Source organism: Strongylocentrotus purpuratus, unplaced genomic scaffold, assembly GCF_000002235.5.
Source record: "Strongylocentrotus purpuratus isolate Spur 01 unplaced genomic scaffold, Spur_5.0 spur5_scaffold_6, whole genome shotgun sequence".
Classification (NCBI taxonomy): Eukaryota; Metazoa; Echinodermata; class Echinoidea; order Camarodonta; family Strongylocentrotidae; genus Strongylocentrotus; species Strongylocentrotus purpuratus.
In genome coordinates, this window is record NW_022145612.1 from 39,570,562 (window position 1) to 39,642,650 (window position 72,089).

Genomic DNA, 72,089 nt, shown 5'->3' on the forward strand with positions numbered 1-72,089 from the left:
ATGAATTGGAAGCAACTTACGGGCAGAATAATTGGTGGATTAAAATAAATGTAATTGGGGATGGGGGTCTTTAGACTTACCATTACCCTTAGAAATGTATGGATCTAGGTTGACTTAATGAATCATGTTAATGTTTAGGTAAAAAAAAGACATCTCCTTTTTACATTTTCCTTTTAGGGCTTCGTTGATATTTATTAGTTAGAATCAAACAAGCAAACAAAAAACCCACGTGTTTTCTGTTCCACTTCAGCGCTGCCTTAAATGTTTTGGTGATATGAAAGGTGGCTTTATCGGGGAGATGGCTTCAAATTCTGCGAGATAAAAAAGAATGCAGGTTTTGAAGCAAAATCACTTTAAAGCATAATCTAGATTCAATCTTCCAGCCAGCAATCTTTTCTTACCTTTAAGTTGTGAATATATCAACAATGCTTTCCACATTGTCGTGGCTACTTGTTCTTTTACAAAATGATGAGCTTGCTAGTGTATGATGACAACATCACCATGCATTTATGCATAGTTCTTGATCAGGATTGAGTACATTTAAATCCCTACATCGAAGTGAAAAAAGTAGCAATGGGGAGGGAAAAATACATTATCAAGCACTAAAAAGTATTATCCTTTTTTTCTTGCGTTTATTTTTTTTTACTATCCTCATTCCCCGTTATACTCGTGGTTGCATTATTTCATTTTTTGTCATTCTTTGTGTATGATCTGAGTTTTTTTCCCTCTTTACAAACATGTCTTTCTGCTCTTGAGCATAGTTGCAATCAGGAGTAGTTCAATGACGTTTTCTTTCTCATTAGTTCTAATTATCCTTAATGTTCATGACGTTTGTTTAACATTAGGTAATATTATATTCGCAAAGGAATACATCGTTCAAAATATAACCATGGCAACTTACTACCGTAAGAAGCATCAAGGACATTCTGATACATGCTTTCTCAGTGGTTTGTTTTTTGTTCATGTTGTTACACAATGTCATCAATAAAGGGGAAAACTATCTTTCACCTACGCAACACTTATATCATAAGCTCTATTGTGATGTGTGGATGACAAACTAATGGAAAAATCACATTAGTCCCTTCGGAGGGGAACGTGTGTAGTTGTGGTCTTGAATATGTCCTGCAAATGTCTTTGAAATGTCTTGGAATTATTCCTAAATAGAGATAAGTAAAATTAGAATAGTGATTGTTTCAAGGGTTTTAAGGGCCAATGTCCCGTTTGTTATCAATTAGTAATATCTGTTATCAATAGTAATTACGAAACCTAAAGAAATAAATCCTAGTCAATGGTTGGGCTGTATGAGTGTAGGACGTAAAGAAGAAAAAAATTGCATACAAGACAGTTGTTCACGGCCTAGCATGAGAAAAGAAAATCATGTGATAGACCCCCCCCCCCCCCACTCAGTGTTATTTAGGGTACGCGTTTGCATGTTCACTCCCTTTGAAAGCACCCCCCCCCCCCCCCCCCCCACTAAGTCCGGTGTGTAAAGTCAATACGGGCCGATTTTTTGTTTGTGTACAACGAGTCGGACTTTTTGCGTGAAAAGTACCCCTTTGACGGAGATTAGGAGAACATGAATGCGGTCCCTCCGTTCCCGGAGTGGGGGCCGGGGTAGACTTTCGTAGTTTGTGGCTATATATATTCAAGTATAGGTCTACGTAACCATTCTAGCGTAACATTGCAAAATAATATGACAATGTAATGAATGTGTTTTTTAGGATTTCTATATCAATCACCTGTGTATTTACAACTACAAGATATCCCTAAAATATTCATTAAACTGCCATTATTTTTTAAAAGTCGAAAGTAAACTAGTTAATTCCTCCTTTTCGCTTCCTGCACAAGTCCCCAACATTGCTTTGGGAATCTAATATACACTGTCGCTCATATAGTTGGAATATTTTTGTTTTACCCCAATTTATGGAATTATTTTAAAAATAATTTAAAAATAATAGATCTAGATATAGTATACATTCTCAAACTGTATTGAATAATAATTTGACAATGTGTGTTTTGCGTGACTGCTAAAGCATGTGTATGCTACTATGCTTATCAAATAGGGGACCTACGCCCTTAAGTCATAAATGACAGTAATGAGGATTAATGCCCCACAAAAGGGCATTAATATAGCACATCGACGCGGTTTTGATCCTGGGGCCTCACAGTTACGAGGCCATTGCTTTGTCACTGAACCATGACTGTACGCAGCGGGGGCTAGGGTAGGGGGCAGTTTCCATAAATAAAATAAAAAACAGAAAATGCAATAAATTTTCAATAATTTATTACATTTTACCCCGGTCCCCAACATAAACATTAAAATAATTCCATAAATTGGGGTAAAACAAAAATATTCCACCAATATGAGCGACAGTGTAGGATTTGTATGTGCGCGGTGGACATATACTAGCATTCATTATGTTTAGGAAATTATAATATATATTCACGTTTGTTGCCTTCGTCGCAAGTTACCTTCATAGCATGTTGCCTTAAGCACGACTCTTTTGCAATTGTGTAATTTTAATGAAAAGAATACCATCAAATTGGCTATTGGGTGATGATATGAATCATCATCAAGAGGATAATGCAACAAGCCGTTTGAAATATACACGTAGAACAGTCGCGTAACTAAGGGGGTACGGGGCAGTGTGAGCACCTTCTCCTTCTCCCACACCCCAGTGAATGTAGAAGGCATTCAAATAGAGAACAGACTGGAGAAAACGAAAATGAGGGATGAAAAGACGAGAAAAAATGGTAGGCCCTAATTTATCACCCTTATCAACCTTCCCTTATTAATGGACTTGTTAATTTGCATATCATTGATCGAGTAGCATTGGTGCCCATCCACCCCTCCCTATTCCTGCACGATGCCAATTGCCTCCTTATGTTCTAGACCTTTGCTACGCCACTGACAGAAAACCTTTATTTTTGTTTATTTGATTATATTTCTGCAATTTTCACAAAATAAACACTCAGTTGACAAATCATTTCAAAAGGAAATCGCCATCTTAGGTTTAAATCTTGAACGTGATGGCGGCCTCATGTTGACTTTGCTCTTCGTTATTTACTTCTACACTCTTGACATTTTCATGACCATGTATTAACAAATATGTTATAAAAGGAATGTTCAGGTCTAGCTAAAGGCTGTGAGCGAGAGAAAATACCTATACAGAATGGTCATAAAGTAAACGCATCATGTATCATCCGGGGTTGTTTGAACTAGAAAATGAAAACCTGATACATGTCAAAATAAAATCATATTTCAATTGAAATCGAATGATTCAATTTAAAATTATTTCACCTAAAATAACCATTCAACAGTAAATTATTTGACAATAAATTTTTGTTTGTTTTGGTAGATAGGTCCAGCATTATCAAAGAATCCAGATATAATTTGTTTTTAATAATTAGTCAATTGTATTTGTATACGTGTATTTCATTATTAAATTATTTAAGTTTTTACCACTCAATATAAGCTAAAGCATTTTGATTTCGTTCATGTCAATGAAATGCATTGAACGAAATCTTGGGATACAATTGTTTAAGAATAGAATAATATCAAAAGGTCGTCGATTTCATAAATCATCTTTAGCATACATCTAAGGTTATAAGAGATATGATTGGATTAATGCTTTTCTTTTAAGAAAAAAAATAGAATGTCTAAATATAAATGAACTTTTGAAGATGGGTTAAGGACATAATTTGCAGCCTTGTATTTTGTATTCTTCTTGCCTTTAGCTATTGAACATAACATCTGAAAAGAAGAATAAATTCATTTGTATCCAGTTGACATTTTGAGACGGGACACTGAAAGCCACTGCGCTGAGAAATAAACGGAATCTGAACTTCCCTAGCTGTCCATAGTGATTGATCACAATATCAAATTGTCAAAGTGAATCGTTTGAAATCCTTGGTTTGCACTGCACGTTTCTTCATCTTTAATTCATGACTCTCCATTTGGGATGCGAAAAAACAAGAATTATCTTTCACTGTCTGAGAAGCGAATAAAGGGTATTAAATGACACGAGGGTGGACTTGAACGCTTATCTTATATACAAGGGCACTCCGTTTTTAGAGGCATTCACGGATGAGGCTGGGGGTGGATCTGGGATGCATCTACCCTCATCCCTTTATTTTTTGTTTAATTGCCTGTATGATTGGGCAACCCTTACCTTACGTTTAATAAGGTAAGCTCAAAGGCTGCTTGGATCCTGCTCAAAATGTCCATTCCTCAGATTTCTTATGAAAGTCAATGGACAGCTTTTTTTGTGCGAATTAAAAAGATTTTAAAAAAAATGAAAAAGAAATAGAAATAAACTATAAGGTTGTGGTGCGTTTTCGGAGTAGACCAATATGAGCAAGAGCCTCGATTAAGGAGATTCTTATATTGAATAAGGAGATTCATGCATTAAAATGCATTAAAAGAATTCATCGAAAATCATGCCAGGGGGCATCAGAATAGCTGGCCCCATCTATTACTTGAAACCACTAAACCAATATGAGACAGCATTCAACAAGTTCATTCCAATCTCCTATCTGCTATACTAGTAGCTTTGCTGTTTTTATACCAACCTCTTTTGTTATTCTATTTTAATATCTTCCTTCTTGAGTTTCCATATTAGACGTAAGGTATGGTTAACACGGCGTCATGTTTAAGAGTGTAGCTGTTTTAGGATTGATTCGCTGATTATGCATTGAAATAGATTATGTTGCGGTACAAGATATTTTAAACGCACCAAACCGAAAGACGTGTATAAAAACCACACGAGATAAATTACTCGATCCTGTTTTGGAAGCATGTACCGCATCCACGTAATACAAGTCCTCTGTCTCGACCACGGGTTGTATCGCATATCCGGACATGACGACTAAACGCGCCATCGGTATTCTAATTATAATCTAGCTTCTTGACTATGAATAACTCTTTTCACTCCAAGGGCACTCGTATTTATTTCATAACACAGTAAGTTTTAAAAGATAGATAATAAAGGTTTGGTTATTAAGATGAAGTCGCTAAAAATGCTGTTCACTATGGAAATCAGACTTGCTTCGTTCCATATGATCTTTGCGTCGGGTCCGGTTATCGGGTTTAATACAGGACCTTTCGTGAAAATGTTTCCCGAATATAATTCACGAAAAGTCTGGTGCTTCATATAATATATTCGCATAAGGTCGTGTAAACTTTTGGGCCTAATCTTTTCCATACATTAGAGTTAACATACTCGTACAATCAGACAATTACGAAATGTCGATCGCTGGTCTCATTTTAACGAATTACCCTTTGCTGTAGGTGTTTTTAAAGTGTCGGGTCAACTGGATCCGAAACTAATACGTTCAGAGGGGTGTATTTGATGATTGTTACAGAGAGCTTGATCATGCACGAATGTTCGTGTAACCCAAAGACGCGAAGACCCAATGGAATGAAGTAAGCCATGATAACAAGCATCAACAATTATTGTCAGTATTTTGTTCGATTTGATTTCATACCATGTACGTGTATAAACAACAAGTATATAGCTAATGAAATTTGTTGATAAAAAAGAACTTTGATACCATATGGCAATTTATAATTCAAACTGCAGTTGAGGTTGACTATAATTAGTATCCGATATGTTGTATACACTACCCCACCCCATCCCCGTTTTAGGTCCTGCAAGGAAAATCAAATTTAATTTTCCAATCTTGCTCACCAGATAGATAGGTATATGGATAGATAGATGGATGGATAGCTAGATAAATAGATAGATAGATTCAGGCACCCCCTTCGCTGTTTCTCATTTTGTTGATACCCCACTGAGATTTTCTTTATTGCACAAGAGGAAACGCGGACACAATCTATCATACAAAAATTATTGACAAACTGATATTCTTACGTTACCCTCAGGCTTTGAATACTTTCGTAATTTAATACTCTTGGATATATAGCCCATCTCGCCATAAAAAAGGCGATTGGTATTTTGTTTGCCCGCCAAATATCACCGAGCACTTTACTATTCACACTGAACAAACTCAACATAAGATTCACAAGATGAGACTAGAATTGAAAGCCTATTGTATATAAGTCAACACTGTACCTAGGCTTACAAAATGAATTGTTAGTTTTGTAATACTTTTTCGTAGTTCAATATATTAAACAGTTGAATTCGTCACAATAAGTCAGCTTTAACCATTTCTTGTCCGACCATTCCCTGCCCGAAGACACCCCCCCCCTAAAACATGATAAAGCTGTTGCTCTTCATTATAGGAAAACAAAGTTTTTTTTTAAATTGTTGCTGAGGCGTATCCATTATAGGATTACTATGGCGTATGCCCCATCCCGTTTAACCCTCCACTCCCCCACAAAAAAAAAATCTTGTGTTGATATCTTGGGAAGCCCCGGGTATACATCTCGCCTCTCATCCTGACAGGCTTTGGCGACCCCAACCCCCTGTTTAATGTATATATAAATATACGCCACAGGTTTAATAAAAAGAGGGGGTAACCTCCCCCTACACCCTACTCACACACACCATCTTTTCTAAACAAATCTTTCCTTTCTCTCATACACCAGGAGCAAATAACGACAGAGTTCTCAGAATGACAAATAGACATTGCCAGTTTCTGGCCGCATGAGGGTAAAGTAAAGTTCAGTTGGATTAAATTTCATAGGGCATCCTCTACATACAAAAACATGTTGATGTGTTAAACATTCTATACCATAGAGTCTAATGCTGCGGGGCAAATGAATTCATTTCTATTTTTTAAAACCATTATTCGTAATTGGACATACATTTTATATTCAAACATATACAGACAGTCATTATTTATTGAAAATGAATTTATTCGTTGATATTATATTAATGGTGGAGAGATATTTTGTTAATTCCCTTCACTTTTCAGTTTATTGACCCCTACCCATACAGATAAGAAGTCAAATTTACGATGAATGAATTGTATAGATTAAACATGAATTGAATTTTAATTGATATCATAAAACAAACTGTATTAAGTCCCGAAATTAATTGGGCTATCTACATCCAACGCCACTTCAGTCTACATCCTGACTTATGGATCCTGCTGAGTATCGTCGTAGAAGTAGAAGTACATAACCAACAGTGGGTCTAAAGGAGGTTGAGGCGCTTTAGGTGCTCTAGACCCCCTAAAATATCTTGATTTTAGATTAATTTAAGCGAGCCAATCCAACGACCCCAAAGCCCTCTCCCCTTCTCCAATTATTTTTCTGCAACCGCCCCTTCCTGCACATTACGATTTGCATTGTTTTGCTTTATTTTGAATTTGTCTTTGTGATGATCTATGACTTAATCAGTGAGCCAGACTTTATGTTGCTCACGCAATGATGACAATATCATTTGCTATACTGTAATCATCATAATTACAATCTTTACAGTTCGAACGTCAATCGTGGTGGTTGGATAAACATGTGGGCGCCTGCAAAAGGGCAAATGCTCCCCAGGGGGTGAAAGATGTGTACTTTAATGTGCAGAATAGTTATTACCGGGGTAATAATAATACTGTTAGCTCTTAGTTCAGTTTATAATGGCAAAGCGTTACTTAATAATTATTATTAAAATTATTATTATTATGATGATGATGATGATAATAATTATAGATTATCATTATCATCATTAGTGTTGAAGTCACTAGCATTCCATTTTTTCATAAATATCATTATGCCTATTATTATTATTATTAATATTATCATCTTCATTATTATTATTATTGTTATTACTATCACTATTTGTATTATTTCATGATAAAAATGTTCCACTAATTAACGTGTCCATGTCAAAATTGAAGTTGAACAGTGTGCATCGATAATTCCATATTGTTTTGTTATTTTATATTTTGCTTCTCGGTCAAAGTATGATTTAAACATGAATATCATCAAATATAACTTGTATAAGTTACATTTGTGTTCACCTTTCTGTAATAATTCCATCCGGTGTTGTTTGAAATGAGTATGGCCTCTCTAATACCCTTTTGAGAAATGTACATGTAGATATCGAGAAGAAACATAATATATAAGCTTCATCATTCTGTGGTAATAATTCCATCCATGTAGTCTTTCAGCAGGCAGTAATCTCATAATATTATTATATGCATTCTTTTTTTTGTGATACGGAGATATTATCCGAACTGACTTTCAATTTGTTTTATAAGGTTGATCTGGGCCCTGTTTTACAAAGAGTTGATATCAATCTCAACTATACATAAGATATAGGAGTCTGCAAACTTGCGATTGATTGGAGGGCTTGCGATTGAATTGGAGCAATCGTAACTCTTTGTAAGACGGGGCTCAGCTTGGTCAAATAATTGTGATTTCATTCCTCTTTTTTCGAAGATTGTCACCCGCCTCGTCTAACCATGGAGTATGCTGATCAAAATGTTTTTCGCTAATCTCTATTTTCACGATTTCATCCCTTGTAATTTGCACTATATTTAAACTAAATTTATATCAAAACATGTTACAAAGTGACAGTAGAAAAATACAGTCATGATTATGGTCGACATGTAAATATTTTTCAATCCGGTCTTGTTAATACTCATGTTCGCACGTCTATTTTCGTTTTGTGTTATGAGCATTGTCGCCTGCAGCGGCTCGTAGATAATTTCGCTGCATGATCAAAATATTTTTCTATAATCTCTATTTTCACGCGTTTGTCCTTCATAAGAAGCATTAAGATCAACAACAATCAAATAAAGCAAGCCACCTCTGTCAGTTACCTCGGGACTACAATTACAGACGATGCAAGAGGCGAGCAAGAAATAAGAGAAGGATTGCACTTGCAAAATCAACCTTCTCCAAGTTAGAAAACATCCTAAAGAATAAGAAGCTGAAGATGAAAACGAGACTCCGCGTACTCAATTGCTACGTGTATCCAGTTCTATATGGGTGTGAAGCTTGGACCCTGACATCAGACCTAAGAAAGCGACTGGAAAGTTGTGAAGTTTTGTTCCTGAGAAGGATGCTAAGAATTTCATGATTTCTAATGATGAGGTATTTGCCACGGCAGGAACAAGACGAAAGCTTTTGAATAATATAAGAGGTCGACAGCTGAGCTTCTTGGGGCATGTTTTACGGAAAATGGTATGAAAAATCTTGCACTGACTGGAAGAATCGAGGGGAGGAGGAGTAGGGGTAGAAGGGGGATTCTGTGGATGAGTAGCTTAGGGAGTGGGATTTCTGGATGTGGAATCGATCTCGGGGAGAATGAATTACTTCATACAATATGGGATAGAGAGTTGTGGCACTCCATGGTCGCCAACGTCTCAGGATATGGCACATAGAAGAAGAAGAACAACAAGAAGAACAAGAAGAACAAGAAGAACAAGAAGAAGAAGAAGAAGAAGAAGAAGAAGAAGAAGAAGAAGAAGAAGAAGCAGAAGCAGAAGAAGAAGCATTAAAGGGACAGTTTATTTTCTTTTCCATATAGGGCCTATGGTGGTGTGACCATATTTCACACGTGACTTTAAGTCGGGGACAGTTCCAAATCTTTCTTTTTTTAAATCGGTAAAATTTGGAAATCTTATACGCAAACTAGACTGAACGTGTCGATAAGTTCAATTTTTTCAAGTCGGAAAGAACGCAAAAGACACCAAAATTTGCCGATCTTTGTCAATATTTTAATAATTTCACTCCAAGCTCCAAAGAAAAATTCGTTTCTAAGTAAATTGAGGTTTCTCTTTCCATTGGTGATATCAGATTTCGAAATTGTACCGATTTATGTAGATATGGAACTGTCCCCGACTACTTAAAGTCACGCGCGGAGTATGATCACACAACCATACGTAGACCCTACATTGAAAGAAAAAATAACTGTATTGACAATTTGGATCAAGGAGAACGAGAAAAGCGGTCGTATCCAAGTCCTTTACGCGTTGTCTCACATTTTCCCTTTTTATTTCTCCGCTAAGACGTAATCAAGCCGAGTGAACTAATTGTCCATAATCACCATCCTTTCAATCTTTATATCCTTGTCTGTTTCTAACCTCTCGTTATGATATTACTTGTTTCTCTCGTGCTCGTAATACTGTTTTCTCATTGATGTGGAATAACATCGTGCCACGTTGGCCAACTGGAAGATAATAGATCATTATTGGCATCTCAAGATGATGCACAGCAAGAAACATGAAATGAAAGAGCAAAATTATATCACTGCAGGGACGGATCCAGGGGGGCACAGGGGGAAGGTGCCCCCTCCGGCCAAAATAAATATGTTAAAATCAGCCCTAAATTCGCCAAAAATGCACTGAAAAATATAAACGTGCCCCCCCCCCGGCCCCAAAAATTAAATAATTTTTTTTTATAAAAAAAAGAAGAAAAAAAAGAAAGAAATATACCAATGGCTGACCTAAAAAGATGACCTTACCCCCCCCCCCAAAAAAAGGGTCCTCTTACCCCCCCCCCCCCCTGCTTATTCGGCGGCTGGCTGAGTCGTTGCGATTTTTGGGGGGACTAAAACAAAGATATATATTTGTTCTCTTACCCCCCGTGTGCCCCCGGGAATAAATTACTGGATCCGCCCCTGCACTGGATTCATGGGCGGATCCAGGGAGATCGAAAGGGCCACTTCCCTTACGGACACAAATTGGTTCTAGAACACCTACCCCCTGGAGAGCCCCCCCCCCCCCCAGATAACCACCCTTAGGATTACCACATCTATAGGACGACTACCCCCTAGGACAACTATCTTCCAGACCACTACCCTCAGTGGTTGTCCAGGGGGTAGGTGTCCGGATACGGGAAAAATTAATTGCTCGTATGAAGGGGTGACCAAAGTTAGTGGACATTTTAGAACACATTACAAAATGTGATAGTCGATCTATGATTTCTCATATTCTACACAAATTTATTTATTTCAATTATTACCAAATGGATGGCAAAGTTTTTTGCTACAGATTGGTTCAAATAAAAAAAAAATTATCGTGGAAGGATTTCGGAGATATCGCGATCTAAAAATTCGATGTCCGATCGTGCGTGCGTGCGCGCTGAAACAAAAAGTCATAAAAACAACGAGACCTAACTTCACGCACGGGGGTTTACAGTTGATTTATCAAAAATGTGATGCATCAAAAATAAGGTAATATCATAATTTGCAACGCAAGACATCAATCAATCAGGTGGTACCATTTTTTACTTACAATTTTGAGGAAATCTACTCTCAAATTGAAGATTTTCAGACCCTTGTCGGTAAATTGATAATTTTTTCGGAACGGACGCAAAAGGTTGCAAAATTTGCCGATCTTTTGTCAATATTTTCACAAATTCGTACGCAATTCCAAAGAGAATTTCATATCTGCAATTTTATGTTCCTCTTTCCATTGGTGATATCAGATTTTCGAAATCTTACTGATTTTTTGAGATAGCGAACTTAGGTCACGCGCGAACTTTGGTCACGCCACCATATACCACTCTTACTTTCCGATGAAGCGAATCAGGCAGGGTCATTGAGACCATATAATATTTTCGGAGACCTTTGAAGTGATGACGCACGGTCGCCTTAGGAAGTTAGGGCATCCGTGCGGCGGCCGTACAGTTTTTGACAAATACCAAGGGCGACGCAAGGTAGCCACAAGGCCACCTTTAGCCCAACGTATGATCGCCGTGGAACCGCTCTACGGCATGGCTATACGGTGTGTCTTACAGTGCCCAATCGCTACGCTGAACCTAGAAATGAAAAAGGTTATAAATCCGCGCTATAATCCCACGGCGACCCGTATCGACCAACGAACTCAAACCAAGTAGAAGGATTGTGTCCGTTCACGTTTCACGCAGCGCAATGGCACCGCTCGAGTGCGCCCGCCGCCATTTTGCGTAGTACAAGAAATCGCCTGCGCATACGTATTGTGTACAAGCTCCTATTGCAATTGGAGGAAGGGACGTCCAGAAACCAGGGTTTTATTGTTAGTTTTGGTGAAAAATATCTTTACATATATTGTTTATGCCCTTTTCCAAGTCCCATACAGATGTTTGATGACTTGAATATTGGAATAAGAGCGGCAGCTTGGACAGTAGGGGAGTTGAAATTTTAGGGTTTTTTTTGCATAAAGACTAAAAGAGCTAGACTATTTGTTAAATATCATTTGTGGTATTAGGCTAGTTTTGTCTCTTTCTGTGATAGAAAGAATATATCACATTATTTAGGCTCTATCTATATAAATCACTCCCACTTTCTCTTTACACACACTCGTAAATTCTCAGTCTTTGTGTTTCTCTCCCCACTCCCCCTCTATTTATCCCCTTCTCTCCCTCCCTCTCTTTTTCTTTCACACTCCCCCTCTCCCCTTCTTTCTCTCTACCCCTTTCTCTACTCCCTCTCTCTTTCTCTCTATCCCCTTCTCTCTCTCCCTCTCTTTTTCTTTCACTCTCCCTTTCTTTCTCTCTTTCTCTCTATCCCCTTCTCCTTTTCTCTCCCCCTTTTTCTTTCACTCTCCCCCTCTCTCTTTTTGTCTCTCTCCCCTCTCTCTTTCTCTATCCCTTTGATTCTTGGCACTGCAGAAGTAGGCCCACTGAATATTAATATTATTTCTTTTCTTTCCCTTGGGAGGCTACCATTTAGCTGCCAGATATTATTTTCATCCCATATAGGCTTAAAGATTTGTCTAAGAAGTGTTAAGTAATGACACATTGTGGCAACTATTCACATGTCTTTCCACATAATTGTGGATCATCTTTATTAAGTTTTTTTTTTAACCTTGGCATTGCGCTATGTATTACATGAATGTATACAGTACATATCAAAACATCCATGAACTATTGCAATGGTGGATATGAAGAAAAAAATCCTCAATGGTGTGGAAAAAACGTTCCTCAAGCAAGCAATCATGGCACATTATGTTTATACCGGCACATTTCTTATTCATTTTAACACACAGAGAAATAATCACATGTACATTTGCATTTGACTGACTACAATGTACAAAAGGCAAGATTTTCTCCCTTTTAGCACTCAAAACTTGAACATACTTCATTAAAAAAATAGACATCAACAAGATATAATACATATGAATCAGTATTTCCCTCTCTTTGGTTTGTTCATGAAGCAATGTATGGATTCATCTGATTTCAGTGAAAACTTTTAAAACAGATTTTTACTCTAAATTAAAGTTGCAACTTTCATTTAGCTCAAGCTTTTTCAGTTGGTAAACATGTATACAACCATTGCAACTACAGTTTGAATTCAATAGTGTAGAATAGATGACACTGCACATTGAACAATAAAATCATTGGACAATATTTTATAACAAAACAGGGATCGTTTGCATACACCGTAAACCTCTGTATACAGATTTTCATACAACATGAGTGACTTCCTTATCTAATTTGACGAAACAATTTGTTTGTACACACATGTATGTGGCACTATGCCATCACCGAATACATTATCCATTATCAAGAAACATACGCACTATAATTTGTAAAAAAAGCTTTGGGAACCATAAGTGATCAGAGTCAAGTTAAAAATACAAAATTTAAAGAAAATCCCTTTCCCTGAAATACGTTGACAATAATCCAGTTTTTTTTTAAATTTCTTTGATGCCTCTTTCGCAAATTCTAATCTCAAATCTAATTTATGCAATCAGATTCAAACTATACCTAAACCTGTCAGACAGAAGACAGGCTAGTGTCAATAATAGAATCACACAATTCCTTTCTCTCTGGGTAAGCCTAGATGTATAAAACACAAAATAGACCAATAGGGCAAACATCGTAATAAATATCGTATACTATATTATCCCTGTAGTGCACATTCTGTCATTTCAGTGGGAAGGAGAAGATGAAATAGTCTGTTTGAATTAGTATATTTATTTCATCAATGGTGAAATATTATGTAAAAAAAATACACATAAATAAGATTGACCAATTTTTTACCCTTTTACAGCACAAACCCCCAAATGTAGTCTTTAAAGATATACATGTACCAGAATAATGGGAGCTTCGCAAAATATTGCCTGGTGTTTTTTTGTCTTGATTTGTATTTCATTAAGTGCTGTGCTTTACTAGGCCATATGAAATCACTACATAATCTACACATATTCATCTGAGGAGTAAGTTTTAGAGGACGTAGGAAGGTTCATGCAGGTAGCTTCTTTAACTGCCATGACTGACAGGTCGTAACTTTCACAATGACCAACTTTGATAAGTAAAATTTCTTGTGTTTTACAACAATTTAAATTTCAAAAATTAAGGTGTAAATTCTGAGTAAATTCCAGTAAATTTCTTACAATAATGCTTGAAAGTCTGACGACTCACGGGAAATTGTGTCACTATTAATACCAGCGCCGCGATTGCAACATGTTCATAAGTTCAAGTTAATCTTCAAAGTAACTTGAACCAAGTTTCACCAAGTCAAACAAAGAAGGTGACCTGCTTAGTGCCCCAATGATCCCCCCCCCCCCCCCCCAAAAAAAAAAAAAAAAACACACAAAACAGTACAGTATTCTCTGGATATCATGTATTCGATATTATCGGTTTATAATACTTTGCAGCTCTGTGGAATTCAATATTTTTGATAGTTCATATAGCCGATGTCATTAAACTCGAGCGAAAAAAGTTCACAAACATGGAAATGAATAGATGGGACCGATGTACAAATACACGCTTTAGTCTGTGGCTTTCTGCGTTCGGATTATCATGCAAAACTGTTTATTTTTGCCATGTTTTTAATGAAGTGATCACTTAACTATGAAAGGTTATTCCAGAGCCTCTTTTAAGGCGATTGGTGCAGTTGAAAGCTGCACAATATGGCATTTTGCAGACGAAAGTTGAGCATACACATAGCACGTAGTCGCAGTTCGCTTTCACAACGCTCGTTCTATCCAAGATGGCGCACGGCGGTGCAATTCAGCGGTCTCGGAAAATCCTTCTACTTACTTGGATTTCGATGGTATCGACCGACCCGTCCGGCCTGTAAAGATAGGGATACGCCCTAGGGTGACCCAGAATCCACCGCAGATCCTCTGCGGTCGCCGCAGGTATCTCTCGATTTCAGGGACCTACGATCGCCGTATCCTAGCCATATAGAGCAAATGTGACCTAGGCATCATTTACACTTAAAACTAAAAACCACGGTGGCTTTTAATATTTCGATATATCCAAATCGGGTGGTTTACCACGCCCTAGCTAGCTGAACAAGCCTTAACTTGCGTACAAGTCTTGTAAGCGCGCTTTGTAAAATGCGCTTTACAACGCACACGTTTTGCGCGTTATTATACATGTGCTAGTAAGAAAGGGGATTTTTTTTTCTTTTCTTCACGTGACCCAATAATTCAATAAAATAAACCAACGTGATTAATCGATTGGCAGAATGGCTAAGCCATGCAACTTATCTACATCAAGATGCAGGTTGTTGTTTTCATCATTGTTTTAACCTCGCTGCAAGGTAAGTATACACACTGGTTATGTATAATCAATAGCTATAGGTTATTGATTTCCGGTTTCATTTGTCAAAAGTATCTAAATAGATCTAGACTACAACAAAAGGTAAAAAATCTCGTTCTTAATAATTTAATCAACAACAAAACAAAAAGATTGAAAGCTCTGCCACAGGTGATTATTTTTAACCCTTTTTTCCCCTTCTAGTGAATTGGTGTAGCCGGGTTCGGATGAACGCTGCTTTAGGTCTAAATGAATATTGTTGCTATTTTGCTGTGTCTTCTCTCGTCCTTAATTCGATTGAGGACTGGGACGAGCTACCTCTGTTCATCATCATCGTCGAACTGCCTTCTTTGGAGCAGTTCAAGGTGGCTCTTGTAACAATTTAGTTCCCTTTTCAGGAACCGTACCGCATAGAGCTGTATATAACAACTCTATGCTTTACCCTAATCTAGATGCTGAACAGGCGTTGATGAGTATTACCATAGAAGTAGAAGTAGAAGTAGAAGATTTTTCTAGCAATATCAAGCTCACATTCAACATTAAAAATGTTCTAATGACGCCTCTAGAAAATCTTATAAGGGTATTGTCATTGTTATTCACCGTGACATAGTTTTCTTTTTTGTTCACGTCCATCATGAAAGGCGGAGTCTCCTGGATGAATCTCTTCAAAGGGGAGAAACAGGAAAAATGTAAGCTCAATTCTTTTTATAAGTTTATTATTTCATAAATATATCTGTGATGTATCCAGAATCAGTAGCTACAGGGGGAGACTGAGGCACGCCCCCTAAAAATAATCAACAAAACAAATGAGAGAAAGAAAACAGGGAAATGTAACGTGAAAAGAATATTTTTGTCTTATAAAGTTTTGGTTCTGTTTTCTGAATATAATTTTTTATGATTGATTATTTTGAAAGGATTTGAAAAGTCCAGGATTAGAGTATTCCAAAGAAACAAGATCGATACATTTGATATCGTATGGCATCATGTTGTAAATTGAGCTCGCACACGTAATATTCTTGCTCTTCAATGTAACGCCCCTATACACCTTATCATTCTATCATTCCTAACATTCATTATGCCCTAGTCTACTGGGGTGACTGGTCTCAGTGGTCCGAGTGTGAACGGCACTGCTCGAGCGCAAAGGGCGTCAACAGACGCGTCCGGGTGTGTTTCCGTTCAGCGAACGATCAACATCTAATCCAGCCCTTCGCCGTATGCAACGGCAAGCTAGATGGCGATTTCTCTGAAGAAAATGAGTGCTATGATGTAAAGTGCGACGGAACAGGTCAGTGAATGGCAAAGATACGAAGAGACAATAGGGCACGTGCCCACCCCCCCCCCCCCCCCCATCGAATGATTATACAAAGGGGAACATTAAATGGATATAGAGTGACAGAAAGAGGGAGAGAGAAAAAGAGGGGTAAAGGGAGAAGAAAAAAGGTATTAAAATGAAAAGGTGTATAAGGGGGCTGCATAAAACTTATTATACATGAACAAAAATTATGATACAGTATTACAAGATAGGCCTACAGTGGGACACAGATTGATTGTCAAAATACTATAGAATACAGATAATATTATTTTGTATGCTCATAGACCCTCTTCCAATATGCCTCTTATCATGTTGCAAGTGCCCCCCCCCCCCCCCCCCATTACAGGAAATCACTGCCCCCTGGTATCTAGGAACAAATCAAACGAATTACGTGGGAGGAACGTGTCAACAGATCACTATCTAATAAAAACCCATTTGAAGTGGTCACATTGTATATTCAATCATTATGACAATTATATTTCTGTTTTCAAATTAACAATATGGAAACCTGATAGATTTCCATTTTTTCGCAAATCAATTTCACCATGAGGCATCGCGTGTTATTTATCGTTTGTGACTTCTACTTTAATATTTGATGACTTTTTACACCAATCTGCTGATGTTTAGAAACGAATCTATTATCAACCGAATTCCTATCAATGATATGTCTCCTTACCCCAACCATAGTGATGATGATCACGAAACGATAAGGGTCCATCGCGGTAATGATGTCATCTGTGATAAGATGACGACCGAGTCGTATAGTGAAAATCATGACGTTCCTCCCCAATAACACGTGGCCGTTCAGCATCCCTGGGCACGTGCTGGTGTATGTCGCAAGGCCTATTTGGACATAATTATTTTAAAGTAAAGTAAGCCCCTATGTAAAATTGGTAGACTACCGATGAAAATCTATACGCATGATGTGAAATTTGAATGTCCCATGCAGGCATACCAGTCTTGTAAAGATGATTACGCAAAGATGTTTTTTCAACGCCATTCTCGAGGAATACAGCTTTCTTTGTCTGTCTTTCGGTCTCTCTCATTCACGCTCTCCTCCCCTCCCCCCCCCCCCTCTCTCTCTCTCTCTCTCTCTCTCTTTCCTCTGTCCTTCTTTCTTTCCCCTTCTCTCCATTCCCCCTCTCTCTCCATCTCTCCTCTTGCTCTATTTTCTCTCCCTTCCCCTCTCTTCCCATTTCTCTCTTTATTTTAAATAATGTTTTCTTTCGCTTTCCGGCGCAGAATGTCTATTCAATATTTGCTCATGATGACATTTTGTCAGTATCTGGTGTCAATGTCTTTAGAAAAGCTTTATAATAAGTTTTAAAAAATGGGTACAATTTTGTTTTACCCGATCTCTTTTTACCCCGTAGACAATAATACCCCTGAGGATAATTACCTCTCGAAAAAAAATCTGCTTTTATTAAAACCAACTTATTACCAGGCTGGACTTTCCCTTTAACAAACAGGAGGGGTGATATTTTCGCGGGGGGGGGATGTCCTCGGGGTGGTAGTCCTTTGTTGTCCTGGGGCGGGGGTAATTGTCCTAGGGGGTACTTTCAGGGGTGGAGGTATTTGTCCTCGGGGTGGGGGTAATTTTCCGGGGATGATTGCCAAGGGGTAATTGTCCTGACGCTCTTTAAGCAACCGGTCCCAAACTTAATGAAAAAAAACATCTGCTTTACTCTTTAGGGGGCTTCGTCGGGACCTGGTCTGCATGGGAGCCCTGGACCTGTACCTACAAGAGTGGTATCTGCGGAGATGGAATCAACGTTAGGATACGGTCCTGTACCAAGGCTGGGGACAGTGTATCCCTCGACAGCAGTATGCGGGTAGCATCTGAGAACTGCCCCGAAGGTAGCGACACCGACGAAGAGAAATGCTTCGCAAGATGTCCCCGTAAGTTGTTTCGACTTAAAATAGAAATTTGGTTCAGGGACCCGCTTCACAAGGCCCTTTTTCATTAAAAAATTACACAAATCAGTAACAAATCTGCTGATAACCAATCAGAAGCAAGGATTTGTCACTGATGACAAGTTTTGTGAAACACCCCTCTGGTAAAGATAACTAATAATCATTATGTATGCTTCCTCATTCGTAAGTTGGTTTGGAAGAGTATCAGTATAGTAGGTATGCGCCACAAAAAGGATTGCTCTCTAATACTCACATATTCAAAATTATTATGAGAAATAGCTGGAAAGTTTAGACCAAACTATAATTATGCAACATGACTTTGTGTTTGTTATCCAAAATGATAATGTTTGCATGTGGTCCAAGTGATTTACAGCTATATTGGGAATTTTTTTTTCTTCTTCATTTTGATCTCATGATTAAGAAATCCCACAGTATAGCAACAATTTGTATGTACTACATTTGGTATTATCAAAGCCTCCTAATTGATTTCAGGATTTTTCGCTTGACCAGCTGTACTCGACATAATATGGGGATTTAATTTCCTATAAATTAAGAAAAGGTTATTTCGTTAAAGCTAAAACAAATCCAAATTGTACGAATACTGCAAACCATAATAAGGTTTGAATGACCAGGCCTCACCCCCCCCCCCCCCCCCTCCTCGGCAGTTACCGGCCACATTTATTTTGGTATATGAAACATTTCAATGATTGCATGTCTGCAGTGCGAATTAATGGCGGCACAATCATGCCCTGAATATCAATTGCTATGTTTTAAAGCGAACAAGTTCTTTATCATGATTATCTTCACTCATTTCTTTTTTGTCCTCATATTTATTTTCCAGCAAACACAAGAGCCGGTAAGTATACTTTCTATGAAGCAGTCTATTGTTTTTCTTCATTATGTTACTTCATTTCATACTGTATTCTTATCTGAATACTTTCACCGCAAATTATGTAAACTATCGGATTTCACTCCAAATTCCCAAAGGGCGGAGTTTAAAAAAAAATGATGTGCATCTGCCGTTCACTTGTATGACTTCCTGCTATCTTGATAACAAAATTGAGTAACGTGATTTCTGTAAGCGAATTTCCAATATTTGTGAACAATAAATACATTACCACAATAGATTGATTAAGTATTATTAAAAATCAAAAAATTAATGTATGACATGTTCATGTAAAAAAAACCTATTCACTCATGTTGCAGTCGTTGGCATATCAGTCACCAGAGAAAATATACATTTTTTATTGTTTGCTTCGTGTAGAATATCATCTAAAATTTGCCTAAATTATTAACTTACATATTAAAGCCAAGTTAACGTTTGGGTCTGAACTCTTCGTTAGATTAATATTCTTGATTCTAACAATTTCAACCTGTTGGAATATCTAACAAATTTAATGAGTGGTGTAATTTATTCCTCACATTAAACAAACAGCTGGGTGCAGATGGATTGTTACGAGCCTCTGTAAGTGAAATCGTAGTGCCTTTTATTTAGGCGCAGACAGAAATAAATGCCAGAGTTTAGGTTTCTCTCAAATAAATGCATTGACAAATCATGGAGGCGATATCAAAATATCTCACGCATGCATCTTTGGACACCAGAGAAACAACGTGTCATGTGAGAACTTGTGCAACAAGTTTCAACGTATTTTCGCCCACAGAACTATACAGTATATCCTGATCTTGAGCAACCGAAAAACACTGAAAAAGAACAACCATTTGTGTAACACTCTAGATCATCGACGTACGTGACATACCTCTTGGTTTACTACCATCAACCCAGAACTGTAGTCATGGACGTGCCTCGCCATAAAATGAGCTATTGACTTGATTGCCTTGCTTGGGTCGATATATGTCACTTGACAAAATGGAGGCGAAGGCGCCGAGTGTTGATTCTTTTAAAAAGGAAAAAAACATTGTGCGACTCTAGTACATCGCTTGGAGGTCATACCTCGGTCAGACCGCCAAACCAACTCAAGACCTACTCCAAACCGACCGAATCCTAGGCCATAGGGGTAATGGTATTGTTTGTTCGGTCCATAGTAGGTCTGGTTTCGGTCTTGCTGGTGTGACTGAGGCACTACTGAGAGTTTTGACGTGACTATGAGCATTTTTTATGCATTCTGTACATTAGCTTTACATTGTTTCGATATTTACACATGCACGTATCTTTGACACATACGATCTTGAGAGACAGGATTTCATCTGACTGCGGTCCGTCTTCTCCTTCTTCTTTTTCTTCTTCTTCTTCTTCTTCTTCTTCTTCTTCTCCTTCTCCTTCGTCTTCTTCTTCTTCTTCTTCTTCTTCTCCTTCTTCTTCTTCTTCTTCTTCTTCTTCTCCTCCTCCTTCTTCTTCTACTTCTTCTTCTTCTTCTTCTTCTTCTTCTTCTGTTTTCCCTCCTTTTTCTCCTTCTTAATCTTCTTCTTTTATCTTACATTGTTTTTTTCCTTGAAACTGAACTTCACAGTTCACGATTCCGGTTTTTTCTAGAGAAAGATGAGTCTCTTTTAAATTATTCGAAACGATTTGTCAATATTTTGCAGTCAAAAACCCCATGTAAGGCGTTAAATCCGATAAACAGATCATGGTTCTAAATCAAGACATTAGTAGGCTATGGTGATATATTTTTAACACGCGTGATTCAAGTAATGGTTTCACCATGTAGCGATTGGAAATTTATTTTCAAAGAGCATTTCCCTGGATAGATGCGGGTTATTTTGTATAATAAAGAATAATTAAAATACGGCATTACACGGTGATCCTTTTCACAGTTTGTTGTTTGATACGTGGATTCATGTAGATCTATTAAAAACCAAGCCGATCTGCCGTCATGTAACTTACATAATCTATCCGATTTTTATCAGTGATCCAAGATTGGGGCGTCGCTTAGGCGGGGAGGGTGGGGGGGGGTGCATGGGAATAGGCATAACGTTCAAATTCCACCAATTCAAAAGTTATATCATCGATTGAAAATGATGAAATATGTCGATATGGGAATCTGAGGAATTGTTTTTAGCTTTAACGCCAAATTTTCAATTCTTCAAGAAACGGGGGAAGGTTTGTGCGATATGTGCGACTGTTGGAAAACTTGTCTGTAAAGTTGTCACCCTTCCTCCTTTCCCCCTCTCCGGTAGAGGTGTAAGTTGAATGATAATATTTCTGAGAAAAACTCTGATTTGTTTCACCTTCCTACTTGAAATACTCATGCAATGCAACGTGATCTCAGTGTCACGTTGTATGTACGTTCAGAACTGAATGATATAATGTGAGACGTATGTTGTAGGTGTTATAAGAAGATTATAGATATGATGGTTGCATTCTGATTCCTCAACATTCTTCTACAAAATCAGCAACGTTGCCACCTCAGAACCATAACTCAAAGAAGGAGACAAATATAATAAGAGAAGGAGAGAAGGGGTTGGATAGAGGGAGTAAAAAGAAAGAGAAGAGATAGGGAAACAGACAGGAAGACGGCACCAACCTTAATTTTCTTCTCAGCGCATTCAAAACCATGTTCAGTATAATATAGTTTGTTTAGTAAAAATTTGCCTATAATCTATAGAAGATATGAAGTTGTCATACCGTGGACTTTTCCCGGAATGTTAATAATATTGAAAATCAATATATATTTTGTAAACAATAAAACTATTCATGTGGTGGGTTGTAAAGCCATCATTTGTTTTTAATCGGATTATATTATATAATGCAAACAAGTTATGGTAATCCATAGAATAAGCCTTGCAAAATGGACGGATTTAATCGGGAACTCCGTCTTAACAGGGGGAGCGGGGGGGGGGGGGTCACAGGCAACTTAACAGGTAGGAAATCTAAATGTCACACAAAATAATATGGCTCCGTGGCGCTCCTGTTCTTCTTAGTGATGATGCAAGAGGTAATTTCCTCTTCAGAATTTCTGTACCCTTTTATTTCCAAAAAGCTCGTATAATCATTATATTGAACACATAATATGGATGGAAAGTATCACAAATATTATAAAGATTGGAAGCCAAAGGAAAGTCAAGATCTGACTTGCCTCGTGGCTTTTTATAGGTGTCATTAGAGAACACCTGCAAAGGATTTGATCTCCAATCTGCTTTAAGCTAAGCCTTGAACTTCTCACGTGTTTGACGTTTTTCTGAATACTCAAATTGCTTATTTGTAGAATTATTTCCTTAAAGCTGTCGATCATTCTAAAAGTAGTTATAATACGCTTTGTTCTTGATTTCAATCCTTTTTCTGCGATTGTGGGCATCATTTCATAAAACCGTCATAAGTTCATGATCTCCGACGTACCATTGAAACGCATGTTGATTTAAACTCATGTTTTTGTCAATAGATGTCGACGAACTTATATACTCATGGCGGTACCATGAAGTAATGCCCCGATTACATTCACACAACCTATAGATCAATTTTACAGATGAGACCTCGAGATCATGTCTACACTGTTTAAAAGCTAAGGTGACTGTGATTTCGACCAATTATTAATCATGATTAGTGTATATAGTAAAGATAACGTGCTTGAGGTGACGGTATAAGAATAACTCCTGATGGCAAATTTAGTTTTAAAAACTATTTACAAGATTATATACTCTTACAACTTGCTTTGAATATTCTAAGAGATTATTAATACAATGGTATTTTATACATTCTTTTGCATAGTTTCATATAATGAAAAAGGAAAAAAGCAGAATGTTACAAATATAAACATTCTAGGAATAAAATAGACCTTGACCACGTCCTGACAATTTTCATACGAGTTTCACATCTTCATTAGATTAAAGATTATACTATCTTTAACCAAGTTGAACATACATAACATCCAATCCATCAAGGTTTGAATAGCATGGGGGAACGATGGTCTCTGTTCGTGCGCCCCCTCCCCTATCTCTTTCTCTTTCTCTCTCTTTCTCTCTCTTTTTATCTCTTTTTTTTCCTCCTCTCAAATTGTCTCTTTCTCTCATAATGTTTCAAAATCATGAATCCCACGACTGATGCATATCTGCAAGCTGTCTCTATACCTGTCATGTCTTTTTTTCATTTCCTCTCAAATCTGCCTGTTTTTGTCTGTCATATTCCGTCTTTAGTTTACTTTCTGCGCCCCTTTTATTTTCCTCTATCTTCCCTTTGTTTGTTTGTGTGATTGATTGATTATTCTTCTGTCTCTTCCCATCTCATCCTTCCTTCCTTCACCTTCCTTCCTCCGCCACAACCTCTCCCCCTCTCCCCCTCTCACCCACCCCCTCTCTATCAGTCTCTCTCTCTCTCTCTCTCTCCCTCTCTCTCTCTCTCCCTCTCTCTCTCCCTCTCTCTCCCTCTCTCTCCTTCCCTCTACTTGTACCTTTCTTCCTCTCTTTTCTCTCTTCCTTTCCCTGTATGTTATGTATCTTTCCCTCCCTCCCTGCACTATAAAATTACTATTCTATTGCCCCCGGTCACCTGCTAGCCCAGGTCAGCTGCGTGGCACTAGCTGCTCCCCGCCTTATCAAGAAGACATCTCTAGATTGGAACAGATGTGAGATGACGTCATATGTCATTAAAGTGACAGCTTCAGCCCTCTCTTGTCGAGTGGCTCATACAGGAATAGGTAGAAGATCAAGGCAATTTATTGTCGATTGTAAAGTGGGAGGCACTTCATTCTGTTAGTGATATAATAGGTCGTGTTTCAGTTTCTCTACTGTTCGCCTGAGATAAAGCTATTTATCTTAACGTCGACCATCAGCGGCGGTAACATAATTCATGGTCACCGGTCGAATGAATACATTACTTATTCCTCCCAGCCATTTGTAACTTAAAATAAATGTACTGAGTGCTCCTCTTGGGTGTATAAAGTTACAGTATGTTGCTTGCGCATTAAAAATTGCTCTTGGTGAAGAAGAATGTATTCATTTCTCAAGCATCTCTCCTTACATATTGTCATATCAAGATTGGTATTTGGCATCGACAGACAATTGCAAATGGCGAGGGGGGAGGGGTAGGGGCGGTCAGACCCAATGTGGCAAAAGAGAATAGCCCTCGTTGTTTTAAATTTTCCAACATTAAATGTGTAATATTTCGACAGCATTTGTTTCTTCTTTATGTATTCATCTGGTTAATATAAAAGAGGACATCGGATTACGAAAGCCCATCAAGAACAGCTTAATGTTTAGACTGGCACAGATAATGAGCACGATCGGTCTATTGAACTACCAAACACGACCACCTGTCACTAGCATACAAATCTAGATCTTAATGATCCTGTATTTGCTTGGAGAGCGTGACATAAGTTGTTGAATTCGCTCCTACAAAATATATTCCATACAGCGCCGAAGATTTTGACGGGGTAATCGAGGAGATTATGATTGAGGTATTAGACACGTTTTTCCTGGGGGGTGTTTCACAAAGATCTTAAGTCGAACTTATCTCTAAGTTGGACTTAAAAATTATGGAGAGCCATTTGTAGCCTTAAAATAAAATATATTCATAAACGAAAATTCAAGTATTTTAGACTTTTTATAAATTCCACATCAAGAAGATGAAATCTCCTTGATAATAGAAAACATGAAAGATTTGAATCAACATTTTATGCCTTTAAAAAAAGACAATTACAAAATATATATATGCTAACGGCTTTCCATAAATGTTAAGCCCAACTTAGAGATAAGTTCAATTTAGGATCTTTGTGAAACACTCCCCAGGATTTGTTTCTTCTCACTACGACCTCGACAAATAAGTATTTCAGTCTGGTAAATAAGTCGCATTACAATAACATAATGGTCCGAGGTTCGGATCCCTGAGAGGATATCAAGACATTGTTTTATATTTGCTACTTTCTACCCAGGTGTGGTAACTGAGAAACTGGTTGAGAGTGTTTCCACAGACATCGGAAAGTTACCCCAAGAAATATTTAAGATTTGAGACAATAAGATTTGTGACCATAGAATGTAATTTATTTGACATTTACTTGGTTGAAGATATCTATCGTTTTAAAGTTATTCTCACTGCAGTAGGTTGAGATTTTTTTCCCTCCTACTTTCCAGTATTCATTGATTGTTTTCGTATCTATTTGTGTATTCATTTATTCATTCATTAATTTCATTATCTATCTAATATTTACTTATTCATTATGTTGTGTTCTTCATACAGGGTAGTCGTTGATAACTTTCAGTTATATTGTTCGTTCATATTATGATGGATTGAAATCTAAACTACTGTGATATGTGTTCATTATTATGTGGAATTGTTACATAATATACATTTATTTAATGAGGGAAACACGCTAAAGCCACCTGAGACAATGGTCGTGTACAGAAGTGCTACCGTGTTTATCAATCTCCCTCCTCACAGACAAACACATTGTTTCTCTCTATGTCTGTCTAGCTCTGTCTGACTCTCTCTCCCCTTTCTGTCTATGTCTGTCTCTCTCTCTCTCTCTCTTTCTCTCTCTCTCTCTGTCTCTGTCTTAATCTCTGTATATAAAAAAAGAAGTCTTGAAAGAATGGACTGACATAGAATACCATCATTACCTAATAACCTTACCGTATGCATTCTCCTCGACAGATAAATATGGCGGATGGAGCGACTGGACCTCGTGGGCATGCACCAAAGGATGTAAGCCTGGATTGAAGGCTAGTCGTGAGAGAAAGTGCAATAACCCCTTACCACTCAAAGGCTACTCCTGCCCTGGAGAGTCTTCAGAAAAATCTCCTTGTGAAGAGTCATGTATAAAACGTAAGTTGTTGTCAGAGCGTAGCGTAATTCCAGTCATAGGGGGGGGGGATGGGGGCAGCAGCATCGTTTTTACTAGGTGAGGGAATTTTGAGAGACCAAGGCCAGCAAACGTAATCTCTTTCCTCCCCCCCCCCTCTATCTCTATCTACCTTTTGCTTCCGCCATTCGATTTGACATATGCCCTCTCCCCATCCACAGCCACACCACTATGCCACTATTTAATATCTCTTAGGGATTTATTATTTGTATCAAAACACTGAACAATGAAACTCGAGGCATGCGCCCCTTGTATTAATGTGGAGGTACCTCCTAATGTACGCCAATGTTAAGGTAATTAAGCCCACTCTTTTTCAAAACCTTGGTTCCACGAATACGTGCATATCATTTTGTGCATGCAATTTTCATAAGGACTTCTGATATAAACACGAAATGGAATGGCTGATATGTTTTAAAGCGCTCATTATGTTTAAAATGTGTACATTTTATATTTTTTCTTCAAATGTGAACATTAATATGTATTTTTACATATTTTATTAAATGCTTTGCATGATATTCAAATTTTACCAAGTTCACATCTTCTTTAGACAACAATAATTATTATGTCAGAAAAGAAGCCAGGGGCACATCATTTCAAAGATACACATATTTTCTTTCGGCAATAGTGTTATTAATTAATATACGGATGATCTAGTTTTGCCAGTGTCAGCAGTATCATCATGATTATTATATTGATAATGTCCTTCACATGATTGTACTCCGTCATGATATCATTGTAATGATATTTTTGTTGTTGTTGTTATTTCATATATGTGTTCCTGAATGATTGACGTAACACCTGTTACATGGACAAATTATTATGTTATGCAAATATTCATTTCTTTTCATTATTCTGAAAGTATTGATTAAGTTTACACAAATTTAAATATATGCCTACAACACGTTTAACAATTATTGAATCATTTGGCGTCACCTGTACCAGCGAATACAAAGAAAATTGAAGCTTTATTTCCTTCGGGCTGCTCTCCCTGTATGTACTTGAGCCAGATGGGGATACATTGAGACTTCCCGTACTTTGTGTGTGTGAAAAAGAATAATACATCAAGTTAATAATATTTTTCCAGTGAAAAAGTATGACACAAAATCAATTCCACTAAGAACGCAAACAAATTGTGTTAGTCATTGGTATTACTACCAATTTTTTTGTAATAAAACGGACAAAAGTAAATGCTCACTGAATGATTTCCGGATACGTTTGCCAAAAGGTACAAGAAAAAATTAGCGACACGTTTTTTAGGATATCAGCAAGTATTTTTTTTAAAATCATGTAATACATTGTATGCACGCTTCCCAAACGAAATTTCGACCTTCGTAATTTTATTTCAGTGATGTGATTTGGTTTGGTACGATTTTTTTAAATTTAAATTTTATTTTGATTTGATGAAATCTCAGAATGGGGTGAATGGCTACACTGGACTCAATGTACCAAGACGTGTGATCAAGCTATGAGAGAGAGAACGAGAGACTGTAAGGGTACAGGAAAGCCTTGTGAAGGGGAAGTTAAGGAGACAAAACGGTGCCTGGATCAGACGAGACATCAGCTCTGTCCCCCAGGTAAGAAGGCCCTGGTACAGCTAAAACTCAGGCCTTTACTTAATGAATAATGACATCTATATAATTCGGCAGTGTCACCATCGCCTCTGATTAGGCAGTTGTATCTTCTATACGAGTGTCAGAATTTGTTTGTATTGCTTGTTTTTCCTCGTTTACGATTTTAATTCACGGGCTATAGGGTCAAGATTACAGCTCGATATTGTTTCCACTTTTAACCCTGGCTATTTCTATTCAACCATCCTTTGACCGACAGCGCAGTTTTAATCAAATGCTCTCAAAGCCGAATAAAGAACAGGCCATCTAATACAATAATATTGCCGTTTTAAAGATTCATGAAGGTCTGGCTTTAGCCTCTATCCTTACTCTTGAATGACCGAGGTCAAGAGCACCACGGCTCTAGCGCTTGATGACCTGAAAGGCTTTTAAATAAATAATGACAGCTGCAGGTGATATTAAAAGTATTATAGTTATATATTTACCTTTTTTTTTAAATGTTGTGTTATCGCTTTCAATCCCATTTACACCTTTCATTGTGATCATATTACGTATAGTCTTCAAGTATAGGCTATTTCCGTGTCATCTGTCTCCTCCCAACCCTGCTCTGTTTCTCTCTCTCTCTCTCTCTCTGTTTCTCTTTCTTTTGTAATCTTAAACCCACTATTTCTGTTTCTCTTTCTTTTGCAATCTTAATCCCTCTCTCTCTCTCTCTCTCTCTCTCTCTCTCTCCCTCCCTCCCTCTATCTCTTGCTCCATAACCTATCCCCACTCTCTCTCTCTCTCTCTCTCTCTCTCTTTCTCTGCACAGTCGATGGGAAGTGGTCAATGTGGAGCTTCTGGACAGAAGGGTGCAGTGTGACCTGTGAACGAGGCGTCAGGGTCAGGGAAAGAAAATGCAACAATCCTCCACAAGCAGGCGTAGGCAAAGGTGAGATGATGATACAAGAGAGGGAGACAGACGGAGAACAAGAGAGAGACAGACAGAGACAGAGAGAAGGGGGGCAGACGGATAAAAAGAGACAGAGAGACAGAGAGAGGGGGCAGACGGAAACAAAGAGAGATACAGAGAGAGGGACGAAGAGAGATGCGAAATGAGATGGCATAGAAGCAAAGAAGGGGATGAAGGGACGAAACGAGGAGGGGGGGGGGCAGGGGCCTCCCCTGGCACCTATCGGGAATTGTCAAGAACAGACATCATTTTTTTAACAAAATGGACGACTCAATACAAAGCGCTAGTGGTATCAATTTACGGTTGCGATTATTGAAGTTTAGCAGTATTTACTGAAGGCTCCTTTTGGAACGTGTACCGGTCTTGGAAAGAACTAAAATACATTGCAAATCATCAAGTTACAAACCCATACGTTACAATTAGCTTTCTCTGTAAGGTCTGAGCCCCCAGGAAGTGTGTAGGTCAGTGGACAATAAATCAATCTCTTTTTCTGAAAAGACTTCTAAAAATACGTTGTTTCACGTTCTCAATAACCTGGTAGGATTTGTTTCTTGAAATACCAAAGTTAAATCTTCAGACAAGAAGGAAAATATTTAGGCAGAAATCCCTCACAAAAGAAGAATTCCAATCAATGCAGATTCCATTTAGAAAATTGATATCGTGTTTTCAACATTATCTAAACAGTGACGTATCCTGCGAAATATTTCAATATGAATTGAAATAGGGAAAGAGAAAGAGAGAGAAAGAGAGAGAGAGAGAGAGAGAGAGAAAGAAGAATGGAACATTTTACAAGTTTGATCGAATTACAGAAGGCATTTAAGGATTAACATGGTGGAAAAACCCACGAAACACTGCGCATTGTAACATAATTACGAGGCTTTAAAAAAAAAGGCACTTCAGAAAATTGAAATTTTATACGAATTACGTTTCTACAAAAATAGTAAAACACCTCTTCCACATGACAAAAATATTCGAGAAGAAGGTTGGGATGTTAAAAATAGACATCATCGCGAAAGAAAAGCGGGGAAGGGTTGACGGGTGAAAACGGGAGCTGTACCATCGACTGACATTTTGCCGACAGAACGACTTAAGAGAGGAGGATACTGATATGGGTAAGAAGCTCTTCTCTGACGTGTGGAAGACGTAAGGATCCAAAATGGAGTTTTATACCTCGCGGCGGGGTGGAATTGGAGTTAGAGTGAAATAAAATCGAAGATGTCGTCGCGATTAATGGACTGATAGCGAGGATTAACTCGATATATGGACGAGAAAGTGGACGGGAAAACGGATACCTAATAGGCCCTCATCCAAAAATAACCAAGCGCTTATTCGTACGTTGCAATAACAGAAATGCGAGCTGCCCTTCTCGTCGTTGTTCGCATACGTACGAGGCGGGGGAGAAACTTGGGGATTGCGTTCCCTCCTGAATATTAAAACTGTTTTATGCATCAGTTAATATACTTCAACGTCGAAATCTTATTAAAAAATGAACAAGTACAGCTAGCTCACTACCAGTGGGTGACACAATATTACAAAATGTTGTAATTTTGCTCGCTCGCTAAGCATGCTAAGTTTCTGGAACTGGAAAGTTGATAATGGGGTGAAAGGCAACAACCCCCCCCCCCCCCCTGTTACCCCCTCCCCTCTTATTCCCTTGCGAAATGAGGCTAGTACGTCTATGCTTCGCAGAAACCATGATGTAGATCGTTTCAGCAAGAATGATGTGACCTACTCAATATACTTTCTATACTGACTTCAATGTCATTTTAGTTATTATTTATGAATCCCCTAAACGTATGCTAGCCCCTCCTAACTTATAGAATGATAAAGGGATTTTGACAAGGTTTTTTTTTAGGGGTAGCCATAATATTGATTAAGATTCCATTTCCATTTCCATATGCGATGTATCATGATGCCTTAAATCGATGGCAGAAAAGAAACAATGTGATGAGTGAAGTGTGCCAATAAACGATATAAATTAATATAAATGAAAACAACGTCAACTATTTTTTTCGGGGGGGGGGGTATATACATGTAGGAGGGTGCTCCTTTCTTCTTTTGATCTTCTTCTGTTTTGCTAGTAAAATGTTATTTTAAATGTTTCAATAAACTGTACAAAATTGTTATAATCATATTAACATTACATACTTGTAAATGATTTTGATATACATACACACTCTAAAAAATAGACATTATTTTGCTGACGTCAACTACATTGGTTGCTTTTATGTCCCAATCACTTTGGATGGTGGATATTTCGCTATAGCCTCCCCCCCCCCCCCACCCCCTCTCCCCTTCATGTATACATCGGCGGATTTAAGGGACGTCATTCGACCCTTATGTTACTTTTCGGATAATTTGTTGAATTGTGTCCTCCTTCCCTTTTTTAATAATTTCTTTACAGAATCCTTGGTATGCCCTTGCTGGTATTGTGTCTCTCTTTGTTTTCAGATTGTAAAGGAAAAGCAAATGACACGATGCCCTGTACGATCAACGTTCCGTGTCCTGTGGATGGGAAGTGGGAGCCGTGGGCGCCAGTCAGGCACTGCTCCAAGGATTGTGGGGGAGGGTCGGGGTACAGTAACCGGACCTGTACCCCTCCTAGAAACGGGGGCACACCATGCGAAGGGAACTTTGAGAATTTTGAGCTGCCGTGTAACATTGAGGATTGCCCAGATGCTACTCTTCCTCCCGGTGGGTATCTAGTGTTCTTTTTGGGGAGTAAATACATATCATTCTTATAAATATATTGTAAGTTTTTTGGTAAACAATTTGGGAATGTGTGGGGTCGAGAGGAGGGGGGGGGATGTATTTTTGCTTGCGGCCATCAGCCCGTAAAGACAAAGATGAAATTAGTTAAATTAATTAAGCTTAACTGGATTGACTAATTATATATGGAGAGCCGAATGATACACTTAATATTCCGTGCACGTTGTCGTGTTTCTGTAACAAAATGGATAAATCCAGACTTCACGTGAAATAGATATCACGATGACATGATTTTGTTTTTTGTTATTGTTATTGTTGTTCATGATTGTGTTTACTTTTTACATAATTTTGGTGTTTTATCGTAATTGAAAAATCGACACTTGGCGTTTTATAAATCAGTAAACTGGCTGTGATACTGGTTTTACCCAGTTAAAACTTGGACTAAACTAGGATGCTTTTATGAATACCAGCATCCATTGTTATTGTTATCGATATAAAACATAATTCCTTTGCCTAAAGAGTAACGACGTCAAGTCCTTTTGATCAACTTGAGATAATGTTCACCACGATTTCCAACAATAAGATTCTTCAAACTGTTCTTGAAATTCAGAAATTGATATCGATGCCTTGTAATGTTGGAAGCTTTCTTTCTTGCCCTTTCTCACTTAACAATTTTGAGTAGAAATTCAATCTTCCATTTAAAATCATCAAGTCAAGATCGGGCAAATTACTCACATATATAAAGAAACCGATACATTATTGAAGGTGAAATCACCAATGAGTGCGTAATAAAAACCGAATAGGGATTGTAATACTTACCGTATTAGCCGTGCTTCCTAGAGTGAACTCGTGAGGAGTATTATGTCACATATCGTTAGCCATATCATGATCAACTGGATGTGTTGCTTTATGTTCAACTCTCAAGAAGGGGGAAAAAAAGTTAGAAATGGAGGAGTAAAATGAAAAGGAGGAAAAAGAGGATGATTATGAGAAAATAATGATTAAGAAAGGAAATATACGGAGCAGGATTTTTTTTTTAAAAGCTCTAACCACATAAAAAAGAAGCCGACTTAAGTTCTCAAAGGCGCATGAAGAAGAAATGGAAAATTAAAGAAGCACAAGGAATAGAAGAAATAGAACGCTCACGAAGAAGGGAAGAAAATGAATGGGGGAAGCAGAAGTAATTGAAACTCACTCGGAGTAGTCCAAAAGACAAAACTTCCCATTTCTTTCTCGAATGTGTACGATTTTGTATGTTTGAGCGCTATCTTCGAATACTAAACAAATCAAAACAGAAACAAATCCTTCAAACGCTTGTATCAACTTGATGTTGGCCAGTTTAAGAAGGATTTAGTAAGATTCCTCTTTTTCACATGTCTCCTTGTTTCATGCTGTTTTGTGTTCTCTTTTGTTTACAGCACTTGCTAACGGCTTGAGGAAATTGCTAGATGGTAAGTCGACAATATAAAATAATTATTGTATCACATATCTATTTTGAGAAATTCTCGCGACTTCCTCCTTTGGAAACTATCCGGACTTTAAAGTCCAATTGTGGGGTGTCTTTAAATCCTGACACACCTGTCGCCTGATCATCATTCTGATCAGGTTTTTATACTACACATGACACTGAATATACTCAAACCAAGGTGTATTTCCCAAGGAGACAATGGGGAAAAGACGAATAGAAATCAACTAAAAATTAAACACTTATCGCTATATAAAAACTAGCAATTAATATTATTTTCCTCAATAAACCCAACCACTCCAATTATTTCAAAGTCATTTGGCAATTAGGGCTTTCGCTGCGGAGTGCTAGCTCTCCCACGAGAGATTCGTAATAGCAGATCGGTTGAAGTGTTTAAAATACTCTTAAAACGTAATGATTCTTCCGGTATATATTTAATTGATCTGTCATTTTTGCATGTTCCATCTTACCTTTTTTCCTCTGTTTGTAACGGAGATGCTGTAATGTGATCTCTATTTAGTTCTGTTTTTTTCACAAGTGCGCCTTGAGCAATCGATTTCAAGGGGATTCGGAGGCGTACAAATCTCATATTATATCATTAATTTTTACAACAATCTCTTTTGCAAGAGGGCAAAGGTCATAACGGGACCCGGATGGACGGTGAAGTAATTAATATTAATGAAGCTATTACTTCTTCAACCATCAGATCTGCCTGTCTATACTATATATTTTTTAAAAGACACAAACCAACGAACGGGCCCACCTAATTTGGTGACTCAATGTTTGCTCCTGGCTTTATTCAGTCAAAGATTTAGTGTTGCAAGGGATAACAACTAAGATTTAAGGTTGGGGTTTGGTCCCGGTTTGGTCCATGAATGAAGTTGGGAATTCGGGTTGACTGCTAACATTTTTCGTCGAAGCGTGTGCCGGTGGACCAGATTTTTTAAAGGTTACAATGTTCGTCGTGTGCCGGCAAGAAGGCCGTAGCTGCAGTTGACGATACAAAGCTGTTACGGTCTTCTTGTGATAGCCAGCCAACGAAATACCTTTAGGCAAAATATCAAATCATACCCCAAAAAAATTCTTTTTCTCCTTGCACTCATCAGAGAGTCATGTGAATCTAGGGAGAGACCCAGGGGATAATGCTTTGATGGACTGTACTGCAGCTATACGCATCGTGCATCAGAATTATTCAGATGCTCGGATAGAATGGAGAAGGAACGGACAACGTCTTGCCATAGACGGTGCACGGATACAGCTGGACACCGGCAGACTGGGTGAGTCACGTCAGGGGCTACCTATAAAATGGGCAGATCGATGGCATGAAACGCCCCTTGATCATCTATTTATGAAAACATACGGGAACGGGAGGGGTAGAGAATAATCAATATTTTAAGACCCCCTTATTGGGAAGAAAAGTGGGGAAGGGAGGGGGGGGAGGATGTCAGGATTTTTAAGCTGAACCCCCCTATCGGCTGAATGATTAATAGGGATATTCAAAAATTGTATGCCCGATATGTTGGGTTTTTTCTTAATTCATTTGCCAGCCAAAAGTCATGAAATGTGCATTACTTTTTTTAACTTGAAAGAGAATTGAAATTGGGAACATGATTGTTGTAAATTCGCTCCTTCCTCGTCTTTAAAAAAAACTTCTTTCTCTACAATCAGGGGGGGGGGGGCACGTGCCAATTAACCGTCGAAGATAAGCCCCACCCTATCATTGTGAACAATAAATTATTTCCAATCCATAATATTAGTCAGTAGTTAAGGTATAAATAACTCTCATTTTTTGTGTTAATTCATCGATGTGTTTGACTATCGCAGTTTTCGAAGCAGTGAATTCTGGAGACAACGGAGTGTACACCTGCCAAGCCGAAGCTGGAGGCGTAAAAAACGTCATCCTAGCTGTGTTCAGTTTAGCAGGTGGGTGTTCATTTGAAAGGCATATCAAAAACTTTGTCATTAAATCATAGTCAGTCATGTTAATTAACTAGCTTGTGACATCGTGCTGCATTAATCGTCTTTCACACTTTCACAACGAACGGGTGCCGAGTTGGACGCCCTGAGGCAGCTTCGAATAACTTTGGAATTGATTCGACATAACTCTATAGAACTCGTGGAAATTCGCACTCATTAGCATTTCAAGCATGTAATTTCTCTGATCTCGCTCTCAGACGTTGCCGATCTTGGTTCCGATCTTTCCCCGAAACCCGGATGCTCCCGATCTGCAAGATCTTGGCAGAACGCATTCAAAATCGTAATCACACTTTTCCGAGTTGGGTGCACACAGTCGTAGCTAGCTCGGTCCACCTCGTAGTTATTCGTATTGTTCGAAGCGTCGTTTAAACTTGTTTACAAGCTCATACGCATTGGACGCATCTTGAGTTCAGGAAAGAAGCACATCCGTTTTGGCAAAGTGTAAGAAGGGCTAAACAGTACTTTATATCTATTACAAAAGATCGTGAGTCGGTACGAATTTTTATGACTTACGCCGAGTTATTTCATGAGGTGTGTGTATCACTTGTCCCGAGCTCGGTTGGGTCAAACTTAGCACCCAACTTGGTAGAATGTGAAATGGGCTTTACCTCTCGTAATAACAGGAAATCCTCATCGAAATGCCATCGAAAAAGAAGTGGAACTGTGAAGAGGGAAACGAGAATTACTTATCGTATTTTATTTCCAAACAAGTATATACTTAACAATCCCGAGGGAATAGCATTGAAATGAGATTGGTTGTAATTGCTGACTGAATAATGATTTTCTGAAGGCAAACAGGAAATGAGCTTTCTTTTCGCATAGAATTACCTCGCTCACATTTTTTGTTGACACCAAGTACAAGTCGGTGAGAGCGCGAAAATAATTCGGGCTATCTAGGCATAATTCGTACTGACGGGATTAGTATTGACCCAGAAAATCTGAAATAACTCGGATATTAAACGTAGCATAATTACTACTGACTCGTATTGGCTAGTATTGACTGGACGGCTAATGAAAATTAAGATGTCAGGATGTCCCAAACACGTCTTTCACGTGGATTTCGGATTTCTCTGCTGCCATTTAAACAGAAAAGATTTTATCGCACTAAAATCGTTACATTGTTACAATGTTACATTTCTTTCCAAGCTCCCCATACATGAATATAATATGCTCGAAAAATTACGGCCACCCATCTTCGTAAAATGTGAGAGAAGCTTATACTCATCAATAGACACATTTTTACAAAGCCAATGAAACAGATGATGTCTGCAAAATTCGTGCTATATCGTGTTATATTATAGCTCAAAGATATACGGCCAACCCAACTTCGTAAAAATTAATGTGAGAGAAGCTTATATATACACATCCATACATTTTACACATCAGCCAATGAAACAGATGATGCCTGCAAAGTTCGTGCTATAACGTGCTGTATTCGTACCAATACAGTAGAAACTGCATTTTATCCAAGCTCCCCCCCCCCCCTCCCCACCATTATTAGCATTATAGCTCATTGAAATATGGCCACCCCAATTATGTGAAATGTGAGAGAAACAATAGACACATTTAACACATCCGATAAAACAGGTGTTGTCTGCAAAGCTAGTGCTATATCGTGCTGTACCCGTACTAACATCGTAGACATTTACATTTCTGTCCACACTTCCCCACCTTGAATGACGGAGCTCGTAATATATCGTGTCGTATTCATATCAACATTGGGGATATAATTTATTTTTCCCGTTGCCCCCAAAATAGGAATAATTTTCCTTAACTCTTTCCACGAAATGGTTGTGACAATAAAATTACACTCAATAATATATACCGTTTACATCTTCCCAGAACTTTGTTGATATATCTTTATTCATCTTTGTGCGTTATTGATTTTTGCTCGTTTTGGAAAACTCGGAAAATGCGGAAAACAACTACCCAAAATGTGAGAGACATGCCAACACTTTAATGGACACATTTTACATAAGCAGGTGCTTGAGGGAAACTAATGACAGTGGCAGTGAAAAACATATTTATCTGCCCTCATTAGGCGGTGAGTGAGGTGATTGATGGATTTGAAGAAGCCAGAAGGCGACATTCTCAGTTGCCAGAGAGATAGAGAGATAGATAGAGAGAGAGAGAGAGAGAGAGAGAGAGAGAGAGAGAGGGGGGGGGGCAAAAGGATTATCTTAGTGAGATAAAGGAAAGAGATTATAAGGAGATGAAGGAAAGGACATGCACATCTGAATATATCCATAAAACCTCTTTCAAGTACACATAGAGAGAAAGGAGAAGAATGAGGAGAGGGAGAAAGAGAGAGAGACAGAGACCGAGACAGAGATAGACAGACAGAGTGACAGACACAGAGAGAGCGCAATAGAAGTAGACAGACTCAAAGACATGTATACAAAGTTAGACGAGATGATGGATAGAGGTTTGGAGAGAGACAAAGCAGATGAGACAAATAATACAAAATTGTGAAGGCGTACAAACGGAAATACACAAGAAATAATAACAGATAGCGACAGAGAGAGAAAGAATATAGAACTAGGACAAAAAGAAAAAGAAAAATGCATGAAGAATCGAGAAGAACATCAAAAGAATAGGGAGGAAAGAGCTTTAAAATTGTATGACTAGCTCACATTTGAAAAACAAACAAACAAACAAACAAACAAGCACGTGCATTTTACTGCGTAGTACCCCAGTACGATGTAGATGCAAACGAATAAAATTTGCGGGAAACAAAATGTGAAATAAATAAACATAAAACCAAACAGAAATGAGATCTTGATAATCCGACATGGATCGCCTGCTAATCGCCCATTCATTATCGATCCGTTTGATACTGTTGCCCCTGGTTACGGCGTGTGGATAAATAACATTTCATAATTTGCACACCTGACAAGCGATCAATAAATTGTGTAGCATGGAGTGCTGTGTTCATACCCTCCCCCATCTCTCAGATCTCTCTCTCTCTCTCTCTCTCTCTCTCCCCCTGTGTGTGTGTGTGTGTGTGTGTGTGTTTTTGTCTCTCTCTCTCTCTCTCTCTCTCCCACCCCCCCCCCTCTCTCTCTCTCTCTTTACCTCTCTCTCTCTTTCTTCCTTCTGCCCTTTATTTTCCACCATTCGATGGGGGAAAGTGCCCCATGCCCCTGTGGCTACACCACTTTATGTAGGTCTGTAGTACAAAATGCAAGGACGACACTCGATTCAACCTCCAACAAGGGAAATAAAATCGATTGTATGGCTAGCAAATATTGAGTTTAATGGGTGAATGTTTATCTTTTAGCCTGTCAGGGTGTGGTAACGGTGGTTGTATCTTGGAATTTTAGGAAGTTAGAATTATGACGATAAAATTATGACAATCTTCGATCACTCTCTTCTCTCTGCCTTAGTGGATTCGTCCGTTCATCAAGAGAAATGAAGGGAGAGGAAATGGGGAAGGGTGCTAGGGGTTTTTGCGAGGAAGACCGGCGCTTCGTGCCTGAATATTTTCAGGTTCTAATGTCTAATTTAATAGTTCTTAATTTTCTTATTGTCTGGTTTCGATTTTTCAATTTCCTATTTCAAATTGTCAATTTCAAATTTCTAACAAGACAAATTAAAATATCTATTTTGGTAACATTTTTATTTCGTCATCAAAATGCCACATATTATGTTACAGATATTACGTAATTCGGGCACCTCGCTACCCGAATATGATAAAATTGCACCTCTCTAGTCTCTACCCGAATATAAGGTGGGCGTTTCCCGAATAGGTATTTTCAAGATTCTAGGAAGCAGACGCCAATCCTCGACTTGCACACCTACATGGCTGAAGTATAAAATCTGTTCAAAATCAATTGCGTTAATTGTAGAGCAGTTCATTATCGTATTTCAAATTTTTCCTATAAAGATATATCAATATATGATATACCATTATCGAAAATGTTAAAATACGATAATCATTGTCGCTTACTTGTCATCTTTTATAGAGGCAAACTTAACAGCGGAGTTATTCCGGAGACCCCATTACACCATCCATCCCACTTCTGAAAGATGCCCTTCTTTTCTATCTTTAGAACTTTTATTTTCTTGACCAAGATGAGATCGTAGAAATACTATGATGGGAATGTATAAATACACAATTGAAATGCTGTAGGTTCCGGAGGAAAAGGTCAACGTTTGATATAAAATCTAAAAACTTTCTTTTTAAATCGAAAGCTTTTGACGACATTAAAATCGTACGGGAGTTCCAAGACATTGATGAAGAAAGGTTGCGAATCGATTGGACGTGCTTGTGGAAAGAAATTAAGAAAATTGAGAAAACCTTTCCCTAATTGTGTCAACATGACTCCGTTTTATGCAATTCCAAATTAGAAAGCTTGTCGATAGTCCGTCGACTTTGGTTGCAAGTAGTTTCATCTCGGTCGAGGTCGAGAACGAATTTCAAGGACCTTGTATTACATAAAAAGAAAACGGCATCGATAAAATGCATCGTAACTGCATGGGTTATTATTGGTTAGAGAAGTTAGAAGTTTATCTAATTGCACTTCAGCTGCAAGTAAAAGTATTAGGAATTCCCCGGACCCATGTGTGAGATTTCTTTGATTTTGAAAAAAGATGTTTGAATATCTTTGTTTTGAAATCTGTAATGCGGGTTAATATCAGGAGATAACAAATTAGTTATAAAACCTGTCCACTTATTTCACAAACTCCCTCCACCAACCCTCTGGAACTGCGACCGAAATGGACCGAACTGTAGTAAATTGAATAAATTATGCACTAAATGGACTGAGCTAAATTTACTAGCCACAGTAAACGGACCTAATCTAATCTGAACTAAGAAATGATCTGGGTATACTTTTCTTCTTGACATGCGCAGTACCACCCGAGGCGCCAGACATACAGGGGTATGAGGCTGAGGGTTTGGAGATACCTTGTAATGGAGCGCAATTGGGACTACTGTTTGATGGCTTTACAACTCAGTGGTATAAAGGAGATAAACTCATCAAAAGTTACGAAGATGTTGAACCCGAAGAGGTAAGAGCTATCACCATGATCTAAACTAAATCCCCCTGTCTCTATAATATGTGCAATTAATGTCAATTTTTGCTTTTGTTAGACCATTGTGCAGGCGCGTAGCCACAGCCACGGGGGGGGGGGGGGGGCACGCACGTGCCCCCCTAAAATTTCCAAGATCGGTTGATTTTTTGTTACCCCTTTTTTTTACCTCGATCGATTACATGTAAGTGCCCCCCCCCCAAAAAAACATCGAACTCTGGCTACGCGACTGCCATTGTGTACGGGTGGAGTGGGGAATCTGAGCAAATTTTCCAACAGGTTTACCCAAATCAAAACATACAAAACAAAAACAAAACGAATCCTTAGATTTTAAATGGTTAGTACAGTTTCGAGTGGAGGTCGCCCCACTCAGCCCCCCCCCCCCTTCCCCTCAATTGACACCCCAACGGAAAACATCACTATTCAAGGTCCTTTTACAAACAATTTCAATATCATTTTCTTCAACTCTTGTACACATCTCGTTATTTTGCCTGTAAAATGTTAAGAATTTTATTCATCAGGAATTAAAATTTTGAATAACTCAAAATATCTAAGGAATAAAAAGAAAAGATCTCTTAATTTCTCGTGGACATATGGATAGTCATCATTCATCAGATCTATTCAAGTGTGTAAACTTCACTGTTGCTCTTCTCTAGTCTTGTTCGTTCTTAAATTCTTTATTTATTTAATTTCTTTACAGGTTAACGTCGAACATTTTAAGAACATTGATGAGAGGTATGCAGGGGTGTATAGGTGTGTAGTGATACACTTTTCTTCACAGAGACAATGGGTTACAAATATAGCACAGGTGGAAGGTACGTAAATGATTAATTAACTATATGCTTCTTTTCATCTCCCCCCCCCCCCCCCCCATCTCCCCCATCCCTCTCTCTCTCTCCCTCCCTCCCCTACCTCTCCCTCTTACGTCTCCCACTCTCCCTTCACCCTCTCTCTCTTCCCCTCTCTCTCTCTCTCTTTATATCTGTATCTACACATAGATAAAGTCATAAAGATATCACCCATTTCCTATATTATAAACATATGTTTCATTCTAAGTTCATTCTGATTCTAAAAATGAATTAAATGTTCTCCAATCTCGAAATATTTTGCACTTTTTAAAAAAACATGTTTTTGCCTAGTCTCATAATACTGATATGACATATCAATTAGACAGAGATCCACTTGACCTTCATTTCTATTTTGATCAATGTTACGTTTCTCTTTTGTTTTTTCCTTCAACCTCCATCCAGTTCTGCCCAAGAGAGGTAAGAGACCATGACCCTTTTAACAATCAGTTTTTATCAAACGTAGCCATTTAAAAAAAATTAATAAAATAAATATAAAAGAAATTCTCCCCTATACCATAAATGTGTGTTAATGATAACAACATTTTCTACAAAATAATGTGTTTTTTGTTTCCACTTACAGCAGAATACATTGGAAACAACAACAATACTCATCGTACTCATTGCCTCCCTTTCAAACCGCAAAAGAAAAACATGTTACTTTTTGTATTACTAAACATGGTACATTGTATATGAAAACTATATTGTGCCTTGTGAAGAAGTAAACTCATTTGCGAGAATGAGAGATAGCAATTCAACATTTTTACTCGATTTTTTTTTACTTATTAGGTTGAGAGCTGTTTTGCTTCCTCGTTACCTTACAAATAGACATAATATATTGATATGGAGAGAAAATTAGAGAGGAAGGAACGGATAAATTGTAAGAAACGTAAATCAGAAAAAGAAAGGAAAAGAAATATGGAGGATAGACAGAGAGAGAGAGAGAGAGAGAGAGAGAGAGAGAGAGAGAGAGAGAAGAAGAAGAAGACTCGAATTATTTTCTTATTAGGCTGAGTGCTGTTTTGCTTCCTCGTGGACGTACCTTACAAATAGACAGATAATATTTATATAGAGAGACCAAAATACTGAGACAAAGGTCACAAAACATGTTTATAAACCGAATGTGAAATAACATCCTCCAAAAGAGGAATCTCTCTACCCCCTCCCTCTCCCTCTCTTCTATCGAGCTGATGCTGGCTGCATCCGTACTTCTTGGGTTGATAAAAATCAAAGAAGATTGACGATGCGAAATCCACTCATTCTCCTCCAATCATGAAAAGAACTTTCCTAAAATAGACCATTCCGATCTCTTTCTTCAAATAGCTCGTCCGCAAAACCTAATTTACAAGACAACAAACGTCTCACGCCACTCTCTCCGAGTTCAAATTCAATATCCTGTTCGTTCCTCACCCGGGGCAGTCCCAATACTATTAGCTTTAAAAATAATTTATGGTATAAAAAGGTATAGCCGTCGGGAAAGACGATGAGTTATATGTTGTTTGTTGTTTTATCTTGTTTTGGCACCTAGCAAAGTGCTAATTTTTATGAAATCTAATGTCGTCATTTTGGTTTGGACATGTATCTTGAAAAACGCACACAGAAAGGAAATCACCCCACCCTCCTCCTTTGAATTATATAAATATATATATATATATATATATATATATATGCCTCCTTATAATGTCCCGCTGTTCAGGCAGGTGGTTCAGTAATCATTCTTGATCTTTCCTGGGACCCGTTTCTAAAAAACCTTTTTTCAATGACAAATGACAAAAATCAGTGATAAATCTGCTGATAACCAATCAGAAGCAAGAATTTCGCTAGCTTAAACATAAACTGTCATTTGTCACTGATGACCAGTTTTGTAAAGTGGGGCCCTGGCTCTCAAACATAACCCATTAGTTACAACCCTGGATAGCGTATTGGATGGAAAGACATGGGGGCAGTTCGTCACCACTAACATATTTCCGACCAATAAAATGAAATAGAGCCCAACTGATAGTACACAGTAGTAAGCTGGTTAGGAAGTACTGTAAGTCAAGAAACGCACGAAGGGCCCTCCTTAATAAAATTGTATGGATTAACGGAAGTTGAAATGTTTTACCAATTATGAGGCCAGGGTCTGGATACGCCACTGAGCAATATTATAACTTTATTTTCTGTAGTAAACTTCACTGTGATTGATGAGTCTAGTCGAGACACCGGCTAAGTCGAGGCACACCTGACATGTGCGGTGGTATGTAAATTAAATTTCTGTCTGCGGCATGGCATTGTTTTACCGCATCTAAACTGGACAAGGAAAGAATCTGACGGCATAATGACCTGCGCTGTCAGTCAGACATCAAAGGAAGAGGAAATTAATTAAATTTTGACCTACGGTCACGCTGAGACAAGCAGTGTGTTGTGTCTTTGGAAGACAGCATTGGCTTATTGTTTTATAGTAGATCTCCTACATAGTGGCGATATGGCTCAGTGGTAGAGCAGTGGTCTCGTCACCAGGAGACATCGGGATTCAAATCCATGTCGGATGTGTTAGTGCCCTTTGGTAAGGCATTTATCCTCATTACCCAAAATCCCAGGTGTAAATAGGAACCTGGTAACTGCTGGGGTAGTGATAATTGTAGGGCCCGTATATATAGGAATATCAGTAATACGTTTAGGCTAATCAGGGTTGCTAAGACCCAATGAATACTAATAATGTCTATCTGGTATATGTTGACAGCAATGCACAAACGCTTGATGGCGATGGCGAAAACTAAAGCGACGGGGTCGTCTTTTGTGATGATAGCCGGTGGTGTCGGCGGAGTCCTGGTCGTTTTCCTCATCGGATGCTGTATCTGTGTCTGCTGGTAAGAATATCAATTTCAGGGGCGGATACAGGGCTCTGTTAAAAGTGTGGGGGGGGGGTGAGATACACCCTAAGGGGGACACCGACACCTGATAACCTCTTGGGTATGAGTGGTGTTCCTGTCTAGAATTTCACTCGCTTTATTCCCAGGTTAATGAAGCAATCCTCAAATAGATTGGAGCGGAGATGGCGCTCTATCATATTCCAAGTTCGGTTTATATTAATCGGCCTTTGCACGGAGAAAGTATACATTCACACTCCAAATAGCTGGCCTAATTTCCGACAGAACTTTGGCACTGGAGTCTGACACAGCCTATTTACCAAATACATAATTAAGAATATATAGTTGATTGGGAAACATTTATTTATGTGACTTAGGTCTATGTGTACATTGCCTGCCAATGGATTTGGAAAGGCCCAAAGTTATACATGTTTGCGTTTATCCCATTATGCATTGAAAACATTTTAAGAACTATTTTAAGACAAGAAATAGTTAGACACGGTCGTGATTGGATTAATTCATGTCAGATGTAAGTACAAAGCATATAGATCCTCTGAATAAATGTAATTCATACAATTTCTTTCATTTTAGAAATAGAATATTTAGAAATATGTATGCTCTTATCTTGTAACACTTTAGCTGCTTCAGTGAAGAAGATGACTTGGACAAGGATAAAAGTTTTGACAGGGAAGCAGCGAAACCGTTACTCGGTGATGGGGACAAGAAACGGGGCGGCAAACCAAGACCTGGCGACATGTCACCGGCCAAGAAGGGCCCACCATCGAGTCCTGCAAAGAAAGAGCCAGGTGGACCTCCCGGTGCCGCGAAGCCTGGAGCCCCTCCGTCCAAAGCTACCGGAAAAGGGCCACCGAAATCTCCCGGGAAAGGAGCACCAAAACCTGCGGGAAAAGCACCTCCGAAATCCCCAGGAAAAGGGCCACCGGGTAAAGCACCCTCTAAATCCCCGGGTAAAGCACCCCCTAAATCCCCGGGTAAGGCACCCTCTAAATCCCCGGGTAAAGCACCCCCTAAATCCCCGGGTAAGGCACCCCCTAAATCCCCGGGTAAGGCACCGCCAAAGTCTCCAGGGAAGGCGCCCCCCAAAAAATCTCCAGCAAAATCACCGGCAAAAGCTCCAAACAAGTCTGCCAGTAAGTCTCCTCCTAAGTCAGCCAAGAAACCACCCGGCAAAGGACCAGCTAAGCCAGGGGTCAAGATTAAAGGTGGCTCGCCCAAGAAGAAACCTGGAAAGAAAGTGTGACGTCGAGATTCTCTGTGGTTGCATGGTGATCTTGAAAGTTCAATGGTAGATTCACTGATTATGCCTGTCAAGTTGTATCGAAAATCAACATAGATAGACCGTATTACTCCTAGACTGCTCTAAAAGCTAAATGGACAATCGAATCAAGAGATAGTGCTTATTAAGCAGTCAGGTAGGGTTACCTGGGCCTCATCAAGATATTGTCAGTCCGGGCTAACGTGAGTTTGCTGATCATGGGATAATAACTTCTGTGTAGGTCTGTGAAAGTAGACGGGTATGATCCCATGAGATGTAAATGTTGCGTATCAAACGAAATAAAAAGCTGTCGAAGAACCCACTCCCCCTCCCAAGCCAGCCCCCCCCCCCCCCCAGAAAAAGCCCCAGCCAAACTTGCATTGGATCTATGGCATGCAAGGCTGCGTTTCACGAAAGTATCGTATTAGTACTAGTCGCCGACATCTAATTAAAACGCGTGTATACAAATTATTGCATTTAAATGGGGTGTCGGTGAACTTGTACTAAGGCCGGTTTTCTGGCCAGGTACATTTCACCCCCCCCCCCCCTTCCATCCAAGGAGGACTCCGCCCCTTCCCTCTTTTTCATGGATGAGCCATAATTTTTGCCCCAGAAAATTTAAAAATCGCGCCGGCCGACAATTCGCTTAGGGGGGGGGGGGGGGGTGAGAGCACTATTTATTTACTTTTTCCCTCGAAAATTTAAAAATTGCACCCCCCCCCCCCCCCCATTGAGCACCAGGGGAGGGGGCCCATCTCCAAATACAGGTAACATTAACGTGTTTTTACCTGTATTTTTTCCCAGGCCAACCGCCCCGCCGCGCCCCCTGGATCCGCCACTGATACAACTCATATTTTTGTTATTCAAACATCTAAATATATTTCATAGATTTGTAATACTTTTTTTTAATTTCTCAGACCTGCTAAGCTCCACCATAAGAAAATGTTCGAGATCTCATTCCCCTCGTGACATTATCTGTCAATCATTAGTGAGCTAACAAGAGACAAAGGTATGTAGCTGATAATTGATAATGGTGTTCGAGATAGCTTAATATACAAATAGATTTGTGCGGGTGCACTTGCGAGTGAGTGTATGTTATTGTGGTGTGAACATGTATGTGAGTGTGTGTACATGTGAGGATGAATGAGTTGCAAATGGTAGTGATTTTGTTTGGGGTGGGTTACGATTTGTTTTATATTATAACTGATTTCATTCATTTTTTTTTCTTCATTTTTTATTTTTCGATCGTAATTTATGAATTATTGTACTTGTATTCAGTGTTGTTTTAGATATGTTATGATGAAAAAGGATCGTATTTTGAAGAATTATTTGTATTCTTTTGACATTGAATAAAATCAAAATCAAAATTACGGAAAAACATTTTTTTTAATTGTGTTTGTATGAATCGATTGAACACATGAACTGATTGTGATAAGACTATGTGAGCAAATCACTTTTCGACGTGGAATACATGTGATTCAATTAAATAAATGAATTTTGGGGGGAAATATAAAATGATAAAAAGCCCGTTATTTATATATGTTCAATGTATCCTTCTAGAGCCCCATTATATAGCGTATTTATAAATTACAAACATTACTAATTAACCGGAGTCGGTGAATCATTAGTTACCATAATATACAATCTTTATTCTTGGGTAACAGATATACCGAAAAAGGCAATCAAATACAGAAAAACAATGCATGGATTACAATCAAATAGATTTTATACTGACCTCTTATTTACGTTTTGTACCATACTCCGAGATCCAAATTGTGACAAATATAGAAGAAAATAAGAGATTTCTTACATTAATACTCGACTAACTTTTCTTCAGTGTTCCAAATATACTATACTTAGAACAGCTAACTACTTTGAATTTAAAGACCTATATTCGACAACGTTTCTACAAAACACAAATGTCATTTCGTCATCTTCACTCGACTAACATTAAACGTTACCAATTATTTCTCAAATTGATAACAAACTAGAAATGACAGCTTACAATCGGGGGCGTCGATCCTTAGAAGTATAGGGGCAGTTTGTAAGTGTTGCAAGTGAGCGAAGCGAAAAACAAGAAAGATACTTTATTATCTTGAATATGTTATTTCCTCATAAAATACATAGGGGTTTCAAATATATTGTTTTTAAGAAATTGACAACCACTCCTAAACAATGATAATGAGAATAAAATTTTAGAAAATAAACTCTTATGCAATCTCCGTGGTAAGAAGAGAGATGTTTAAGATAGCTACGTTTTCAGAAGTACATTTTAGATTACAAAACGATTTTCCGACAGTGTGCACACATTGTTTTAAAGCTATAATTCTAGCTTCCATTAATTAAAGGCCACGCAGGCATTCAATATGCTCCACTGCTAAGCAAAGAGAGCATCCATAATATGCCATGGATGGTTACAAAATGCGACATCAGGGGGTGTTTCACAAAGCCTTTTTTCAATGACAAATGACAAAAATCAGTGACAATTCTGCCAACAACCAATCAGAAGCAAGGATTTCAGTAGCTTATAACGAAAACTGTCATTTGTCACTGATGACAAGTTTTGTGAAACACCCCCAGGTAACATTTATTATCTTTAATCATTTGTCGACAAGTCATAGGCACTCGTTTTCTGCCATTTGCTTACAGCCTTTATGTATATTCAGAAAAATTCGCGTTGGAGGGAATACAAATTCGTAATTATTGTTTATATGTCGTAAGAAGTTAACTTACGTTGATTTTGTATATATTCAGCCGGCCTGGCACCACTATTATAATAATTGTATTCCATAAACTTCGTTAAGCCTCCATAACTATGTAAGGCCTAGATATTTTGAAAACTTCCATGCTGCGACAAACTGGGCCACATGTTATTCTGTAACATAATTAAACATAACAGACATCTTCTGTTTATACATGTATTTGCAAGTCAAAAATATAAGATTACAAGACAAAATGTCGGTTTATGCATGGGTACATACTAACGGCGTATTTGAAAGAGGGCCAAGAATGGCAATATGCCCTTCCTTCCGACCAAGAAAAAGAAATGCAGCCACTTTTTTGCTACTTTTGTTTAACCTACATCTATAGAAGTTAGCCTCGTAAGTAAAGAAACGCATGAAATATATAGACAGATTCTTAGAAGACTTACTTTTGTTTCTTCCCAACTCAAAGTCGTTTGAGCTGACACCCCCCCCCCCCCCCTTTTCGCGCCTTCATGATTGTAATTAACGCAAACAAGGGCCCCTCTTGAGGCCAAAGTCTGGATACGCCACTGGTACATATACCTGTTCATTTGTTACATTCCGTATCCGGACACCTACCCCCTAGACAACCACCCATTGATGCACCCCTAGGATAAACACCCTCTCGGGACAACTACCCCTTATAGGACAACTACTCCAAGGGCAGCCACCCTCTAGGACGACTACCCCCTAGGACAACGAACCCCGGACAACTACCCTATGACATTCACCCTCTAGGACAACTACCCCGGACAACTACCCCCAGACACCTACCCCCTAGGATGGTTGTCCGGGGGTAGTTGTCCTAGAGGGTGATTGACTGGGGGTAGTTGTCCGGGAGTAGTTATCCTAGAGGGTGGTTGTCATAGGGGTAGTTTTCTGGGGGTAGTTGTCCGGGGGGTAGTTGTCCTGGAGGGTGGTTGCCCTAGAGTGTAGTTAGCTGTAGTTGTCCTAGGGGGTAGTCGTCCTAGGGGTAGTTGTCCAGTGGGTAGGAGTCCAAGAACCGTCAAATTGTGTTTATGGTCTTCATAAACTCGTCAACGTATTTTCATGATATCTACATCATTTCAGTTTTAACACTCGAAGGCACTTAAATTCATCCATTATCAACGCACTGCCGTGATTATTGTCTTTTGTCAAAATGAAAATGAAAATGGATTTGTTGTTGTTGTTTTTGTAGTTCTTCTCCTTCTTCTTCTTCTTTTTCGTCTTGTCGTGGTTGATAGTATTGTTATAGTTGATGGTGTTGTTGTTGTTGTTGTTGTTGTCGTTTACGGTTTTGAGCCGGAGATGTCAATTGCTTCATCGTTGAACTGTGAGTGTGGCACAGACTTCCGTTTGGTCATGATGAACCAGACAACCACAGAAGCGAGGGACCCGGCGACGACAACGAATGCGATGACGATACCGGCGATGGCCCCGGCTGATAGGCCGACTAGATGAAAAGAAAAAGAAAACAAATCATTCCATTTAGAAGACAAACAAACAAACAAACAAACACACAAACAAGTCATCAAGTGTTCTTGTGACCTGCACGCTTAATTGAATTGAAATTTGATTAAATTAATTTAACTAAACTGAACTGAACTGAATTGAATTGAATTAAAATGAGTTAAAATTAAATTAAATTGACATGAGTTGCACTAAATAGAAATGAGTTAATCTGAAATTGAATTGCATTGAATTGAAACTGAAATCGAAATGTATATTTATATTTAAATCAAAAATTGAATTGAAATTGGATAGAATGATATCGAATTGATTTTAATTTAAATTGAATTTAGATTTAAAGTGAATCTAATTATCTAACTTATGTGTGTCTATTTATCTGTCTGTCTACCTTTCCTATTCTTTCTTGTTTAAAGGCCCACTACACTACTTGTAGCTACTTGCGCCCTCTATATAACAAACAATGCCTAATCGGTGACCATTGGTCCCCCATGATCCTCTTTTTCTTATGTTAACTGAGAGCTGAGTTGATGAGATAACCACCTGTCCAGTGACCTTGCAGGGCAGTCTAATCCCTCCTGTAAACTATGACAGATACGCTTTAATTCTCTTTAAATAGGAATATTAAAGAATGCGACGCTAAATTGGCCATGGGTATACGAGGTTTTTTTTTACCTGAAGGGTTTCCGGGAATATTAGTTGTGGACATCGATGGTGTTGTTAGTGTGCTAGTTGTTGGCTGCTTAGTTCCCTCTGCATCAAAGAATACAAAACAAACAATTTGCAGCTCTATCATTTTATTCATAACAGTGTATAAGTAACATATATTAGAATAATGGAATAATATAAATGGGCATGAGAATTAAAATCTTGTACTGTATATTACTCATTTGATTATTCGTTCATTTGGAGGAGGCGCAATAGCTAAGTCGGTAGAGCAGTGGTCTCGTGGTCCGGAGACCCGGGTTCGAAACCAAGTCGATGCCCTAGTGCTCTTTGGTAAGGCATTAATCCTCGTTACCAGGTCCCTTGGAGAGGACCTAAAGCCGTCGGCCGTGTGGTTGCACTTAGCAGTCAGGTAAAATAACCACCACCACATTCATTTGTTAATCTATCTATCCAGTGATTGATTCATTTTATTTGTGGTCATTTCTTGACCCGTTTTGGTGCCTGAGATTCTGATTTTCATTACAGCATTGTTCATTACATTCCAATGTATCGATCCAAGTCATTCGTACTTTAATTTGACTTTTGACTCATTTCTGCAAAAGATATGAAGAATTTCCATTTCATAATCCAGTTGAGGGAAACAGTTTGAAATGCATACCTTTTAAAAATGTTAATGATGTTGATCTTTACTCGTTGAGGTCCCAATTAAAATTTCAGTCGGAGCACTGTGGTATATTGGTTAAAAAAAAACACCTTGGCTCTCATACAAGAGGTCCTGGGTTCGATACTCCATCGTAGCTTACATCCTTTGACAAGGTGGTCCGTCCACATTATTTTGGCCCACTCTACCCAGGTTGTAAATGGGTACCTATAGCAATGCTTTAGGGTAATAATTATTGCAGGGCCCCGACGAAGCTCAGTATAAATACCGATGTGACTGCACTAAATAAGACCAATCCCCCCCTCCCCAGATTATTAATCTGGCTCACTTTTGTGCTTATCCTCATCGACTGAAATAAATAAACAACATTCTGTGACACTCACCAGTCTTGGGTTGCGAGGGGGTTACAGGAACTGAAATAGATTTTAAAGATACATTTTAGTTCCATGTACTTTACAAAAATAATATGCGCAGTCAAACATGGCATAGTGTCAAAAGAAATGTTATTATCATCATCATCAATATTATCATTATTTGTTATTATCATTAATATTATTATCATTATTATTATTTTATCATTATTATTGTTCATATCATCATCATCATCATCATCATCATCATCATCATCATCCTCATTATTTTTTGTTAATAATCATTATTATCATTATTATTATTTTTATTATCGTTATCATCATCATTATCACCACCACCTCCATCAATTTTATTATCACTTCTATTATTTCCAACATCATTGGTTGTAATTTACTAATTAATACCCACGTTTCGCTTTCTTGCACCCATATTTCATAACGACACCGCACTGCGACGTCGCCCAATGTCCAACGATGTCGCTTTGCATGACAACACAATCAGTGCTTTGGCCATCGTGTGGTTCTCCCGTACCCCAATTTACATAATTCACTGGTTCACCATCCAAGTACTCGAAACCTCCTGTGTAATAAAAAAAAGATACTAAGGCATCACAATCATGCAGGGACTGCACGTGTCCTTGAGCAAAGCATTTCATCTACATTGCTTCTCTCCATTCAGGTGTTAAGTGGGTATCATAGCCCGGCATGAACGTCATATTTTGTCAAGACAGTAATCCACATTTGCCACTCTCCACCCAGGTGTTAAAGATATAGACCGGTAGTGGTAAAATTGCGGTTCAAGGGTTTTGGGTGCAAAATATCCATTAATATTGATTAAATATTGCCTTTAGAGGGTACTTTAGATGGCAATACTTCAACCTAAATTCGCAAAAAAGCAGAAATATATGCCGGATCGATCTGATAATTTACCAAATATATTTAGTAGGCGGTTTCCCGGCAAAATTTGTATCATCACGTATTAGTAAAAACATAATTCTTTTACATGATTGGTAATAAGAGCTTCCATCTCATTTTTTGAGAGGAGGGCGTTTCCAAAACTGGTCTATTTAAATGGGTATCAGGTAGGATGTGAAAGTCATTGTAGTTTACTCAGCATTGTGAGCGCCTGCAAAATATTATTGGCGCTTAAGTGAAGAATGTGTATTATTATGTGCGGGCAAGCCTGAATCCGATGATCGGGGTAATAATAATTATATTATATCTGTCAAGCATTTAGAGACACAGTATTAAGCGCTATATATACTGTATAAACCCAAAATATAATCATACATAAAGTGGATGATAAAGTAGCTTATATAGTGGGGGAAGTAATTGTTTTCAGTCTCAGTAGAACTGTGGTCAAGTGGCCATTAGTATTATGTAAATGGTGTAAAGTGCACAATAAAATCACTTGAAATGGAGTAATGACTTGAAAGATAACAGTCCAAGAAAAGCATGTATTATGCCTGCTGCACTTACTGCACTTACTGCACAAATCTATACACAAGCATGTAAAGCCCACCGCACACTACACGATCGTCTTGCGATCTGATTTTCGAAGAAATACTTATTGTATTAGACAGGAACCCTCAACAAACACAACCTTCCTGATTTAGCTTCGAAATAATGATAAGCATACCAACAATCAGAATTTTAGATCATTGAACTCTTCTAGTCAGAATAAAATCCGAATCGGCTTCAAATCGTAGACAATCGCACAAGACTGGTCTGACGTCACTACGATTCTGCGCCGATTTAGCTTTTCCTCCTCAAAGAAAGCATGAAATCCCTTGAAATTTAGATCCTCATAATCATTTGATTTCGTAGATTCTCAGTCATTAAGAACATTATACATGTTTGAATGTTCGTTTCAAATAATATTGCAAATTCTTCCCAAATCGGATCGTAGTCGGATCGTAGTATGTGCTGTGGGATTGAGGCAATCAGCCCACATGCCAGTTATTCATTGCAATCACGGTGTACGTTGTTCATGCATTTTTTTTTTGTAGCATATAAGTGGCGCGTAATTTAAGACCGCGTCAGTTGACGACGTAGTACTACGTCAGCCTCACGGTGCCTCTTGTGCAGCGGGAATTAATATATATAAACAAATCCTATTTTCAAACTTGGAAAATCCAACTGATTCCAATTGACAGAGGTGTCATTATTTTTTATTGCACTATTGGCTGAGCTATTAATCTTTCTGATGAAGGCAATCAATATTATGTGTCCATAAGTTAGTAATTGATGCAGTGTGGGTACTGCTCAATTTGCATTCTCTACAACGTCACTCTCGAATGTAGCGTCAAAGACCGCTATCTTACGTCAGGGATAATTGTGCAACAGACAAAGTATAATAGAATAATAACAAATACTATATCTGAAGTTTGAAAAAGATACGAAAATTTAAACAAAAGTGATATTCTCGGTCTAACCTTCGTCATTCCTCGTGACTCCTAACCACAAGTCACCCTCTGCCTCTACATGGGGCCCTGTCAAATCACCGGCCGCACTTCTCTTGCTCAACTGCCGGAGAATAAAATCGTTTTCGTCTTCGTTGTGCACCGTCAGGAGCGTTGCGTCTTTCGTGTCGCAGTCGACGCTAGCACCGGACCACGTTCGCGTCACTTCGTCGATGTGCGTCACAAAGAGATAGCAATGCGAACCGTACTCTATCCACCCGTTCTCGCAGTAACCATCCGATGTGGGGCCCGGTACTGGCATCGACGCTATGGAATGAGAGTTAAAGACAAAATGGATACTGTAAGAAATATTACGATGACAAATAATATATGATAATAATAATGATAATAATACTACTACTACACGTTTGTACTAACTATTACTAATATTAATGATAGTAATAGTAATACAAAAAATATGAATGATAATGATGATGATGATGATATTAATTAGAAGAATAGTGACACTAGTACTACTAATAATCAATAATGATTTCTTCAATCAAACATAAATAAGACAATTAAATAGCGAACTTTTCTGAAGTATCGAGTAATTTCAGATCATGGAAAAAAGGAGCTGAGTTATACTTGCACGATTTAAATGCTATTACTCTTGATATTCTTTTCTGAAGAAAGTATTGAAATTTCAATTCACAAAATATCATATTAGCATGATATGGGTAACACTGATAACACTTTAATTCATATTAATTATGGTTGATTTCTGCCGCTAGTAAGTATAATGAAGATTCAATAAAATGATATTCATGTCGGCCTTAATTTTTTATTCTATTTTTGAAGTTGAATTGAATAAATGTAATACAAAAGGCTTACAGGAAATTGAGAGCAAATTTGAGTGCAACCACAGTGCCACGTCGCAGCCTAAATACTAAGGTAGACCTTTTGGTAACGAGAGATTTAGATAACCGTGTTTTTCTTACTGTCTGTGTACTTGCAGATATAGGGTTGTCCCTTAGTGCACACTGTATCATCCCAATGCCCTAGGGTGGTGGCTTCGACGCACCCCTCCCCCTCCCCACCGGAGGGTTCCCCTGCACCCCAAGTGGTGTAGTAGACGGGCCAACCGTCGTTCCATTCGTAGACAGTATCCTCCTGGAAGATAAGACAGAAATAAACCATAGTTTCACTCAGTAGCGGTTCCTAAAGGTAGGGTTGGAAGCCTCAAGCCCCCTTTCCAACAAAATTAACAATACTTCAACACCCCATTAAAAAAAATGAAATCAAGTTAATCGAGGCACTTGTAGTAAAAGTATGCTAGAAATACACCCAAGCCAGTGGTTCATTTGGCGGCACAATTCCCCCCCCCCCCACTTTGAAACCCAAGGTATTTCCCCTCTCTCTTTATAATTATCAGAGATTTTTTTAAATCAAAATGGCACCCACAGTTGTGATGACCTATTTGTACTCCCTCTTTTACAAAATCCTTGATCCACCCATGCCCCACCCCTAACAAAAAAAAAGTCTTTTAGAACCGCGTCTGGTTTCATTTTATAAATTTAAATAAATTCAACATAGTTATATCTTCAAGTCGTACGTCCCCCGGGCAAGGGCGTCTCCGTGGGGTTGCGGCTATGTCACCCAAACAAATTGTGTTGCTGGTGTTGTTCTGATTCGTTGTTGTCGATAAAAATCTTCGCTAGGCTATATATCCTCGATTGGAATGACAACAGTAGAATTTTTGTTTGCATAAACACGATCGACTTTCGAAAAATTAATCCATGGGCAATTTTAATACCATATTGTATGTCTCATAGAAATCATTCTCGTCTTACGTAATATGTCATTGTACGTTCCAGAAAGTGTTTGACAAGGCTAGTAAACCGCCTTAGGTTGATTTGTGTAAGTATTAGCAATCATAATGTTCATACTTCAGGTTGAGAGTGCATCATACCGGATTTTTGCGTAGTCCTATCCATGCCGAATCGTGTCCGTTTTCGTACATGAGAGTCTCGATGAAAGCCTCATCGTACGCGTCAACGATAGTGGCGAGATGCGTATTGTCTTTTGCGCAAGCGGCCTCAGCCTCGTCATAGTTCAGATCATCGGAGACATACTTGAAGCAGCCCTGGAAGTAGGTTATGTAATCCGGTCTGCAAAGCGATATGCCGCCTGATGGAGGGGGTGTCAAGCTGGGATCTGTACGGTTAATATCAAGAATAATAATGGTCAAGAATTTATAATCCCTGGAAAGTTATCCTCCGAGGAGGTTGCCTCCTCACACCTTTCCCCCGGCTACGATTATTTTGGGCGGGCAATGAAATGGGAAGGGGTTCGGACCGCGACAACCTAGAATTCTAGAACATGTATATTAAGAACACTCTCACGGACGCTCAGTTGTGTGTATGTCTGCAGTCAGTAGCATTATGGGAAGTTAATGCGAGTACTTCAAGTTCTATCAATTCCATTGATCATTAATTCTATTAACTAGTACATTGGTGGATTCAGGGAGGCATGTGCCCCCATCCCCTCAAAATATGGCATAGGCATATACCTTAAGTACACACTAATTAAAAAACGAAATCTGCCCTATGAGTGCCCCTTGAAGGAATTCTAGACTCGCAAAGGCAAAGGAACTTGAAAATGTGATAACATTATTCATTTCATTATCATTCACTTCAAAAAGATTTTCCCCCTCCCCCCCCCCCCCCCCCCCCCATGCAACAGAATACCGAATCCGCCCCGGTATTAATATCATGGACTTGCCTACTGGTTTCTGGCAGTAATAAGGTAGTTCTCTAACACAGTTCTGATCGTTCCATTTTCCAGCCTCTGTTTTGATCGACATCATCACAACACATGCCTAGATAACACAGCAAAAAGATACTAATTAAATCAATTTCAAAATAAAAGAAAGAACGAATATGCAAAGTGTCGTGTACAGACCAGTTTCATTAAATGTACAATGATGTGTGTTGTGGATAATGAACCCATAATGATATACTTCGCAAGACCATTAATCTACCAAGATTGACTCGCAGAATATTATCTTTTGTCCTCATTTGCCATTCTCGTTATATTCATTGTTTTGTTTTTTTGCTTTATGATACGTTTTCACTTGCCAATCATGTTTGTGAAGATAAAATTATTACAAAAATAGTAATGATACTGTAGAGACGACAGTCACCCTCCCCACCTCCCTACCCTTGCGAAATTGTGCCCTTATACGCCCACGACCGAAAACTGTGGATATAGTTATGTTGCTATCTCCCTCCGGATCTAGATATGATAGGTAGACAATGGCATTGATAAACAAATTAATGTCTACAAGTTCAAAGTCAAATTCAAATTCAATACAAATTGGTTGAAATAGAATCCACAAGTTTGGATTATCTCCAATCTAAATGTTCATACAAATAACATGGAATTAATTAATAAGATTAATAATTGAAAATTCATCAAGAATGCAAATAATCAATATACTATTTCAAAGTGTATAACAAATACAAATGAAACATCAAATATACATTATAATTAATATTCAATTACAAAAGGAGCAGCAAGTAAACAAGTATACCGGTGGATTTGTCCCGGTACTCTCCGGATAACCGTCCGGTTGCTCGCGACCCCAGTTCGTGTAGTTGAGTGACGAACCGTCCGTCCAAGTAAAATTCGGATTTGACTGACCGTTTGATAATCCAATCCAAACATCTTGTTGTTCATACTCCATAGCAGCCGTGAGAAATGCTAAGAAATACCAAAAACAGAAGACAGATTTTTTCCCCTTCTGCATAATTATTAGCTTCATTGGAATACGAATATCCATCTCTATCACTATGCTAATATATATTTCGAATTGAGAACATTCAAGAAAACTATTTTTTTTTTAATGGTACCAAAAGTTGGGTTTGTTCCAAACAGTGACGACCCACCATTAAATGACCAAAGTTAATATAATTAAGTTAATTCTTTGCCGACTTTGGTAAAACAATAGAACACACTTGAGACTGCCACATTCGTTTTTTGGCACACGTTAAGATGACATAACAATCGATCTAGCATTTGGGGGTTTCGGTCCAAGTCGAATAAAGGCTTCTGGTTCTGGTTCTGGTGGGCTACTGCATAAACTCCTCAGCTGGGATGTAACATGCAGGCGCAGTCGACTGAGCATAGTATCCAATACTTAATTTCTGAAGTGGGCTCTAGCAATTATTTCGTCCATGCTGAGCTTTTGTAAGGTATCTTTAAAGGCTCCAAGGGTGGGGGTATTTCTAGAATTTCGGCTTAAAAGAAAATATAACCTTTTAATGCATTATACTGCATTATGCAGAGTACAAAAAATGAATCACATTTATTTGAGTGGATATAGATAAGAGAAGAAAAAAAATCTACAGTGGACATTCCGAACGTTTTAACCTTCCCAATCACCTATCACCCCTCGCCCCCCCCCCCCCTAAAACGCCGAGGAAAAATAGGAAATCACGAATTTAGGTATGAATATAGGTGTCCCAGCGTTTGTTACTGATTCCTCCTGAGACTAGACCAATAAGTTAGATGCATTAAACTATTGATTTGCCTCAGGTGGGCAAAACGTCTCGGCTTTAATAAGGCGACCGCACACAGCTCTCAAGAACCACATATTGATGGTCTTGGTTCCGTACATGCAGTGTATCGCTTTTAAAATATATAAAAAAATATCTTATTTAAGGGTGAAACTTCAAATCTTTGAGCATGTGTCTATAATTATATTCCACGCGTTTCCGTTATATATATATATAAACAGTTATTGGTTCAAAACTAACTACGCCTCAGGAAGGAGGTGGGGGGTCAGAAATATGTCAATTGTCCCCCCGCCCTTGTCCCTTCTCCAAATACTCTAGTGCCCATGGTGTCGTACAGGCGCCACTCGCTTCCCAACGGCAATATTGGTCATCTTAATTTTGTAGGTTTATTTGCATTGTTTTGTTTAATATGTAATTGTTTATAATTGTATTTTGTTTGTTATAGTGCTTAGAGACTTCGATGGTAAGCGCTTTATATAAGCACCGTTTTTATTCATATTATTATCTTACCCTGAGCATGTGGAGAATTGACGATGGCCAAGTCTCCACCTATATTCCTGCAATCGTCTTTAGCATCGCTCCATGTCTTGAAGTTCGCTGGGGTGTAAGCCGGTTCCGTGTAGCACTGGTCCTCAAACTGCACCCAGGGTGGGGCACATGCGCCTCCTCCGTCCGTATCGTTAGCTAGTTGGATGGATTGAGCAAATACAATTATATACTATATGGAAAAGGAGGGGCGGATTCAGGGTGCTTTTTTGGTTAAGAGGGGCATAATATTCAAAAAAGATCTGATAAGGGAAAGAGAAAAGAAATTGTCATCACATTTTTTGGATGCCTCTTTAATCACAAATTATCTGACAAAAAAAAGGTCATCATCTCAAAAGGTAAGTCACAATCTGTGAGTTGTATACAACGGTGTGTCACTTTGGCTTCAAAGGGACAGCAAGGGTCGGATGCCCCCTCCTGCCCTTTATCCGCATTACTGTGGAGGAGTATATCGTTGAGCCACTTTCTGGATTTTGACCAAGACACCTTTAACGTTTTATTACTCTAGAACCCACTATAAGGAAAATAGGCCTATGATATTTAAAACTGCAAAATCCAATAACTGTCACTGTTCCGCACTTCATGCTCTTTAGATGCTATATAGCCTGCAGGCTCCTTGAGAGGTAAGGGGAATGTATATAGAAATAGAGTGGTCAGTTTTTTTTAAATGGATATTTGATAAACCTTTTCTGAGCTTTCATTCTCTAGAATTTACTTCTTTAATGTGCATGCTCCTTGAGAAAGTGTGGGGGATTTAAACGTTGGTCGATTATAATCTAGACATAATTTTAACGAATTTTAATTTTCTAGTCAAAGGGTACAGCTCTTCTCATCTGATGGCCCATAAAATCGTATGCGTCACTCTTTCTTAATCTTAGCTTGTATATTAGTTCATTATACTTGACATTCATAGTACCCTGTATTATGTGTGTGTCATTTTTTTGACTTGTTTTGCCACATTTTCGATAATCTTCTGTCCTGATATTAGTTTAGCGATTTAAATCATTGTTAGGATTCATTCATGATTATTATGACCCCTTCTCCCTCCTCTGCTACTATATTATTTTCTTTAATTCCGTCGTTGATCCTGAATCATGAAGTCACACAGAGAAAAAAAAAGCAACTATGAAGTAATATTTTGCTAGCTACTCAACCCAACATCTATTGAAAATCTCAAACATAATCAATAATTATCAAATGCTAGTAATTAATCAGTTCTATTCAACGGTTCACGTGATCCAATACCAATACATTCAAAATTACAACAAAAAAAAATAGATTATGCCTCCAATGGACATAATGCGACAAGTAATCAGAATATTAGATCTATACTCACCTGAATATACCGAGTTGACGATAACAGCGGCAACTAATAGCATTCTTATCATGTTTGCAAATGTGGCAATGTTGCACTCAAAAAAAAAATAAACACAAAAGGAAGACAATTATTATTCACTTCCTATGTATTTTTGGTTCCTAGGTTTCCAGCTGAAGTAAAATTCTAACTCAACCACATCGTCGTCAACGATGGTTCAGAAGAAAATATTTAATAAAACAATATAACTACCAAATGCATATTAATTTTGTTCTCCTTGTAGCGTTGTAGAGCGCATAAACAGAGTATTAAAACGAAAATTCTCCGTATTACTGTGCACGTATAGTTAGTTAGTGTGTTGGTACAACAATAGGCTTATCGCAAAAATAATGATAATGCATTTCGACACCATTATCCACAAGACGAAGGAGGAAAGAGTCTAAAGTACGAATTAATCTTTAACTTGGTTAAGCTCAGGTTGGATGATTAAAGCTAAATGTGAAGGCAAAGAGCATTGAATCTGATTGTTTTTCTTAAACGATTATGAAGATTAATCTTGGTGCTTCACAACAATATAGGAAAGAGTAAACAAATTATATCAACAGACCGGTTCAGAAAAAAACAATTAAGTATTCTAATGGTAGGTCTAAATATGTCATTTTCGTCAATGTTAAATACCCGAATGTAATTGCATTGAAAAACAAATAAAGATTATGCGGCAGCGTCGTAATCAATTTTATGTGGCGTAATTACACGGACCCATGCATCATTATAGTTGAGCATAATAATAATGTGTCTTCTTTACCCAGGGAAGCCTCATGAGTATCAATACCATTATAAACAAGAACCATGGTAACCATGGTGTTTTTGTCCAAATTACCATCCAACATGATGACCATGGTAACTGTTCTCCGGCTATGGCTAAGGGCCCTGCAATCATTATTATTACTCCAGCTTTAGCCAAACTACCATGAGAAGGCGTTCAAGTATTCTGAAGGAATTTCTTCCTACCGGGTACCCATTTACTCATGGGTGGAGAGTGGCAAACAAGTAGTAGATTAATATCTTGCCAAAGGATGTTACTGCCGCAGCAAGGTCGCCTTTTATTATAGTGGAAGTAGAAGAAAAAGTAGAAGACGAAGAAGAAGACGAAGAAGAAGAAGAAAACTAAAGTGTCTAAATTACTTTATGAAATTATTTGAATAAAATAGATCAACAATTTGACGTTTCTGCCTTAGGGTTTAGATGTTGCATGCCTCCTCTTTTATTGAGTGTTTCTGAATATAAATGTATTCAACTCGACTATAATTTGAAGAGTGCATTATATGTGTATACATTTATTAGCCATAAAAATAAATAATAGCAATTAAACTGGTCATCACATTTTAAGAATGTCTTATATTTCACTCCACAGCACCCCTGCATGCAGCCTACAATAATATTAAACACCACAAAGTGGTATCACACAGTGTGCTTTGCAGCACCATCCGGCTTCGGCAGGAGCCATCTTCAAACAAAAACATTTAAAGAGCTAGTTTTCACGATGTGATTAACTTTCATTTATGAAAGATCATACAGGTTTTGGGCTCAGAGTAAGAATTGGAGGGGCACTGGCGTACCTATGGGGGGGGGCAGGGGGGGCAGAGTGCCCCCCCTGACGGGCTCCGGGAGAAAAAAAGAAAAAGGGGAAAGAAAAGAAAAGAAAGGAAAAGGAAAGAAAAAGAAAAAAGGAAAAGGGAAGAAAAAAGGAAAGAAAGAGAAAAAAGGAAAGAAAGAGAAAAAAGGAAAAAAAGGAAAGAAAAAAGGAAGAAAAAGAGAAAAGGAAGAAAAAGGAAAAAAAAAGGAAAGGAATAAAAATGGGGAAATTAAAAAAAAAAAAAAAGACCATGGCCGTACGCACCAGGGGGGGGGGGGCAGTTGACCCCAGATATTTTGAAAACGTACGGTTTTTTTCCTGAAAATGTAGTGTAGGCCTATACCAAATCCTTCAATTCTACTTTTGAAAATGCAAAAGTACCCTCATGACCAGTTCGGTCGCTCGAACTCCCTTCACTTCTTTTGCTTTTGAGATTCTTCGAAAACTTTTAACGCATCTTTCCCCCTCCCCCACCAGAAAAATATTCCGCATACGGCCCTGAAAAATTAAAACAAATGAAAATAGGAAAATATAAGTGATATAACAAATTTGAAACTCTTCGCTGGCGCGAACTGCTTGCTAGCCTATTTTGTATTAAATGTTTTCACTTGCTCGTCCCCCTGAAAAAGAAAAGGATTAGTATTGCCTAGAATACAATTGTGCCTGCCCCGACGGGCCCCGACCTGCAACCATGGCAACAATAACACACAATATATGTACCAAATGTTACTAAAAGAGACTAATTCATTTTTCTCGCTCGTTACACTCGCTCACGAATAAAATGAATCGACATTGCTTTGGAAACAATTGTGCCCACCCTTGACCTGCAACAATATCATTAAAAATGGAAGAGTTTTTTCGCCCTCTCGCCAAAAAGGAATTGAATCGCGTAAAAACGCGATTGCGTCCATCCTGACCTGCACCAATAAAAACAAGTTTATTTATTAATTTCTATTAAAAGAGATTTTTTTTTTTGCTTGCTCGCTATGCTCGCTGGCCAAAATGGAATTGACACTGCTATAACGTGCCCGCCCCAACCTGCAATAACCAGTTAATAATTATGTACCAAACGTTATTCAAAGAAGTTTTGGTGTGCTCGTGCTCGCCAAAATGGAATTAACATCACCTTAGACATAATTGTGTAAGCCCTGCCCTGCAACAAAAAAATCTGAAATTTATGAACCAATTATCATTACAAAATTTTTGCTCGCTCGCTACGCTCGCTCGCCAAAATAGAAATAACACCGCTTTTAATAATCACGTCCCTGACATAGAACAATGAACCCAAGTTTATATACCATATTTTCCCTATAAAAGAGAAGTGATTTTTTTTGCTCGATCGCTACGCTCGCTCGCCAAAATAGAAATAACACCGCTTTTAATAATCACGTCCCTGACATGGAACAATGAACCCAAGTTTATATACCATATTTTCCCTATAAAAGAGAAGTGATTTTTTTTGGTCGCTCGCTACGCTCGCTCGCCAAAATAGAAATAACACCGCTTTTAATTATCACGTCCCTGACATAGAACAATGAACCCAAGTTTTATGTACCATATTTTCCCTATAAAAGAGAAGTGATTTTTTTTTTTGCTCGCTCGCTCGCTCGCCAAAATAGAAATAACACCGCTTTTAATAATCACGTCCCTGACATGGAACAATGAACCCAAGTTTTATGTACCATATTTTCCCTATAAAAGAAAAGTAATTTTTTTTCGCTCGCTACGCTCGCTAGCTCGTGGAATTATGTGCCCACCACTAACCTGCTACAATATCATTAAAAAGAGAAATGTAGGGGGTTGCCTGCCCGCCAAAATGGGATTGACATTACCTTAAACACGATTGTGCCCGCCCCCTACCTGCAACAATGAAACAAATTTTATATAGCAATTCATTGAGAGAAAGATGTATTTTCGCTCGCTAGCTAAAATGGGTATAACATCACCCTAAACACAATATTGTTCCCGCGTCCTGCATGGGACAATTGAACCAAGTTTAAGTCGCAATTATTAAAAAAGAAGTGATTTTTTTTTTCTTGCTCGCTACACTCTTTTGCAAAAAAATGAAATTAACGTCACTAACAAGTGAATATTCCCACCCCCAACTTGCAACAATACCAGTTTATATACCAAACGTTACTTAAAGATTTTTTTTTTTGCTCGCTCGCTCGCCAGAAGTGAAAATTAGCATTGCCTTTTTTGTTTGTTTCGGTCGCTTGCCCCCCCTGACGGAGTACCCCAGGTACGCCACTGTGGAGGGGTCAGTTTGCAACATTTGTTTAGAACAAAAATAAAATTGGCCTCTAGCTGGACTTTAATGGATTAGTTCATGGATTTTGTAAGCTTTATAGGAAACTGATCGGGGAGGCTGTGATGTTTTTTTAATGGCATAATTAGCCAGGGGTATCATACACCTGGATGATGGTAGTTGCCCCACCCCATCCCATATGTACGGAACTCGTGAAACTGTAGACTACCTGGGATACAGATCCTGTCATATTCTGATGATGCATCACTATGAACTTGACTGACAAAGAAAGCGGACAAAATATACAGTTCCTCAGGTAGACAAAGGAACATCCCTTCACTGCTATTATGTAAAAATGTGTAGAACAGGTGTCACATGCATATTCACTTTTTACATAATAGCAGTGAAGGGATGTTCCTTTCAAGGTTCAAGGTTCATTTTATTTCTTTCTTTCACAACATTTTTACATACAATAATAGAACAAAAAACAGCATAAGAAAAAACAATTTAAGTGCAATTTTAAGTCGATATATAATCCAAACGAAAGAAAGTAGAGACCTTAGAAAAGCTGGGCTTGTAAGAGCAAGGTCCCCATATAAAATAATCCATCAAGTTTCACTTTTAACAAATGTTTCAAAGTTATCAAAACTACACATGATTAAATATGGGGGAAATATTTACAAAAGGGATAGCTTGAAATTTGAAAAGGAGAGGATGAAAATATATACAAAGGAATCGAGAGGAAAAAAGCAAACTGGAACGAGAAAAACAACAACTAAAACAGAGAAAAACAGAGAAAGAAGAAAGTTATATGTATATAGGGGAAAATGATATTTGGTGTACCAAATATATTTACCTCAGGAACTGCATATTTTATCCGCTTTCTTTGTCAGTCATATTCATAGTGCATGATGTTCATCATCGTCTGTCTGGCTTATATACTCAACGTCTAATAACCAAAAAGCGTGACTGAGGAGAAATGTATTTCCATCTGTTGCAGCAAATTAACTTGTGGGACCAGCTACCTGCTATTGCAAGACAAATTCAATATTCTTCTGATGTCCTTTTAAATTTTTGTTAATCGAGAGCAATGGATTGTCATTTTAGATTTTTAATTTTAGATTTTAGATTTGACTCTATCGACCCCCTTCAGGGGTATGAGAGCACAACTTTTTTACAATACAATACAGAAAGATATATCAAACAAAGTAAGATATAAAAATAAAATACATTGACATGATATATACATTTTTATATTTCTAAAACAAAACAAACATGAGGTAAAGATTAAGTATACACCATACAATTTAAAGTTATAAGTCTAAAATACGTGCATGGCTTGGTTTGGCTACCAAGGCAAACATTTCGAACATAATTATAATTCGAATTATTTTATGTGCATCGATTCGTAAATGGCGATATGATACCTTTTGAATTTGATTGGATTGACTAATCTGTTTTTACCCATGATAATACAGTATTTCACCTTGCCCCCACCCCTTCCATCGTTGCCCCTTCCCCAGTGCCTCCTTCATCTGCTCCCCACCCCCGGCCATGCCCCTCGCCCTCCCCCTCATCTATTGGAGACGGTCCCATGCATGTATTGGGTATTGTATTGGCGCTTTGGTGCATAATGCTGGCGATCTGTTTGCATGACACCCGAGCAACAATGGCGTCCGTCGGAGAAAAATTTGATGCTGCAGTGACTGTCATCAAAAAACTTCCGAAAAATGGTACGTTCGTCTATTCTTTATAACCATTTGAAGTGAAATTTCAGTTAAGACCAAATTGAATCCATTAATCGATATATCTATTCGTGGACAAAGCATCATTACATGCAGATTTGAGACAAATCGGTAGATGATGGTAGATGAAAATAAGCCTTCACCTCCTTTGTTTTGCGCCGTTGGCTACGGCCGACGACACTGCCAAGATTGGGACAGCTCCAGCAGACCACGGTCTATGCATGTCTAGTCTCTTGCATGAATGCATGCACTACTGTGCATCATCTTGCGTATTATCGGGCCTAACTTTTCAATTGAAATTGATAAGAATTTCTTCTGAATTCTGATTGATCTCATCCTATACCTATTTGTAAGTTATATTCCAAACAGTAAGTGTGCCAAAAATGTCAAAATATGAGCAAGATTCAAGAAAATTGAAATTTGTCATTTTCAAGAAAAAGAGGTGTCATTGATTGTGAACACTGCAAAAGAAAAGAAAGGTTCCAATGTCTGTGTAGTTTGGGATTTTTCATGTGAAAGATGCCATATCAAGATTTGCAGATAAAAAGTAAGAAAATAAGAATCTTCAAACCATGAATGTGTATTGCTGTACGTTATAATTAGAGACAGCTATTTTGTGTCTATTACATGTTTTGTTTTTATCATAATCAAGCAGTTACATGTACAGTACAATGTATGTATTGCGCAGACAAGCAAGGGCGCTGCACAGACGTGGGGACTCTAGCCACCTGTACTATCTGTAGATTCCTGGATCTAACAATTACATTACAACATCACAACATCACAACATCACTTACTTTTTTTTTTATCGTTCCTTTTTTTTTAACTTTGCCTACAGTACACCTAAGAAATCTTTACTGAACACAATACGGGCATACAGCCTCACATTTTTCATGTAATATCTAGTGTTAGAAATCTATCAACATTAAGCTAGAGTCCCTAGATTCATTGTTGTTTGTTTATTTTAATATTTGCTTTTTAGGGGCTGTGAGTATGAGCAAATGAAATTAATTGTTAAAGTTTCAATTGAGTGCTCATTGCAGGTCATGCTAATACACTGCCAACTCGAGGTCGATCTATTGTTAGCAACTGACAGATAAAATATGCATACTATATAAAATGTGTTGTGTGTATCAAAAAAAGAAAAATATTTGATGGATGTAGTTAATAGAGCAGAAACTTTTTGACAAAGTGGTTAGATCAGAGCAGAGTTCTAGGCATATGAGGAGAGCGCTTTTAATAGAAATGAATATTTCTATCCCCAGGTATTGAGTGTTGTCCTTGTAATGTATGTATGTACAGTACCAGCACTGCCCAAATTTTGGTCATTAAAAAAAAAAGTTATATTATTATTATATTAATAAATAGAAAATTAGCTGTATGTATGTGGGGCTATGGCCAAAATCACTGTTGCTATAGTGAAAGTGTGTTCTTTATTTCCCTTTCAACAGGCCCATTTCAACCATCGTTTGAGCTGATGAAACGTTTCTATGGCCTGTATAAACAGGCTACAGAGGGCCCATGCCATGAGACAAAACCTGCATTCTGGAATGTTGTACAGACACAGAAATGGTAAATATGAAAGAAATATCCATGAATGGTTCTTTAATATATGAGAGATTATCAGAGCTGGAATGTATTTGAGGATAAAAACTTGAAAGAAAAAGGCTAATAATAATAATAATAATATTGGATATTTATATAGTGCACATATCCACCCTGCAAGGTGCTCAAAGCGCTCCAATATTACCCAGGCTCTGCTAGGCTATGATTTCGGTGCTCACAGCATTCAAGGAATTCTTTCATACCGGTCCCCATTTACTTCACCTGGGTGGAGTGTGGCAAATGTAGATCAATGTCTTGCCAAAGGACATTAGTGCCGCGGCGGGATTCGAACAATATGTTGGGAGTACAAGGTCGCCCATAATTGTGTACATGAACAGTATAACTGGGAAAATTTTCTGTTTTACTATTTCTTAAAAACATGTATACTGGTGCTCCAATCCAGTGAAATACAATTGTTATGTACGCCATGTGTATGTCAGCCTGTCAGGCTTCTTAAATACCAGTCTGGGTGGGGGGGGGGGGGGGGGGGGTGTTACTGTGGACAATGAGAGAAGACCAGTGGCCAAACAAATAACAAAGGGGCACAGCTTAAGTTTTGCTCTTAACATCGCATTGTGGATAGTTTGGCAAAATTCTCCAGGCATTTGGTAATTCAAACTTTAGTAAATGTGCCTTTTATAAAAGCTACACACATACATTGAATCAGTTACTTGAGATGTGCATTAAAGTGGGTAGTAAGATTTTGATTGAGTTTCCTGCTGATTTGGGCAAGAAACTCGATTAGAACTGTTTGCATAGTGTGTGGTGTACTGTCGGCCTAGTGTACTCTCATGAACAAAGTACAAGATGGTCCTCAGATATGTCCCAGCTATCAAATATTTACTCTTTGAGTTGGAGAAGGCCTGGACTAGAAGAAGATGCTCACAAATATTTACATGTACTGTATATACATTTTACCCAAGTCCAAAACAGACCATTTTCTTTTCATTGTATGTTGTATGTTAAAAGTATGATGTGCTTTTGATAGGTACATGTACATGAATAAGAATGCTATTAATTGTGAGAATGAAGAAGTAGAAGTACATGTACATTGGTGGAGGGGGGGGGGGGGCAGTTGTCTTCCCAGTCTTTAAAGAAATGTTATGCCAGTTTATATTCAGGACATAACATATAATTTTAAAGTTATAATTAGTGAAATCAAGTAAGGGTATATATATATGTACCAGCTGTACATGAACTGTATGTTTTGCTTCTCTTTATCAACTATAGATATTTTACAATATTGATAATATTGTATTGATAAAATAATATGATCCTGTCACTTTCCCTTTCACTTCTCCTCCTTCCTTTCTCTCTCTCTCACTCTCTCTCTCCCTCCCCCTCTGTCTGTCTGTCTGTCTGTCTTCCTCCTTCTCTCATTCTCCCTCTCCCTCTCTCTCTCTCCCCTCAGGCAAGCATGGTCTGTGTTAGGTAGCATGGAGAGTGAGGAGGCAAAGAGGTTGTATGTTGAAGAACTTTTACAGGTGAGAATATGAAAGTGCATTGTCATTTTGAAATTGTGGCATTTTGTGTTACTCTGTGAATCTCTGTTTATCACCTTTCCCATTACTGTTGTTCTATATATAGTAGATGTTAGTTTTCAAATAGCTTTCTAGTTGTTACTATTTATTATACACAAATATTTTCCTCTTTTTTTTAGCCCCTTTGATGCTAACAAGTCTATGCTCAGTTTAGTCGGTTATGCATGTATGGCAACTATGTTATTGTAAGACTATTTGGGAAATGCACTTGCACTTTTTTTAATTGTTCAAATTGATACAAACTGTGCACCATTATAACTACTCTCATCTGACCCATTAAAACCATTTTGAATTTAAAGAAGAAACACATTTTTTTTTTCTTCTCAAGATCATATTTGATCCTTAAAAATTGGCCATTGGGGTATGTACCACCTATTGCATTGGAAGGGTTAAAATGTTGACTGGAGGAAGACCTATGGAGGGGGAGGGACATGGGAAGAGTGGTCTCAGACTCTCAATAGATGGGTTTTATTGCTTTTTGTGTACGGCTTTGAGTATTGTTTTTGTGTGTAAAATTCTGTTGTTTCTCCTTTTAAATTATGTTGATTCAAGCAACATTTAAGGGGGATTTCACCTTCATATCGACTAGAATCTTAAGGCGACCACTTACCATCACATCCTTTTCTCTGTAAATACAGGTTCCTGGCTACCGTGCTATATTCAAAGTGCACACTACCTGTTAGGTTACTTCTATAAAGAAATATTGCAAGTTTAAATACTCTCTCAATGAATGTGAAAGCGGCTTGTGAGTAGTAGACCAGTCAATGTACTTAGAAATAATCGTCTAGGGGAGAATGCATACAGAAAGCCAAGTCAAACTTGGATTCCTTATGCAGAGTTTTATTTCATTGAATTCATTCTTCATTGTATTAATTCTATTTTACCATTAATCCATACAGTACTATTAAAGTAAAGTTTGGTGTTTGATTAAATTATTTTATACAATAATACATACATACTAGATGCATACTTATTAATTGTGTAGGTGATAGGTCCCCTTTCAAATTCAGAGAAAACAAATGAATGCTTTAGTGTATGAATATATTTTCCTATTGGTGTCGTACTGTATATTTTTTTGTTTGATATGCTATCATCTTTTCTTTTCTTTGTTTTGATGTTGCATGTTTATTCTCTGTTTTTACATAGACTATCCTGGATAATTCCAAAGCTCGGGATATTCCTCACATGTACAAAGTGAGTCTACATATGAAGAGCTTAATTCCAAAAGCAGCTAAATCTAATTTTGATGAAAATCAAGTTATTAATATCAGAACATTGTTCACTTATATACCCGTCTTTCAACAAAATTATTTACCTAAATTTTGTCAGCAATTATGAAAAATGCACCTTCTATTATCACTTTTCAATATACGCCTGTACAAAATCTGGTAAACAATTTCTTTTTTCTCTGTAGTTACAAAAATTGGTTTAGCTTCTTTTGAAATTAAACTCTCCATATATTCTTATTATAGGGCCTAAAAATAAAGTTTGTTACACTTACAGCAAAGTCACTAAAATTGCAAAAGTAAAGAAATAATTAATAATATGTACAGTGTACATCTTTTAAGAAAGATGCTGTTCTATCAAATCTTCAGGCCTGGTCTTAAATTTTTTCAATTACAATGACCAAAGGGAAATCTACATGTACTTTTTCACAATGGTAAAGTCTTCTAGGTATTTTTGGTAAGGTAGGACCACCCATTTCTTTACCATATAAACCAGTGGGGATAGATTTATTAAAGGGCCACTCTAACCAAAACGGGCTAAAAAATGAAAAAAAGACATGTAGAATAATTTTTACGGAGATTCCAAACATGACAATGATTTTTCTTAGAAATCATCAATAATTCTGGAATCTAGCTTTAAACATGATGACTCAGGACAAAGCCCAGTTTCGGTGATGACGCATTTGATGTCACTGCAGTGTTTAAAAAGGCAAACTATGATGTTATTAGTTGGGAAAAAAAAGACATTTATCTGAAAAATAATATGCACTTGATAATCCCAGTACGTTTTTGGCGCTTTCGTCATTCCTAATTATGATATTATCAAATAATCAAATCGGACATGCCCGTAATGACGTCAAATGCATCATCAAGCCATGTGACCGTATTACCTTTTTTAGAGGGGCATAGCCTGGGAAGCGTGAGAACTGAAAAATGGATGGCTATTATCAGTTTTGGGTCAATTTAGAGATTTTCTGAAAAATCAGAGGCTGGAATATTAATAAGTACAGGTGTATTCATGTTTTGAAAGGCTGTGTTAGTTGGGTTAGAGTGGCCCTTTAAAGCTTACAGGTATAGTTCGAATGAAAGGTTGGGCCTGGCGTCGAGATTAATTTTTGCCAAAAGGAGTTTAGCATGATCCAGTGATGTTTTTAAAAAAATTTTTTTCCCTGTATCTACAATTTCTTTCTTCCAACCTTCTATCTTGCTTGCATTTTTAGTCAAAGTTTACCCTTGTCAGTATTATCATTCAAAAATTGTTTCATCTGCTTGAATTGCATGATCTATATTTCGCATGCTATAAGATGTTCTTGAAAACTGCAGCCTTTTTTTTTTTAATCCTGTAAAATCTGTTATTTGGGGGTACATTCATGCATCCTAATTTTGTGCAACAAGACCAAAACTATATGCAAGTGATTGAAGTGAACATTTCTATGTACTTTCTAAACTTTATATTTGGCTTCATAATTATTTCAAAACTTGGTAAACTGACAATTTATATAGCAGATATCGTTTATACATGATATTCAATATTCATTGTAGATTGACTATGATTCTGCTAGTTTCTTCTTCAATCTCTTCTTTTTTTTCAAATCACCAATGCTCAAGATAATGAATATTATTTTTAATCACATTTCGCTTGGTTTCTTCACCCAGATTATAGAGACCATGCCACAGACGGATGAGGTGGTGACCTTTCTCAAGGTCATGGGTCCCTTCTTTGAACTTGTCCACGAGGGAGAACCGGAGCATGTCCCAGCATCATCTCGTCCGCAGGTCACAAAGGTCAATGGACATGTCAATGGAGGGGTCAAGATGAAAGAGACAAAAGTGGATGAAAGAGGTGAGAGAGTGCTGCAAGTGTCGGGTGGTTTCTTCACAGCTGTGCTTTAACGACCACCTGTTTATAAAGAACGTGTTTCCTGCTTCCCTTGGAAAGGGTGGTCATCTGATATTTGCTCCAGAGACAATCTCTCTGGGCTTTAATTCATAAAGAATATAGGGTTAGGAGTAGGTTTAGTTAGGAGTCAGATATGCAGTTGGATTATAGATTATCTTTATGGTGAGGGTCTTGAGTCCAGAAAGTTTAACATTTGGGTCCATGTGACAAGAGTGTGTGTTTTACAACCAGTTTAACATGTTTTAGTGACCACCTGATAATGAATAGCACACTTTTAGCCTCCTTTGAACAGTGTTCCTCATTCTGTATTTCACCTTCCTAGAACTGACAATTCCCCTTACATTCCCATCTTGTAGGTGACCAAGCCAGAACCCTTCAAAATGGAGATCTGAGCGATGTCTCTGATTACACCAATGGTTACTT

General features: G+C 38.1%; 3 protein-coding genes across 4 annotated transcripts in view; 2 read left to right on the forward strand and 1 right to left on the reverse strand.

Moving 5' to 3' along the window:
* The first annotated feature begins 15,319 nt into the window (after nt 1–15,319).
* Nucleotides 15,320–45,341, forward strand: LOC105436761. Its single transcript, XM_011662674.2, has 16 exons — nt 15,320–15,383; nt 16,464–16,664; nt 18,384–18,590; nt 19,447–19,461; nt 26,146–26,316; nt 27,766–27,927; nt 28,733–28,852; nt 31,325–31,567; nt 33,001–33,033; nt 34,154–34,324; nt 34,872–34,970; nt 39,880–40,037; nt 40,759–40,873; nt 41,309–41,323; nt 43,626–43,752; nt 44,392–45,341. The coding sequence occupies exons 1-16, from the start codon at nt 15,320–15,322 to the stop codon at nt 45,011–45,013; spliced, it is 2,523 nt and encodes an 840-aa protein (XP_011660976.2). The 3' UTR covers nt 45,014–45,341.
* Nucleotides 45,342–48,710: 3,369 nt separating this feature from the next.
* Nucleotides 48,711–60,090, reverse strand: LOC585647 (macrophage mannose receptor 1). Its single transcript, XM_785467.4, has 11 exons — nt 59,787–60,090; nt 58,415–58,588; nt 56,920–57,089; nt 56,109–56,205; nt 55,297–55,541; nt 54,326–54,497; nt 53,358–53,651; nt 51,332–51,502; nt 50,935–50,964; nt 49,897–49,974; nt 48,711–49,207 (listed from the first exon to the last, which is right to left on the reverse strand). Exons 1-11 carry the CDS (start codon nt 59,836–59,838, stop codon nt 49,044–49,046), a joined length of 1,647 nt encoding a protein of 548 aa, XP_790560.4. The 5' UTR covers nt 59,839–60,090; the 3' UTR covers nt 48,711–49,043.
* Nucleotides 60,091–65,270: 5,180 nt separating this feature from the next.
* Nucleotides 65,271–72,089, forward strand: part of LOC577956 (acyl-CoA-binding domain-containing protein 5) — a 15,116-nt gene continuing 8,297 nt past the window's right edge. The window contains exons 1-6 of one of the 2 annotated variants that reach the window (XM_030972741.1): nt 65,271–65,382; nt 66,846–66,966; nt 68,411–68,483; nt 69,687–69,734; nt 71,423–71,609; nt 72,023–72,089. The exon at nt 72,023–72,089 is cut by the window's right edge and continues 167 nt beyond it. In XM_030972741.1, coding sequence (XP_030828601.1) covers nt 65,283–65,382; nt 66,846–66,966; nt 68,411–68,483; nt 69,687–69,734; nt 71,423–71,609; nt 72,023–72,089 — 596 coding nt within the window. In that variant the 5' untranslated portion in view covers nt 65,271–65,282. The remainder of the gene's footprint in view (nt 65,383–66,845; nt 66,967–68,410; nt 68,484–69,686; nt 69,735–71,422; nt 71,610–72,022) is intronic. The other variant, XM_030972742.1, reaches the window with a different exon arrangement.

Bases quoted from the DNA above. Each gene is read 5' to 3' on its own strand.
- LOC105436761 (XM_011662674.2), top strand. From the start codon at position 15,320: ATGCAACTTATCTACATCAAGATGCAGGTTGTTGTTTTCATCATTGTT. The intron at 16,665-18,383 runs GTCAGTGAATGG...TTTACTCTTTAG, and splicing joins TGTAAAGTGCGACGGAACAG to GGGGCTTCGTCGGGACCTGG. The intron at 40,038-40,758 runs GTAAGAGCTATC...ATTTCTTTACAG, and splicing joins AAGATGTTGAACCCGAAGAG to GTTAACGTCGAACATTTTAA.
- LOC585647 (XM_785467.4), bottom strand. From the start codon at position 59,838: ATGATAAGAATGCTATTAGTTGCCGCTGTTATCGTCAACTCGGTATAT. The intron at 55,542-56,108 runs GCAAGTCCATGA...TTAACCGTACAG, and splicing joins TTACTGCCAGAAACCAGTAG to ATCCCAGCTTGACACCCCCT. The intron at 49,208-49,896 runs GTAAAAAAAAAC...CTTTTCATCTAG, and splicing joins TATTCCCGGAAACCCTTCAG to TCGGCCTATCAGCCGGGGCC.